At 38.9% G+C, this 72,089-nt stretch overlaps 3 protein-coding genes, 2 long non-coding RNA genes and 1 other non-coding gene across 7 annotated transcripts; 3 read left to right on the top strand and 3 right to left on the bottom strand.

The window, feature by feature from the left end:
- The first annotated feature begins 16,014 nt into the window (after nt 1–16,014).
- LOC131244624 (dirigent protein 9-like) lies at nt 16,015–17,138 on the top strand. The gene has a single exon (XM_058244130.1). The coding sequence runs from the start codon at nt 16,049–16,051 to the stop codon at nt 17,132–17,134; it is 1,086 nt and encodes a 361-aa protein (XP_058100113.1). The 5' UTR covers nt 16,015–16,048; the 3' UTR covers nt 17,135–17,138.
- Nucleotides 17,139–26,536: 9,398 nt separating this feature from the next.
- LOC131244623 (uncharacterized) lies at nt 26,537–29,158 on the bottom strand. Of its 2 annotated transcripts, none has more exons than XR_009170428.1 (3): nt 28,986–29,158; nt 26,742–26,855; nt 26,537–26,601 (listed from the first exon to the last, which is right to left on the bottom strand). It is a non-coding gene; the product is annotated as an uncharacterized LOC131244623 (long non-coding RNA). The 2 variants fall into 2 exon arrangements; XR_009170427.1 differs by lacking the exon at nt 28,986–29,158 and adding an exon at nt 26,901–26,930.
- Nucleotides 29,159–38,279: 9,121 nt separating this feature from the next.
- On the top strand, nt 38,280–38,386 carry LOC131244698 (small nucleolar RNA R71). Its single transcript, XR_009170475.1, has one exon. It is a non-coding gene; the product is annotated as a small nucleolar RNA R71 (small nucleolar RNA).
- Nucleotides 38,387–43,678: 5,292 nt separating this feature from the next.
- Nucleotides 43,679–44,655, top strand: LOC131244622 (uncharacterized). The gene is made up of 3 exons (XR_009170426.1): nt 43,679–43,838; nt 43,975–44,091; nt 44,422–44,655. It is a non-coding gene; the product is annotated as an uncharacterized LOC131244622 (long non-coding RNA).
- An 11,088-nt stretch (nt 44,656–55,743) lies between these two features.
- LOC131244621 (dirigent protein 9-like) lies at nt 55,744–56,846 on the bottom strand. Its single transcript, XM_058244128.1, has one exon. The coding sequence runs from the start codon at nt 56,784–56,786 to the stop codon at nt 55,833–55,835; it is 954 nt and encodes a 317-aa protein (XP_058100111.1). The 5' UTR covers nt 56,787–56,846; the 3' UTR covers nt 55,744–55,832.
- Nucleotides 56,847–60,233: 3,387 nt separating this feature from the next.
- Nucleotides 60,234–63,668, bottom strand: LOC131243573 (protein SODIUM POTASSIUM ROOT DEFECTIVE 2-like). The gene is made up of 3 exons (XM_058243031.1): nt 63,183–63,668; nt 62,838–62,913; nt 60,234–60,843 (listed from the first exon to the last, which is right to left on the bottom strand). Exons 1-3 carry the CDS (start codon nt 63,567–63,569, stop codon nt 60,713–60,715), a joined length of 594 nt encoding a protein of 197 aa, XP_058099014.1. The 5' UTR covers nt 63,570–63,668; the 3' UTR covers nt 60,234–60,712.
- Nucleotides 63,669–72,089: the final 8,421 nt, after the last annotated feature.

The following is a 72,089-nucleotide window of genomic DNA, read 5'->3' as shown; positions in this document are numbered from 1 at the left end:
TGCATTTTTCTTTTTTGGGTCATCGTGAAAGGTGACATCCCCATCTATGTGATGGTCATTATTTTGGATGGGGTAACATCCCAAAAACCAATCCCAAGGACAATGGTAACTATCCTTTCAAAGTCTGCAATGTGTGGTTGATCCAGGGCCTTCTTCCACTCACGGAGGGCGGTGCATGAAAATTCTATGCAGCCCCTCATGGTGCACCATGGCCATCATGCGGTGATCGGGACTGTTTATCTGGTGGGATACATGTTCATAGGCTATAGTTCAAAAACTGCAGTGTCTCGACGACTCTAACCATCCAATAATTGTTACTTTTAATGGTTCAGCATGGGCCATTTTTCTAACTCTGCTCCTTTTGCAGGTCATGCATTTGATGGCTGTAAAAGTCCAGTCCCCTTGATTTTGTCTATCCATATGATGGATGGCACACGGGTCTGGCAATTCCTATCATCAATGGTTTTAAGACGATCTGATGCGACTAATCAAGTTGACTCCAAGTCAGTTGGACTGTGTCTTGTTCGACGGGCCAAGTCACCCCGAGTCAAGTGAGTCTGATTCAGCACCCATTCGGGAATGTCCTGACTTGATTCGGGACCAAACGATTTGGTGTGAGCTGCTAGTCTTTTGACAAGATTGAAGACTCATAACCGTGCCAACTCTGACCCAGCAAGTCACAGACGACTCAGCCAAGTTGGGCCCATTCACACTGGACTCGAGAGTGGATGAGTCAGTCTGAGTCACCTAGTCTTGAAGCCAACACATCCACCATGCCACATTTTTGAAGAGGGAACCATCAGGATCTATTGCAGTGTCCATTGCACATTAAAACGTTCTTATTTTTACAATAGCCGTGGCAATGTCCCAGGTCAGGCAGCCTAACCCTGTAGGGCCAGGGCTTCAACTTGAATCTAGACCCGGTGTCCTGGCCAGGGCTAGGGCCAACGATGGATGGTTTAGCCTGACTCTTTCGCCCTGTCCAATAATCAAGTTAGCCAATGTTACATAGAAGGATGGATGATTTGAAGAAACTTGAGAAGTCCCCCATTGAACTCTCATGTGTACCTAAAGGCACTTTCCGGATCTAGGGTTATATTTTTATTATCAAAATCATTTATACAATGGGACTTGTCACGGATTGAGGGTGAGATACTCTGTGTGTGTGTGTGTGAGAGAGAGAGAGAGAGAGAGAGAGAGAGATTATTTAATTCCTTTTATTGTTTTTGTTATTAATTTTTGCTACACAAATCTTACATGGGCACTGGAACCCATGACCTCACTGTTGAAAGGCGTTATATGTAGGGGTGTACATGAACTGGGCTAGCCTGGTTAACTTGCTCGACTCGGCCCGACTCAGAACTGAGTTCGGTCCGAGACGGGCCGTTTTCTTCAGCTCGAAACTGAGTTTGGGCCAAGTTCGAATAGGTCCCAGTTCAGCCCGACTCGGTCCGAAACCCGACTCGGCCTTTATGGTATATATACCATATGTACCCAGCCCGAGTTCGAACATTTGCTCCTTTTTTAACTGCTCCTATTTCACACCACTGATTGGAGCATGACCTGATCATTTTTCGGATGTGGCCCATCAACCATGGTGGCACACAAAATTAATGGTTATGTACAAAAAATACCACTTATACAGCAGGGATATTTTGTGTGCATTTCATGGAAATCCCTGAAACAGCTGGATCATAGGATCATAGTATAATTCCTCTGCTGCATTATGTTCACTATGCTTGTAGAAGTAAATGTCTGCTTTAGTTTCCAATACAACTTACCGTTGATTTCAGTGACATCATCTTGGAAGCTAAAGAAACTGGGGCAATGCTTTGGAGCGTTTGCTTGCTATCAGCACCGCAGGTGCATGCCCACAAAATCATATTGTGGTCAAGCTGCGATTATCTTCAGGCACTATTCCAGTCAGGAATGCATGAGAGGTATCGCACGAAACTATTTTCTCTTTGGATATTTTGAGAGAAGAGGTACTCTAACCAGGATGTGATAAGCCTGTTCATGACTGGCTGATATCTCTACGAATATCATGTCCTAGAGGTTTACTAAGCTCACACATGTCCATATGTGTCACACCGCCAACTCTGGAACCATGATTAAGACTAACCTTTGCCTTGGGTTAAGCAATGTGATTTGGGTTGAAGTATTAAACATCCATATTCATCATTCACAGCCATACATTCACACAATGCCATCATAGATATTATAAAAAGACATGGTATATATACCGTTGATCGACTCGGCCTTTATTCACAGTCTATAGTTCAACTATGTAAACCGTTGATCGAGGGCCTTGTAATGAGACGCGGATTACCTGCCAAAGCCATTCCCATGAACTTGTTGTAAGGTCCGAAACTGGCTCGAACTCGGCCCGAATTCGCCCGATTGCTGACTGGGCCGAGTTCGGGTTGGACATGTTGGCCCAGTAACTGGGTCGGGCCGGGTTCGGGTTGGGTTTGGCTGGTGACCGGGCCGGGCCGGGATTGTTTCATTCCTTTAATTGTGTCACTATCTTCCTTATAGGGCTTGCCTTGCCTAGCTTAGGCATGTAGGGCCAAGACGAAGGCCCGGGCTTTTTTAGCTTGATTAAGGCCAAGACTTTCATGACTTGAATTAAGGACGTGGTGTTGACACTTGCACTGATTCTTAAGAACCTAACCAATGCACTCATTCTTAAGAACCAAACTAATACACCCAAAACCCCTGTATTGATAAAATGCATCAAACTAAGTTTTTTAAACCATTGAGATCGTAACAAGGTGATGTAGAACGTGTCACAGATATGCTCCTCGCATGGTTGGGCCAAAAGAAGGTGGACCGTAAATTAATCGTAACTTTTGATCTAGGTATCGTTATGGGGCGGACGACTTATCAATCTTTATGGAAACAGATCAGCCGAGGTGAACTGACCCACATATTGGGTTACATTTGCCTGTTTCGTCAAAAAATCCACGCTTTCAGCTCAAAAATAAATTTTTAATTTTTTTTAATAGTAATTTTGAATTTTTTTAAATATTTTTTCTATTTTTATAGTTTTAGATTTTCTTCCCTTATATAAATAACCTGTAATTATGCTAGGATTCTTCTAGCGAAAGTTTATTTGAAATTTTTATTTTTAGAAATTAGGCTTTAGAAGAGTTTTATTATATTTAAGATTTTTATTAGAGTTAGAATTTTACTATTTTAAGTAATTATGAATTTTGGTTTATTTTTTTCTTTATTGATGGTGTAAGGAAACACATTAGTCATCAATCGTTCAAATTACAAATTTTGTAGAATATATATATATATATATTTGCTTTTTTTTTTAAAAAAAAAATACTTTTCTTGTGAATTTGAAAAGTCTCTACAAAAAGTCCAGAGAAGCTCCATGAATTCGGAGTAGTTATCCTTGAGGAAGACGGTGATCAACCTCATCACTTTCATCTCCGCGTTACAAGGGCTCAAGGTACTAGAGAGGCGGGCGCCAACCTTAGCCCTAAGTCTCATCCATTTGCACCCATGAGTGGTCTAAAAGCGTCATTGTTAGGAAATTTCGAATGTTTCGTTGTAAGTTATAGCCGGAATAATTTAAGAGAATTGATATCTACACCCATTTTGATTGATTTTGTATGCACTCATTATTTATTTTTTGCACCGAAAGGGTACAATTTTACAGACCCATTTTCCATTTTTGGAGCTTAAATAGTACATTTTGGGCTATTTTACTTCCGGACACCGAAAACAGAGCTAGGTTTATTGAGTCCAAGCGTGTCCATCAGGTGGGCCCAACCGTGCAGGTTCTCTTGCCCAAAACCAATCTGGTCCAATTAGGAGGTGGGCCATGATGTTTGAAACAGGTGGACGAGTTAAAAAACTTCAGGGAAGTTCTTCAGCCGTACATTTGTTTTCAGGAAAAAGACTGCGAAACACCTGACTACAGGACTGATCTAATTCTTGGGCCAGGGGTATCTGCATAATAGGACCATTCTGATGGACGGATTGGATCTCCCACTATGTGGCGTGTACAGGAGCTGCCTTGTACAAGTGTGTGGCGTTGATGCATTCTGGACTTTCTTTGAATCCAATCACTTGATCTAGACTGTTCATTATGTTCAACACTCATTTCATGGGCTACCATGAAAACATCACACCCATCTGAAGTAGCATTTAAAATTGACGGTCAGGATCATTTACACGAAAATAGGTCCAATCAGCAATTTGATCCATGTTTTTGTTAGAACACACCATGGATTGCTTATGATCATAACGAAATACTCTTGCTAGGCAACACTAATCATCCCATCCATGGCTTAGAAAAGGACGGCTAATAAAAAGCCAAATTAAGGATGGACTGGACCATCTGATCCGTGTGATTTTTGCATGGTCGTGCATGAAATGTGTTATGTACTAAACGAACAGTTCAGATCGATGATCGAGGACCCCACGAAATGGACCGTATATCTTAAGAGTTATGTGCCTGCGTAGCTCTTTATTGGAATGTATTTCAGTACAAAACGGTACAAGCATTAGATTTCTATATTTCAAACACTGCATACATATCACTAGCAAATCCCTCACTTACAACCCACTGCATGGGTGGGGTCCACCCAGCTGCGATGGACCTTGATCTTCTGATGGACCCCAACATGATCCAACGGTCATTATCTTCAGTACATGGACTATCCATCCTTATTCCTCTTCAAACGCACAATACTGATAATTTCACACCCTTTTTTTTGATAGACACACCCTCTTCTTTACTTTCGGTAAAACCGTAGTACGAATTCTGTATTACCGTAATACCAAAATTAGAAAATAAAGAGGTATCTATTAAAAAAACAGAATGGAGTGTTTGTTACCTTAACTACGGTGGTGGTGGGAACGATGGGCCAGATGGAGGAACGAATCCTCTGGGGAACGGTTTGTAAACACGTGGCTCATGTTTCTGTGGACCCACGAGAGATGGGGCCTGGGTAGCCTTGCTAACGTGCACGAGGGGGTGAAACTCACTCCCGGCCATTACATGCGGTCCTCTTGCCGAGCATACCGAGGACCAGAGGAGGAGAACGAGGACCAGAAGAAGTATTGGGGACAAGGGTCTTAGCTTGCCTTCCATTCTTCTCTGCTCTGAGATTGGACAGATGAGAGCAGCTCCTTAAATAAGGTTGGATTTCTTCGTTATGTGGGGTCCACCTTTCATGACTTCAGTTGTCTTGATTTTTCGAACATGCGGCAAAAGTGTAAACGATCCGTGTAAGCGATCTGAACCGATGATTAGGTAGGGTCTACCCTGGATGGAACATACTCCAAATTTCATACCAATCAGATGATATTAACAAATAGAAAGATTAGATTTGTCCAGATGGTGCAAGTTTTGGGACATGGCTCATCCAAGATTGGTCCTAGCTGATGGTCGGTTTGGATCTTGCACGGGTTTTGAGGAGTCTGAGATGAAAGGATGTCAAACATTTAGATTTTCTCTGATTTTTAGACGGGTCGACTGGTTTGGTCTCGCCTGAGTTAGGAGGTGCATCAGCCTGACTCACCCGAGTTTAGGGTCAAGCATGCCTTATGGTACGGTACATTTGGGAGCTTGGATTTAGAATGCATTGAATTCAGGCCAATATTACATTGGAATTAAGGTGATTACGAATCCTCAATTGTATTGGAGAAATGACTTAGAATATAAATCTACTTTTTGAAAGATTGTATTTGGAATACATTGAAAGAATTTGATTAACTAAATTAGCTTTCATATCTCAAATTAGTATGTTTGTATAATAAGCCTCTTGAAATATATAGCTTGTCAAAAAAATCAAGAAAAAGAAGAAATTCCAAAACTTGGGTGAGCCACTGACATAAGAATTATAAACAAGCAACTCGCTTATATTTTATAATTATTTATTTAAATGTCTAACATTTAATTTGGATGGTTTGGATCATTATATTGATATGATTTTAGTATTGTAGTCGATAATTGAATTGTTTTAGGGTATTATTGTTGTGCCACTTGTATAGTGGATTAGTAGCCTAGCGACACTTGTCATATGTACCACTCTTAGCTTTTAAAATGAGCTAAAAAAAGACATTTTATTTGAATTATGTGAAAAGCACATTATTTAGTTGAGTTTTCAAAACGCCCCAAAAAGATACATCTGAAATGCCTCACACTCCATTTACATTCAAATCTGGTTGTCACATACGGAAGGTAGCTACTTAAATTTGAAATACATCATTTACCTCCAAATCCAAGGTGTCAAATGATATCTTTCAAAGAATTAAGAACACTTACAGCTAGCCAATGCAAAACTTAGCAGCTATTCTTCTTATTCTGTAATGCTTATCTAAAGATAGTTATTAACTGTCAAATTTATCAAGTGATCTATTACTAAACCATCTTTTTAAGAATAATGAGAACATCACTAAATACTAAAAATTTCTTATTTGAAGTGAGTTTTAAACAACTGCTTGAGCTTCAGCAAAAGCTGCTCTACAATATCACGTCCAATTATATGAGAGACCGAAAATTGACAAACTCACATATATCAACAAACATTGATTTTTATTAACTAATGAAAATAACACGTGGTAAAGACAAGATGGACTTTGACCGAATAAACCAGTAGAATCAAGTTGAGCTTTTGAGTTTTTAAACTATAATTACAATACAATAGGTTGGACTTAGCTATTAAACTGGGTTCTCTTCATTGATGCAGATTATTTTATATTATAGGGTTCCATTGAATAGAATAGTTTAAAATAAAAACATTAGGCTAAAGATACTATCTATTACAAAAGGCCAAAAGCTCAATGTTAAAGGAGTCAAATGATCAAAGGATTGTAGTACTCCTATGTAAAAATAAATAAATTATTGCTTGGTTATTTCCCATCCAAAGTGGGCCCATGGTATAAATGGTTTGGATCAATGAAAGATGACCCATGTCACGGCTTTTTAGAAACATGGTTTTAAGATTGGGCCAGTCCCATGCAACTCGTCCGAGTTGACTTGAACTCGGTTTAACCCAGTTCAGGACCCGGTGAGTCATGATTTGAACGCGTCTGTCCAAGTTGCTAGGTCATTTAACCATGATTTTATATCCTCTTAGGATTCCTTGTGAACCAACTCATTACTACCCCAAAGTGAGAGGGCTACTGTGTGTACATACACAACACGATCCAAACCATTCAAATGGTAGGCCACGGTTTATATGGGGCATGGGTTTTGTTCTTTTACAAAAGTAAAAATAAAAATAAAACAAAGTAAAGTAAAAAAAACTAAAAATCTTCCTTATAAGATCCTCGAATTAGAACTTGACGTATGGGAATTCAGAGTTGAAAATAGAATACTACGGAAGCTGTCGGTACTGGATTTGACGATCGAAAATTTTATGACCCCAGTTCTCAAATTTAGAGCATGACATTACGTATGAAAAATCAAATTGAATGAGTTCCCCAACCTCATGTGGATGGATATTTGTCCGTTAACCCATTCCATTTTGATAATTGGAACACTAACCCACACATCAATCCCAACCACTAGATATGATGCTGAGCCAAGTAACGTACAAGATTAAAATATCAACAGAACGTATCACATTGAGCCACATGCAGTACATTCCTCCATACCATATGTTAAAAGCTCAGAGAGTAGACTCAAAATCTGCGGAGTCGGGTCGACGATAACTCATATTCTTCAATTGGTTCCCGAAATGGGTCTACTTACAATAACCAAGGACCATAAGCTAACCAGGGATACATGGTGGATTGGACCCTAAAACAGGATGATCAAAGCTGTCTGTTTTAGAGCATTCAAGATGAATGATAAAAGAAAAAACCATCATACACTGTCCATTTTGCAGGCCCTCGTTCCAATATCAATTATCATTCATGGCGAACTGCTCCTCCATCCAATGGTCCACCACAAACTTATGTGGGCCCACTTCAGTCCCTTAAGAGAATTTGCACCTGAATACATGTTAGATTAGGGTCCGGTTCTGGGGTAAAACTGAAACCGAACCGTTTCCAACGGTTATAGGAAAAATAGAACCAGAACGGACCAAATTGTAAAAAACTGGTTCAGATCCGATTTGGTTCTACGATTATGGGCTTTTTATAATCTAGTCCAATTGTATGTTTTGTCTTTATAATTCCACCTAATTTTGTGATTTTTTAAAATTTTTAAATTTAAATTCAGCCCAATTGCACGGTTTTTGAGAGATAGAGAAAGGCCACGGAGAAGGGAAAGAAGAGATTAAGATTTGTGTTTTGCTGCTTTTTATGTTAAAAAAATTAAAATTAAAATATTTATTGACATAGGGATTCTGTTATTGGTTCAGATCCAAGGTTCGGTTCTTCTGTCCGGTTCAATTCTCCGGAATCCTAAACTGAGAATTGAACCGAACTAACCTGTTCTTTGATTTTTGGAACCGAAACTGAACCATTGTGCTTAAGAACTGGACCAAACCATGCGGTCTCGCCGGTCCTAGTCCGGTTTACCGGTTCCACCGTTTCCGTATGCACCCATAATTATTACTCTACAAGTAGAAATATTAAGATAACCATACGTTAAATTCTGCATACACATTACTAGCGAACCCTTACATATGGCCCAGTATTGGGGCCCACCAAGCAGGAGATGGGCCTTAACATTATCTAACGGCTACCAATATTCCATACATGGTCTATCCGTTGTAAACACAATTCCCTGCATTATTCCTCATCATACACACATGGAGCATATTTGCACCCTCATTTTTTATAGATACACCCTTCTCATCTACTTTTGGTCATACTATAGTACAAAACCGTGTACTATTTTATTACCAAAAGTACAAAACAAGGGGTGGTGGATGCATATATCATACATGTATCATAGAAATGGCTGATCTAACCATTTGGTGGCCCATTTGGCCCAGATGGAGGGTAGTCTTGTGTCACGTCCACGTGCTCCTCCGAAGGCACGTGAGATAGGACCTTGATTCCCTTGCTAACGTACGCCAGGGGGTGAAACTCACTTCCAATGGCTCCAAGTGGCCTTGCAGAGCTACCCAAGCACAAGAGGAGGAGAACAAGGACTAGAAGAGATATGGGGTTGAAGAGTCTCATTTTTTTAAACGGTTTTGATTTCTGTTTGGGTTGAGATTTGGCAGCTGATGGCAGTCTTAAATAGGGGGATTTTTTAGGTGGGCCACACTATAGTGCTTATCACTTTCTTAAATTGAATTGAGCTTTAGAACACCTGGAAAATATGTGCAAGATCGGAATCATTGATCAACCAGACCTCAAAAATCACACCGATCGGATGATCCTAGCCATCCGAATCAGAGGCATGTAGCTTTTTTTTTTCCTTCCCCTTTTTATCACGTCCACAGAAGATCAAAGCCATGGAAATATTGGGTCTCAGAATGAAGATTTTCTTTCTAAAAAATCAGATGGTTCAATTAATTAGGTGGGCTACAATGTCGAAACAACTCCAAATCCGACGAACAGATTTGGCTAATGTTCTGATTGGATTTGGCCTTATTTTTAGAAATGTGATATTTATGCTTTGGCCCAACGTTTTGACGGTTCAGATTTTATTAAACTACATTATAAACGATAGAGAAGGAGTGCTGCATTAAGGGCTTGCCTGCAACCCCGCTGGACACCATATTCCCCGTTTCTTCTCCAGTTTGCTAATTCAACACGCGTGTGGTAGCCGCACAAATCTACACGTCATCAGCTAGGTACAATGTGACACGTGTGTAAGATCTGAGATTTCCGTCAGTATGGTACAATTTTTAAGATCCTCTGGCGTAAAAATCATGCATTAACCCGTCAAGTGGTCCACAGAATATTAATAAAATGAATGGCTAGAAATTAATTATATGTTGTATGCCTATGCAAATCTCCATATACCTATGTTAACCCACTATCGCAATCACAGTCCCCAAAGTCAGATTGATCAAACAATCCTAACCACTGATTCGTGGACAGTTCTTTATTAAAATAGGGCTCTCAGTTGTTTTCATCTCAACCGTCAATAAATGTCCACCAATCCGATATTCAGATACTCAAATAACTGAACTATTGGTACGCAAAGTATAAGCAAATTTTGAGTAATCAATAAGTGGCAGTGTATGATTCATCATACTCCGCCAGAGTATCAAAAATGAGAAATGCTCTATTGTTCCGTAGCACTTTACTTGGACCGTCAAATCGATGGATTTGAACTATTCAAGTCCAATATATCTTTTATGTGGCCTTTTTTTTTTTAGTAGCCATCCTTCTTCCAATCCATGGATCGGATGGTTGCGATTGCCTGATGAATGTGACTCTTTAGAATCATAAGCAATCCATGATGGGGTTTAACAATTTGACGGATTAAATTGTTGATTGGACCTACTTTGTATAATCAACCGTTCATAATAAAGGCCATTGATCAAATGGTTAATATTTGTCAAATTGGCAGCATTTCTCATTGGAAGTTTTTCTCATTTAAATAATGCAGAGAGGGTTTGTTAGGTGGGACCCATCATGCATGTGTTTTCCCACCCACGTGTGACTCATGTAGGACATCTGAACTGCTCAAAAGTTGGGCCCCATCACGAAGTCCATCTTCCTGAAAATTCAGCATGATGGAGCCACTAGATCGGCCCAAGTGTACGTCAAATCATACCATCGGTGGTCACTTCTTTTGGAAAATGTGGCTCACCGGATGAGTAGACCGGCTAGATATTTTAGATAGGTCATCTTGATATGGTAGGACCCCACTGCTTGACTGGCTCAGATGTTTACAAATACAACACCAAAAAAATTAAAATAAAAAAATAGATTGTGCAAGACAAAAATAATTAAATAAGAAATACAGCGTTTGGGTGAGGCCACACGTGTATTTCCACCCATGTTTGACTAGTGTAGGACATCTGAACCATTCAACAGTTGGGCCCCATCTGTAAGGTCATCTGTCTAAAAAATCGCCACCAAATCAGACCATCGACCATCACTTCTTTCAAAGAGTAGGGCCCCACCCGATTAGTAGATTGGCCTGATTTTTGACATAGATCAATTTCTAGATGGGGCCCACTGTTTGATTTTTCTGGGCTGCCTATAAATACTGCAAAAAAACAATTAGGCTGTACAAGGACAAACATATAGAATAATATATGAGTGTATTGGGTGAGTGAACCCATCATGCATGCGTTTTTAATTCTCTTGTGGCCCCGTGTAGGGCATCTGGTTTGTTCTAAAGTTGGGCCCCATCGTGAAGGTCATCTTACTGAAAAATCAAGACAGTCTAGGATTAGATTAACCAAAATTTCACGTCAAATCAGACCGTGGGCCTTAAAAAAAAAAAAAAAAAAAGCTTGACCGACTTGATACATGAACGGCCTGACTTTTTTTTACACAAGCCATTTTCTAGAAGGGGCGCATCCTTTTCATGGATCGGAAATCCAGTAATCAATGAAAAAGAATATATATATATAGAGAGAGAGAGAGAGTCATGCTCACCTGCGCACCTACGCACACGTGTCATGGGTATCTAATCTGAACGGTCCATGTGATGTGGAATCCCATAAAACGTTAAAGGACAAATTTTAACCCTGATCTAAAATTCTGGTGGGTCATAGCAAAGAGAAATGCAAATCAAGGGGGGGGAATTGTTTTCAATTTTCATGGCCCACCAAATTTTGGATCAAAGTAAAACTTGGGCCCAATTTATTATTATTTTTTTTAACAATATATAATAGTTTTGAGTTGAAGCAATATGCTTTAAAAAAAAAAGTTTTTGACATATGCCATCCTCTCTTATATATATATATATATATATATATATATATATATATATATATATATATATATATATATATATAAAGTGACTATTTTATTGGAATTTTATTTCTGTCTTGTCAATGTTTTGAATTTGGTTTGGGCCAGTTTGGTACATGGGATTAGGTGGCATGGAATTGTAGTTGGTCCATGTACAATGGAAATGATTGGATTAATCCAAATTCCATATCATCCGGTCCAAAAGTATATACTATATATGCTCTGATGGATTTTAAAATTTATTACATTTGTAGGCCTCACATTAATGCATGTGTTATAGAGGCTATCTATCCCTATACACCCTTGTCACTTGACATTCGAGGTACATATACATACTGGTAATTGCTATCGAGAGTGAATTTGGTCCACTGATTATAATTCTATGGTCCACTAAACATAGATTTTACTTAATATAATGCTTTTCCCAAACGAAGAATTTGATCTGCAATGTATTATTGGACTGTCAAAATATCATGGTATTTTCTAACATGCCATCATTGTGCAATAAGGGTGTTAATTATATCGAATACAATCCCATACCATTTAATCTTGCCAACCACTTCATTCCTCATATCTCTAGAGTGCCAATATTTTACTATAATGGATTAGGTACAGCCGTGGCCTCTTCCAAGACGTGCAGCCCTAGGGTTTAATTTGATGTATTTATTATTTATCTATGTTGTCCATCCATTTTTGCAAATCATTTTAAGGCATTATCTTAAAAACAAAGAAGATATAAACCTTAGGTGGACCATACTATAGGAAACAATGGTGATTAAACGTGAATCATTAAAAACTTAATAACTCCCATGCTAATTTTTCAATAATGTTTATTTGCCATCCAACCTATTGATAGGGTCACAAAAAACTTAATGAAGGGAAAAGATAATAAATATCACCTTGATCCAAACTTTTATGGCTATTAGGAAGTTTTTAATGACCACTCACCATTATTTCTTGTGTTATTATCTACCTCTAGTTTGGATCTACTTCAAATTTGAAATAATGCCTTAAAATGATTTGGAAAAATGGATGGACAGAGTGCATATTGTTGGGATATACGATGGAATCACACATAGATGAATCTAGGATTGCAATACAAAAGCACTAAGCAAACACAAATAGAACACACCAATTTAATGTGGAAAATCCTTTTAAGAAAAAATTACGGTACAAAGCGATATAAATCTATTATGAAAGCAGAAATTACAAAGAGAAAGGACTTACCCGATTTGAGCAATCCTCAAATTTCACTCTTGCTACACCCTTTGAAACTCTAGAACTATTTAGAAACTCTTTGGAATAGTTTAGGAAGCCCTTGAATATCTTAGAATGATACTTGGAGCATCAGAGGAACTCCTATTTATAGATTAGGAACTCCAACTTTTGCACCGAGTTGGAGTAATCCGGAAACCGTCTCAAATTTACGTAGTCCGCGTACAATCTGCATAACCTTAGGCTGGCCAAACCAGAGCTCGAGCTAGTTGATCAACACTTCGGCTAGCCGAACTTGTCCTAATTAGGCTAGTTGAATTTTCTGCAAGTTTCAAAAGAATATATTGCTGGATTTTCACCCGAATTTTCTCAGGTTAGCCGAATTTTCCGCAAAATTTCACCCGAAATCTGCTTGATGTCATCGAGCTTGTTTGATAGATTTAAGACATCTGTCACCAACAATAGAGCACATACATCAAGGTGTATGTATTTTATATTCATGTTGTCCATCTATTTTACTAGATTATTTCAGGGCATTATCTAAAAAATGAAGAAGATCTAAATTATAGATGGATAATACTATAGGAAACAGTGGTGATTGAATGCCCTACCATTAAAAGCTAATTAGTGGACCCATCATGCATGCATCTCTTCTTCTAACCTTGTAGGGCATCTAATTTGATCTAAAGTTGGGCTCCGTCGCGTAAGTCATGTTATTGAAAAATCCATCAACAGAATAAATTAACCAAGGAGTAGTATGGATGGAAATAAATGGAGGTAAATGAGGAGTTCTATGAGTAACGGAGGTAATCATTCCTCTTAACAAGAAAGAATATTTGAAACTAAATGTTCTAAGCTCCTTTGGAGAGTCGCATGTTGTCATATATGTAGTACACTAATATACTTCAAAAGAATTCAAGTATGGACTACATCACTAAAATCACACTAATAGAATAATCTGAATCTTTCAAAGGTTGGTAATGTAAATATATGATTAAAAAACATTATCAAGTTGTTTGTTTGTGATCCTTATATTTGTGGTCCACCCGTAGTTCAAAATTTTCTTTTTTTTTGGTAAAGCATATATTTCAATAGATTTATTATAATCATTTTGTTAAATATCACATACGTACACTCATTAGAGACATTAAAATCCATTTAAGATATTACCTATCTTCTTATGAATATATTAAAAAAGTTAACTGCATTTCAATTCTAAATAAAATACATTTCATTCACTCTCATCCAAACATAATTAAGTCATTTACTCTCAATTCATTTATTTCCAAAACCATATTTCATTTACCGCCATTTACAAGCTCCCAAACAAGCCCCAAAAGTGCACGTCAGGTCAGACGATCAGACCCTTCATATATAGTTTGACTCACTTAATAAGCCACCGGCCTGAATTTTTCACATGGGGCATTTTCTAGAAGGGGCGCATCCTTTCCATGGATCGGATGTCCAGCAATTAAAGAAAAAGAAGGATAAAGACATCACGAACTTACCTGAATTTTATTTTATTTTCATTCAAGATATTTTTTTGTTTGATTTGGCTTGTTGGTCCACGTCTCACCCGAACATATATGTCCCTTATACCTCTCCGGTAGCAACTTGTTACTATCATGCAAAGGAGTGGATTAGGCGTGGTCCGGCCTTACGGAGATGGTGCGGTCTTACGGTGGGATCTACCTGGTTACACGTATTTTATATCCACACCGCCTATTCATTTTTAAAAAAAGTTGTTTTAGGGAATTATCAAAAAAATGAAGATCTAAATCTAAGGTAGACCATATTATAAGAAACAGTGGTGATTGAACGCCCTATCATTAAAAACTTTTTAGGGCCCACCATAATGTTTATTGGCCATTCAACCTATTGATAAGGTCACACAAATCTGCATGAAGGAAAAAAAAAAAAAAACAAATTTATATTAGCTTGATCCAAAACTATTGTGGTTATTAACGGTCAATCACCACGATTTCCTATGGTGTGGTCCACCTGAGAATTGGGTCTTCTTAATTTTTAAGCTTATCCCCTTAAATGATCTGGAAAAACGGTCGGACGGCGTGGATATAAGATGAATAGAGGACCCACGGTAAGGGCCGCACATAATCCGCTCCCATGCAGATTGCAGATTATGGCCAGCAAAACTATGCTAGAGTATAACGTTGCTTGTCTGCTCTACCTCACCACATGATGATCCAAACCGTTCATCTATATAAGGTCCCACAGTACCTGGATGGATGGTGGGGATTTTTCATAATAAGATATTTTCCATGTGGCCCCCGTATGGTGGGACCTTCTCGATAAACAACCATCACCCTTTAAGAAATGGCGGAGTATACACATCCAAAAATAGTAGTCTCGACGCCTCTAACCATACAAGAAATCTCATTCGGGATAAAATCCTAACCGTCCATGTAATTCATTACACCATATCCAAGGTTTTAGTCCCTAAGGAGAGATGACATGATAAAGCTATCCTCACACCATACACGTGCCACGAAAAATGGTGTATCTGAATTGTGCACCTAGTGGGCTCAGCCACGGATGGCCCATGATTCAATCTCCACACAAATCGGATAATCCTAGCCGTCCAGATCTCTCAACTTCACCTCCAACATATCGACCATTAACTAGTTTTTCTTTCTACCGTCCAAAAGAAGGACACCAATTGGAACCCTACGATCATTCATTTTATATGAAGTTGTAAACACGGACCATCCATTGTAAGTTACAGCTAGATGTATGGTCGTGATCTGGTACCTACTGCAACTTTTACATACGATGGCAGACCGTATCATACTACAGTAGAGGCGGTCCTATCACATCATTTTCCAACTAACCCACTCAAAATACAAAAAATAAAAGAAACACACCAACAACTCCGTGTCATCCACTCCACTTCGAAAACTCGCATACACCGTAACCCTTTTTCCCTCTCTATATAGAGCCGGAACCTCAACCGTCCAATTCATCGGCCCACCAAAACAAGAAAAGAAAGCTACGCAAAACTCCATTCCACATGGAAAACCACAGAATCATGTTTCGTACACTCAACCTCATGGCCCACCTTTTGCTGTTAGCCATTGCCATCAGATGTGCCACCTCAGCTCGGGTCCTGGACGAGGACCCGCAACCGGTGGGCTCGGTGGCAGCACCCGATACCACCAATCCGGTAGTGCCACCTGTCACTGTTGCCACCTCTCCAGCCGCAGTAGTGGGCCCCACACAACCAACCAATCCGGTAGTGCCACCTGTCACTGTTGCCACATCTCCAGCAGCAGTAGTGGGCCCCACACAACCAACCAATCCGGTAGTTCCACCTGTCACTGTTGCCACATCTCCAGCAGCAGTAGTGGCCCCCACACAACCAAGTGGAAATGGGGCCACCACTACTAGTGCCACCGTGGCTGATGCTGAGCCCCACCACCCTTTGACCTTCTTCATGCACGACGTTCTTGGCGGGTCCCACCCTTCCACTCGGGTAGTGACCGGGATTGTTGCCAGCTCAACAGTCAACGGTCAACTCCCCTTCGCCAAAAACAACAACGGCGCTGTACTTCCAATCAACGGTGGGGTACCGCTACTCAACGGCAACAACGGCGTTATCAACAACAACAACAACAACGGTCCATTTCTGACTGGCCTAGGCGGTCAATCAACGACGACTATCAACGGCAACAACATCAACGGTGGCAACAGCCTCCCGTTCGTCGCAGCAGGCCAGCTCCCTGTGGGGTCCACCCTCCAGAAGCTTATGTTTGGGACCATAACGGTAATAGACGATGAGCTGACAGAAGGACATGAGCTGGGGTCGGCGGTGATTGGGAAGGCGCAAGGGTTCTATGTGGCTAGCTCGGAAGATGGTAGCAGCCAGACGGTGGCGTTCACGGCCATGTTCGAAGACGACCATTATGCTAACAGCCTTAGCTTCTTTGGGGTCCACCGCACCGTGTCCACCGAATCACAGGTTGCCATTATCGGTGGAACGGGGAAATATGCAAATGCAAAGGGATATGCTGCAATCCAGACCCTTCATCCGGTGGACCAGCATACAACTGATGGTGTGGAGACTCTCCTAGAGTTCACAATCTATCTTTCTTACTAGTTGGTTATAAATTAGAGTAATGCTTTTCTAATATGTACGAAGGTATCGAGAATTGTGTGTGTGGAGCAATGGAAAAGGTGTAATGTTTGTCATTTGTTAGCTTTGGCAAAGGACATGGTGCGTATTAACGGACGTAACGTTAACGATGGCAACCGTTGTGTGTTACCTAGTTACCACTACGAAAAAAATGGCACATTACATGTTGTTGATAGATATCTTAAATATGTAAAATCAATAGTCTGTCGATGACAGGTTTAACGCCATCGAGCATGATTCAATGCCATCAAAATCGGCTCGATGCCATCGAGTACTTTTGGTTTTTTTTTTTTAATTGGTTGCTGGACATATCGGTGTCATTTTTCAATGACATCGAAGATATATTCGACGACATCGAATCTAGGTCGAGTAATTAAAAATTTTCGAAAAATCCATGTTGTCTTTGGACTATTTTGGTAATTGTTCGATGCCATCGAGGTGGCTTTGATATCATCGAAGGTTAAGTGTGGATAATATCAAAGGGTGTTCGATGACATCGAACTGTTTTGTGTAGAATTTTGCGGATCCGCCGAATTTGTGAAATTTGTTTCCAATTTCATTTAGGATTCTTCACAAGGTTATATATACGAGTGTAAACGGGATTGGAAGGCATTATTAGGGTTTCTAAATTGTCCAAGGGGTTCAAATGATGTTACAAGGGTGAAATTCAAGGTTGTTCAAATCGGATAAGCTCTTTCTCTTTGTAATTTCTACTTTCATAGTGATCATCTATCGCTTTGTGTCGAAGTTTTTTCCCAAATGGGTGTTTTTTACATTAAAATCTCTGTATTATTCTCCTTTTTGCTTGATGCTTTTAGATTGCTATCCTAGATCCACCTATGTGTGCTTCCGTAGTCCCCTAACATTACGCTTCCATAGTAGACCATTATAAGAATGATATAGGTTTTTCTCTCATATATAATAGACAATTATAAGACATATATAGGTTTATTTATTTATTTAATTTATAAACCACAACGGTTGTTATAGACTGTATCTTTGTCAGGTCACTAGTGTATAAACGCAGTAGAACATGCTACAATACAATTTGATCATGGGATCTATTATAACATTAAAATTTTATAATATAAAATAATATATAAACAGTGGAGTTCGTATATGCATGTGATGGGTACGAAGAAGATGTCTGCAATACCGATCTGTTGATATCCATCTCCTAAATCAATGAGTTTCTTTTTGATCTATCCCGGTATCGGAGAGTGAAGATAGTCTAACGTCTAATCCTCTGAAGGCACTAAGGAAGACGCATATCATCTACACAAGTAGACCACACATGAGGACAATAATAGAGGATGGAGTGAATCTTCACTCTTTCTGACTTTCTCTCTTTTTCCACACACTTACAGGTCCCATGAAGTGGGGATGTCCAGGGTTAGCTCTCTCTCACATGTAGGATATGATCATATGAATAGGGAGAGGTTAAGGTTTAAGAGATGCACCCAATATGATGCTCCGTCACTCTACGGACTTCGATGTAACTCACTGTAGAGTAAGCTTCTCAATCCCCCTCATTAATGCATATACTAATTATTCAATCCATCCACTATCATGAAGTATTCATTAATGATCATATCCCATGCTAATTAGAAGTGGATCATCAAATCTGGGCCATCAAGCTATCATCAAGTGTGATTAAAGTTGTTTTAATGGTTAAAACAAAATTTTCAAAAGTTAAAAGCATTTGAAAAATCCATTAAAACATTAGTGTAGGTCCTAGTGAAAAAAATCACTTGTTGAGTTCCTAATTTATCCAAGTTAAAGGCATAAATATGTTCTTAGGCAAATTAGTGGATTCCTTGTTAGCTTGTGCAAAAATCAACGAGTCTTTATATAAGTAAAAATCAACTTTCACTTTATTAGTCCCTGCATATACCTTGTAGAGTCAAAGATGACTAATCAAGATCATGACTCTTGCATGTCCTCAAGTCCAGGGATATAAGCCATCTTCCACATCTGGAGTTAGAAAATTGGTATGACTTTTTCTAGTATTGTAAATATTGAGAATTCATTTTCGATCCTGATGATCATTTGCCAGAGTTAATTTTCAATAGTGATGAGCAATTAGAGGTACGTGCATTATGGACTGTTGAGACATTGGATTGGAAAATCACAACTCTAGATCCTAGCAAGGTTGGATGATTTCACCACACGTTGATCCATAGCTCAAGTGGTAGACCGAGTGAAAGATACCTAGTTTCAACACTGAGGTCTTGGTTTCGATTCTCTGATGGGGTGGTTAACAGTGAAGTGTGAACTGATAGTGTTGTGTACTAACAAGCTAACATTAAAAAAAAAAGGTGAGATGATATCACTGTAATCAATGGCTATCAAATAAGAGTAGCTTCAAACAAATTCAAGCATAGACAAACACAAACATAAGCCACTAACCTATGTAGAGTTGAATCCAGTTCCCTCAAAGCAATATAAGTTGCAGTTCTCCTAATTGTGTTGTAGGACTTGGTGTGATTGATGCATCTGATCTGTTCATCAGGTCCAGTACATATTTCACTGGCCACCATCCAAACTTCACACCAATCAGGCAACTCTACTCATCATACCAACATCTTATAAAGTTGATTAACGTACGATGTGAGTCACATCACTTTACACATCCATCAAACCAAGGAATTTCAGAGGATGGTCTTTCACTGAGTGGAAGGCAAGCTAATAGTTAAAACCCTACCAGTGATGAACATTCTCAAACCTTATCTGAGAAAGAAAACGAAGCCATGAAGGTTACTTCAAGGAGCAAACTCATCTATGGGGTAAGGATTATTTTCACGTTAGCTGTAGTATGGCTAAATTGTTGTACTTTTGTTTACTTGGCTCAATCAGTTGTAAGAGCTTGATATGCTTCTGAAACATGGAATTAACATGATGATCATATACTTTGAAAATTAGTTGATCCACATCTAGAAGATAATAAAACAAAGGCACTAGGACATCTCTCTATAGAGGAGCATGACGACGAGGAAAGATTCGAAGCTGACCGTACAAAAGCTATACAAGAGAGCCTTGGTAAATATCATATCACTTTACACATCCATGGAATTGATCTTTGTGGGGCCTCCCTGTATAGGGGACTTTCTTCAATTTCCTTAATGCATTTTGTTTACTTTTATAAAATTATTAGTTGCCATGAAAAAAAATCTTTTATTGGTATAAATTTGTGGTTCTCCATTTGATATTGCTCATGTGAGAAAATCCTTAATTGCATGCATGGTCCTATATTATCTTTGTTAGAACCTCGGAAGATTATAGATCCAACGCTCAAGCTTAGGCTTGGTGTTTTTGCATTAATATGGATGCTTTTGTCTTAAATGTATTTCATATCCTCTGTCTTTTCAGGTGCAACAAACCAAGGAATTTCGGAGGATAGTCTTTCACCAAGTGGAAGGCAAGCTCATAGTCAAAGCCCTGCCAGTGATGGACATTCCCAAACCTTATCTGAGAATGAACACTATGAGGACAACCCTTCTCAAATTGATGAGGAAAGATTCGAAGCTAACCTTACAACAGCTGTGCAAGAGAGCCTTGGTAAATATCATATCACTTTACACCCCCCCTCCCATTTTTCTCATTCTTGTTTAAATTGAGATTAACTATTTAGGCCTATCTTTTATTTCATGTTGATATGTGATTACAATCAGACTCCTAGTTTCTAGCAGACATGAAGATTTCAAGCACTTAAGCTTTAAGAGAGAGAGAGAGAGAGAGAGAGAGAGAGAAGAAACTAATTATTACTGCATTAGTTTAGAATTCCTAAAGTCACTCTCATTGATCAATGAGTTGATGAGAAAATCTTGTATCGACCTTCCTGTATAGGGGACTCTCTTCAATTTCCTTGATGCATCTTGTTTCCTTTTATAAGATTATTAATTGTCATTTGAAAATAATAATAATAATAATAATCTTATATTGGTATAAATTTGTGGTTCTCCATTTGATATTGGCGTTGCTTGTGTGGTGAGAAATTTGCAGACTGCGATCCCATAAGTAGTGGAGACCTCCTACTGAAATTGCAGCTAGTCTTGCCCAAAGAGGCTAACAGTGGCTGGGCTGATATGCTTTTTAAAGGAGGTGATGATTCAAAACATTTCGAGCACTTTACAAAAAGTAAAAGTAACTAATTATTGCTTGATTAGTTTAGAACTCCTAGAGCCACTCTCATCGACCAATTCGTTGATGAGAAATTCTTGTATCGGTCCCTCAATATAGGGGAGTCTCTTTCATTTCCTCGACACACATTGTTTCCTTTTATGAAATTATTGGTTGCTAAAAAAAAATGTCATATTCATATAAAATCGTGGTTCTCCATTTGACATTGTTCATGTGAGAAGGTTTTTAAATGCATGCGTGGTTCTACATTATCTGTATTTGACTTCTACAATTGTCTTTGCTTCAGTGTTTCACTGGAGCGCATGTATCAATTATGATGATTTCAAATGAATATCTATAAGTTCTATTTTATGTTTCAATACCTCTTACTTGAACTTATTATAACGACACTAAATAATCTAAGGGCCAGTGATGGAAAGAAGTTAAGAAAAGAAAGGATACACTTCTAATAAAAAAGGATAAAATGATCCAAACTCATGTTGCCTCTTGAACATTACTTGAGGGGGCACACACCTGGACTGTTGAGGCATGCTTTGTGAGTAATGCATGTGCCCTGTGAGATTTTTGCTTTGAGATGTGCCTTAGAGTCATACACCTTTGAAACTTTTAAACAACCACAGTGAATTCATTTTATTGTACCAGAGATTTCTTAAGTAGTAAGTATTATTTTAATTTCTCATAGTCAGTGCACACACACACACACACACACACACAACCTAATATTAAAGGCTGAAATGTCATATTCTTGCATCGTATTCCCTTGATGCATCTTGATAAGCAGTACTCTTAAATGCTTATGGGATTCCTTTTCGCAATGCCTTAGTTGCATGAATATGTACTATGTATGTGAGTTCCTGTGCATAATTATATCAAGTACTATATGAGTGTTCCTGTGCATAATTGTATTAAATTATATTTATAGAAATACATATTGTATAATGAATATGCGATAATCTTAAGCATGGTTTTAAGACTCAACGACTTGGACTGACTCGTTTGGTCTTAAGCTAAGTCACGACTCGGCCAAGTGAAGGCGACTTGGCCAAGTTAGGCAGAATCACCCCCAATTTTCTATTCCGACTCTGATGGTCAAACTAGACTGGGTCAGACCAAGTTTGAGTCACCTAAGATGAGTTGCGTGGGACTTGGGTGAGTTTCAAAATGTTGATTTTAAAATTATTAAGAATCAGAATATTTGATGGTTTTCATTTATTTTTTTGGGTGGTAAAATAGTGACCCCCACGTATAGAGGAGATAAATAGAAATTCGTCCTATCTTTGAAAGAAAAAAATAGGAAATATGTTTCTTACAATTTGAAGCATGAATCTTCTGAGGAAATCATCATTCCTATAATTGAAACAACAAATCTATGCTCTGAAGTAATAGTTTTAGGTGAATGGAAGACCAAAGCAAATGCTACACAACATGACTCTTTTTCTTTATTACGGGGAGGAGCTGGCCTTATGATTGAAGAGGAGATTAAATACTAGGAATGGTTGATCATGAGGTCTCACTCGTAACTGATGGCTAGACTTAGTTTTTAGCTTTGGCTTTCTTCCTTTCTTCCATGTCTGTTTCTTTTTTGCAGTATTTCCTTTATTTTTAAAGAAAATTCATCTCTAGTTATTTCTTAAGAAGCAGATGTCAATATATTTTATCTTTATCTTAGTATTTATCATTATTATGTTAACCTTCGTCGTAAGTCTCTCTCTCTCTCTCTCTCTCTCTCTCTCTAAACTAGTTCAACTAACTCCCAAGTTTTGTTCTTGGGAAGTGACTCCATCTCTTCTACCATGGTCATCATCCATATCACCATCCTTTTCAGAGATGACATCCTAAAAAGAAGATGGGTCTCCATTACTAGTTATCAGAGCAAAAGAAACCATATCTTTAAAAACTATACCTCATTGGGGCTTTAGTGGTCCATTTTCCTTTGCCTTTAGCTATGCTTTTTTGAGTTTGTTGTTGATTATCCCGTTAGATAACCTTTCTTGTTAAAGATTTTCTTTTTTAATTTCTAACTCATCTAGCTCCACCTACACTAACTGTCTGTTACTATTACCATTCTGCAACTTTTCTTCATCTTCCTTATTGGCTTTCACCACCTAGGATTCAGCAACCACGACATACCCACTGATGACTATTTTTTGTTCAACCAGATCCCATAGCTTGAAGCCTTGCACTCTTTTCTCACACCCAAGAAATATGCATTTTCTTGACTTTGGGTCTAGTTTTGATTGTTGTCCACTTTGCAATGAACATAAGCAAGACACCCTTAGTTGTAATCAACTTTCTTCCCTGTCCAAACCTCCTTTGCAACCTTGAAGTCAAATGGTGTGGATGATGACCTGTTAACTATAAAACATGCCTTATTTACAACTTCAGCCCAAAAGCTCTTCGGCAACCTTACATGTAACCTCACGCTCCTAGCCCTCTTTAAAAGAGTCGTGTTCATACGTTCTGCAACCCCATTTTGTTGTGAGGTTCCTAGAGTGGTGAAATGTTGAGTGATTTCTGCATTCTTACATAATTCAATGAATTCCTTCTCCCTATATTCCGTCCTATTGTCTGACTGGTGGAAGAGCTATCAGGTTTGGGGGTGGGCAAGATTCAGGATGATGAAGAAGCTATAGTATTAAAATTTAAACTAGACAAGTGAAATACAGTAATGGAAGTAGCAGAATCGGGAAGACAGGAGGACACCATTGAATAATCCATCCTTGCTACCTCCACCTGACTCTTGAAGAGATGGCTTCCTGACTTAACTAGTTGAAAGACCTATGTGATCTATCCCTGTGTGAAGAAATTGCTTCGAATCAAAGGTCCAAGGCTTGTATGGCTTCAAGTGTTTAAAAGAAACACCGACTTCTTACACAGGCTAGTGAATGGTCGGAAAGGAGAGATGTTATCTCCAAGCTGACTGTTAATGGAATTTCTCTGGAAGATAGAGATGAGATCAAGGAAGAAATGATGAAATTCTACAAAAAGATTTATTTGGGGGATAGCGTCCTTAGAACTACCCTTGACAGGATTGTTTTTCAATCTCTATCTTTCAAGGATGACAGGTTGCTGGAAAAGAGCTCACTGAGTAGGAAATTAGAAGGGCGATTATGAATGTTGGCTCAGAGAAATCCCTCTCAATCAGTGGCAGATCTAATCCCTTGGTACTTGATCTTGTCAGCAGGGGTTTCACCTCCTTATTGTTGTAATTGGGTCTGAATATTGTCAGATTTTGAGTGAATTTGCTTCTGTTCTTCCTTTTTTTTTTTTCCCCTTTTTCCCCCTTCTTCGTCTTTTGAAGTTAATATGTTTGGATTGCATGGAAATATAATTTGATAGTAGAATTTTATTGTTAAGTTTAAAAGGTTTATTTTGCTATTAAACTAATTCGACTTCTATTTACGCAGTATACGATTTATTTCCTGACCGTTGATTGCTTTGCATTGGTTCAATATCTTTTCAGGTATTGAGGATCTTCCAATGGAAATAATTCAATCATTACTAAACCAATTGAAAGATGCACATGATGTGGTTAGTGTGTGCGTTAATTGTTGGGCATTGCTACATGCCCTCCCTACCATCGCTTCCCTTCACTTCCTTTTCTTCAATTGGGAAGGTTACAATTTGCTTCCTTCCTATCAACTATAAATACACATAGATCACCTCGTGCATTAAACTACGGGGTTAGAGACCTTGTCTATTATGATGCATCCCGATCACACTGGATTCCATTCGGATTCAGTAACGTCATGGCTCTCACATACTAGAGAGACGCCACGTTATCTGATGTACGGTGTTTCGAATACGTATATTGACATCTTGCGAGAATGCAACTCCAATAGGTTAGAATCATTGACTCTGGCCTTTCATACCCCAAACGTGACACCCATGAATGTATTTGAACGTCTGCATACTGTGTCCTTAATGACTCTTGACGTTTCGGCATTATATTTGCAAAAGATGATTGTCGCTTGCCCAGTGTTAGAGAGTCTTATACTTAGCAATGTGGTGGTTGCCGTGACAGATGAGTCAGATCTGGAGATATCCACACTTTGTAGTTTCAGTATGGATTTTATGGTTTTCGGTCTTGATATAAAAAAGACTTCTAATCTAGAGAAATTGTCGTTTACGACATGTCTGATAAATAGTAGGGTGTTTGACGCCATCTACTTGGAAGTTCACATTAAAGATTGTATAGGTCAACTATTCATCGGCAGCAAAGCTTTCACAATGTGGGAACTTGCAGACGGCTCTTATGTTTACGACGAACAATAAACTCGACATCAATTGCATTTGGGATGTCAGAATGAATTACTTTGGATAATTTGATTTGGTTTATCTTTTCATGATTTATTATGGAGTATGTTTTCAAGTGGATGAATGTTTTAATGTTTCAAATCTGATCGAACTACTACTATGGTTTGATAGATTAATTGGAGAATTCTAACCGTTGATTGATTAAATTTTAAATTTGAGTAGTTTATCTTTCTATTTTAGTTGTACATTTGATGGTGACCATCTGGGGAGCCTCATGGTCAATCCATAAGCCCAGAACATGGAGGGTTTGGATTGAGCTACATCTGTGCCAGCTGTGATTGACACAGCGGCTACAATCTGCTCATTGTATTAAACAGATCCACTAGAGTTGGTCCCTGTGCCCCCATTGGCGCAGCGTGAATAGGAACCTGAAATCAGGGTACACCAGCCAATTCGGTAAAAAATACGGCAATGGTCCACAATTAATGGCTGATAAAAAAAAGAGTTCTAATATTCATGGCTAGGATGTTCCAATGAGCCGGACCCCTTTTTTAGCCATGGTCTATCCCCAATGGGATACAAAAGACCAATGGTTTGGATTCTCAATGGGCCCACTGGTTATAGTGTGAAACAGATTTGTCCAGGATTTAAAGGACCACCAGTGGACTCGACTTTAGTAGTGACCCCTCCAGTACTGAGCTCGGTACTGGTCAGTGCTGGAAAAGATTTGTGGCCCACTATGATGTATGTCTTCTCCACAAAGTCCATTAGATCCAATTCTCTAGTGGATTGCACCACAGGAAACCTAAATCTATTCTCAAATCTCAAAACCTATACTTATAATATAAACCTAAACCTAAATCTATAACCTATAACCTAAAACCTAAACCCAAACCTAAACTCGATCTCAAACCTGAACCCGATTTCCTAAACCTAAACCTTAACCTATAACCCACACTTATAACCTTAACCTAAACCTATTCTCAAATCCCAAAACCTTAACCTATAACCTAAACCTAGACCTTAACCTTAACCTATAACCTATACTTATAACCTATAACCTAAACCTAAACCTAAACCTAAACCTTAACCTATAACCTAAACCTAGACTTATAACCTTAACCTAAACCTATTCTCAAATTCCAAAACCTATACGTATAACCTAAACCTAGACCTTAACCTTAACCTATAACCTATACTTATAACCTATAACCTAAACCTATACCTATAACCTAAACCTAAACCTTAACCTATAACCTAAACCTAGACTTATAACCTTAACCTAAACCTATTCTCAAATCCCAAAACCTATACATATAACCTAAGCCTAGACCTTGACCTTAACCTTAACCTATAACCTATACTTGTAACCTGTAACCTATAACCTAAACTTATACTTATAACCTATACTTGTATCCTTAACCTAAGCTTATAACGTTAACCTAAATCTATTCTCAAATCCCAAAACCTATACTTATAACATAAACCTAAACCTAAACCTATAACCTATAACCTAAAACCTAAACTCAAACCTAAACCTGATCCCGTACCCAAACCCGATTTCCTAAACCTAAACCTTAACCTATAACCCATACTTATAACCTTAACCTAAACCTATTCTCAAATCCCAAAACCTTAACCTATAACCTAAACCTAGACTTTAACCTTAACCTATAACCTATACTTATAACCTATAACCTAAACCTAAACCTTAACCTATAACCTAAACCTAGACTTATAACCTTAACCTAAACCTATTCTCAAATCCCAAAACCTATACGTATAACCTAAACCTAGACCTTAACCTTAACCTATAACCTATACTTATAACCTATAACCTAAACCTATACCTATAACCTAAACCTAAACCTTAACCTATAACCTAAACCTAGACTTATAACCTTAACCTAAGCCTATTCTCAAATCCCAAAACCTATACATATAACCTAAGTCTAGACCTTGACCTTAACCTTAACCTATAACCTATACTTGTAACCTATAACCTAAACCTATACTTATAACCTATACTTGTATCCTTAACCTAAGCTTATAACGTTAACCTAAATCTATTCTCAAATCCCAAAACCTATACTTATAACATAAACCTAAACCTAAAACTATAACCTATAACCTAAAACCTAAACCCAAACTTAAACCCGATCTCGAACCCGAACCTGATTTCCTAAACCTAAACCTTAACCTATAACCCATACTTATAACCTTAACCTAAACCTATTCTCAAATCCCAAAACCTTAACCTATAACCTATACTTATAACCTATAACCTAAACCTAAACTTAAACCTTAACCTATAACCTAAACCTAGACTTATAACCTTAACCTAAACCTATTCTCAAATCCCAAAACCTATACGTATAACCTAAACCTAGACCTTAACCTTAACCTATAACCTATACTTATAACCTATAACCTAAACCTATACCTATAACCTAAATCTAAACCTTAACTTATAACCTAAACCTAGACTTATAACCTTAACCTAAACATATTTTCAAATCCCAAAACCTATACGTATAACCTAAGCCTAGACCTTGACCTTGACCTTAACCTTAACCTATAACCTATACTTGTAACCTATAACCTAAACCTATACCTATAACCTATATTTGTATCCTTAACCTAAGCTTATAACGTTAACCTAAATCTATTCTCAAATCCCAAAACCTATACTTATAACATAAACCTAAACCTAAACCTATAACCTATAACCTAAAACCTAAACCCAAACCTAAACCCGATCCTGAACTCGAATCCGATTTCCTAAACCTAAACCTTAACCTATAACCCATACTTATAACCTTAACCTAAACCTATTCTCAAATCCCAAAACCTTAACCTATAACCATAACTTATAACCTATACTTAACCTATACTTATAACCTTAACCTAGACTTTAACCTTAACCTATAACCTATACTTATAACCTATACTTAAACTTATAACCTTAACCCAAACATATTCTTAAATCCCAGAACTTATACTTATAACCTAAACATAGACCTTAACCTTAACCTATAACCTCTACTTATAACCTTAACCTAAACTTACAACCTTAACCTAAACCTAAACCTAAACCTTAACCTAAATTCAAATCCCTAAACCTTAACCTATAATCCAACCTAAACCTATACTTATAACCTAAACCTATTCTCAAATCCCAAAACCTATACTTATAACATAAACCTAAACCTAGCCCTATAACCTATAACCTAAAACCTAAACCCAAACCTAAACCCGATCCCGAACCCGAACCCGATTTCCTAAACCTTAACCTTAACCTATAACCCATACTTATAACCTACTTATAACCTTAACCTAAACCTATTCTCAACTCTCAAAACCTTAACCTATAACCTAAACTTATAACCTATACTTAACCTATACTTATAACCTTAACCTCGACCTTAACCTTAACCTATAACCTATACTTATAATCTATACCTAAACTTATAATCTTAACCTAAACATATTCTCAAATCCCAAAACTTATACTTATAACCTAAACCTAGACCTTAACCTTAACCTATAACCTCTACTTATAACCTTAACATAAACTTACAACCTTAACCTAAACCTAAACCTAAACCTTAACCTAAACTCAAATTCCTAAACCTTAATCTATAATCCAACCTAAACCTATACTTACTTATAACATAAACTTATTCTCAAATCCCAAAACCTATACTTATAACATAAACCTAAACCTAAACCTATAACCTATAACCTATAACCTAAACCCAAACCTAAACCCGATCCCGAACCTGAACCCGATTTCCTAAACCTAAACCTTAACCTATTCTCAATTCCCGAAACCTATAGCTTATAACCTAAACCTAAACCTAAACCTAAACCTATAACCTTAACCTAAACCAAAACCTATGACCTAAAACCTTAACCTATAACCTATAACCTAAACTTATAACCTATAACCTAACCTTAACCTAAACCTAAAACCTAAACCTATAACCTAAAACCTAAACCTAAACCTAAAACCTAAATGTATTCTCAAATTCCTAAACCTAAACCTACACCTAATACTAATCTCAACTCCCTAACCTAAACCTAAACCTAAACTTGAAAATCCAAACTTAAACCTGATCCCGAACCCGGACCCGATTTCCTAAACTTAAACCTAAACCTTAACCTATTCTCAATTCCCTAAAGCTATAACCTATAACCTATAACCTATAACCTAAACCTAAACCTAAACCTAAAACCTAAATGTATTCTTAAATTTCCAAACCTAAACCTACACCTAATCCTAATCTCAACTCCCTAACCTAAACCTAAACATAAACTTGAAAACCCAAACATAAACCCGATCCCGAACCCGAACCCGATTTCCTAAACCTAGACCTTAATCTATTCTCAATTCCCCTAAAGTTAAAACCTATAACCTAATGTTCACTCCCCAAGTATAGGGTTGTGATGTAGTAATAAACTCGGTGTGACCGAGGTCGAATCCACAGGGACTGAAACTTGTACGTGATCTGAAACTGACTAGATATAGAACTAGCAAAAAGATGTAATATACATTCAATGTAAATTGATGAATAATGGTGGAATAATTGTCTAAAACTTAAGTAATTCAGAGAAAGGAAACTAGGGATTCAGAGGATCCACTTGTAGGGATCAGGGAGATCTTATGCCTGCATTAAGATTTATGGAAATCAAACTGAACCTACTTGATCTGGTTTTCAAGAGATGAAAAGTATATGAATTAGAATGGATTCCATCATCTAACCATGCTCAGGAGACAAAGCAAACAACAGGATTAAACTAATTACCAACTAATCAACAATGTATGAAGATCAGGAAGGGTACTGTCATCCTACCATACCCATGGAGCAATGATGAACAACAGGGTTTCCTGACTTCATAAACATAAAAAAAGGGAAAGAAATATTCAAAGCCATTGTAAACCTATTGTAATTTCAGTCACAACAGACCATTAAAGACTGAGAAGATATTCTTTTAATAATAACTCAAAGCTAAGTTCAGTTCATAAATTTAAATGAAAAGCAGGAAATAGTGTCTCCCATCTCGCTACAGGGTTCACCTCTTAGCCCTAGCTAAGAGGTTTAGCCACACATGATATGGGCTAAATAAACAACGAAATAAAAATAAAAAGGGAAAGAAAAGAACACGAAGGAAGAAGAGAAAAAAAATCACTTCTCGTCCTTGCCAAACCCAACCGCTGCTTCCAGCCACGTTCACCTGCCTCCTCAGCTGTTTCACGTCTCAGCCACGTCCAGCAGAAAGTCCACAGCCGCTGCTTCCAATCCCACTGTTTCTCTCCAGCAGCCTTAGCAAAAAAAACCAGCCGCTGCTGTCTAGCCTCAAAACTGAGCCTCCCGTCCTCCCTCCTTTTTTCCTCTCTTTCTACCTTATAGGCAGAGTCGGACGGTGGATGGGAGTCGGTGGGAATCTTCGCAGCCACGTGCGCAGGACGGAGATCTTGCGCAGAGCTTGAGGCGATGAGATTTTGGACGGAAGGTTCCTTTATGCAGCGAAGCTACGTTTTGATGTAGATTTCAGCAAAATCCTTCATCCGATGCGAGATCCAACCCATTCAGATCCCTTGGACCTGGTCGACCCATCCTTGGGACGATTTTGAACGGCCAGGATCTTCGGACCGGTCCTGGCCACGAGTGCAAAACGGCCTGGATCAGATGGGTCTCGGACGCTCGCAAACAGAGCCTGCGCTCTTGCGCTGTGCCGATGGTGGGACCCATGAAAGGCTTCGACGGACAAATCCACTCCGTTCATTGCGTTACCCTAGCAATTTAGTTTTGGGATGGTGTGATTCCATTCAGATTCGGTGTGGTCCACGGAGTTCTTCTTGCACCATCCATCTTCCTTCTGAACGGCTGTAATCAGATCCTCACTGCTTCTTGGAAAATCTCCACCTAGGCCATGGTAAAACGGACCCTGGGCGTCTGATGAATGGTCCAGATTAATCATTTGGAGAGCAAGTGGGGCCCACTGATGATCGCCCGGCGAAACAGCGTCGGACGCTGTTTCCTTTCAAAAACAGGATTCGGTCAGTCCTTCGTTTGACCGGACTCTCCGTCCGGTGTACTTCTCATGCACATGTGCCCTGTGCACACTCGTCTCATATGTGGTCCACTTATGAAGTTTGCGAGAAATCTGCACCGTCCATCTGGTTCTTCACATGATTTAAGGCGTTGAGACCGCAGATGAGGTGTATCCAAAGATCAGGTGGGCCCCAAATCAGTAAATTGTGGGTTGATCTGTCCGTTGGGCCACTTCCACAGCGATCCAATGGATGAAATTTTACGTGTACGGTTCATTTATGGTCCTCAGGCCACGTATGGAGTTTCGAACTGATCGAATGGTGGGAACCTCGTGATCTTGCATTCTGGCTGACTTTCAGGCCGCTTGAGCTTTAGTTTCTCGATTTCCGCAGATTCCTGGCGTGTAATTTCGTTGATTTTGGTCCCCTGGAGTTCATCCCATGCTTTAATGTCATCAGAGCGTTAAATCCATGCTTTAAGCATCCTTTTTCAGTCCATGCTCGTAAATACACTCTGCATCACAAACACAATTAAATCAGGCCATTAAACGGTATCATGCTTGTAAAACTATGCAGCAACTGGGTCTGATATGCAATATTTGACCCTCAACACAACCCCCAACCAGCATTTTGCTAGTCCCGAGCAAAGTATGCGAAAAATAAGTTGAGAAATACAGGACAATTTTTATGAACTCAAGCGATTTTTTTACTTTTAAAAAACAGTCTAGATTCGAAAATTCTAAGATGCATGAATGTTGGATATTACTTCCTCCTGGAATCAAGTGCACAATAAATTTCATAATCAACTTTAAAGTATTTATGCATTAATTAGAACAATTCTAAACAATGAGTATCATGAGTGTATAATAAAATCTCGGCTTATCATCATTAAGAAATCCAATGGATAATTTTTATGATAACATTGATAATCAAAACAATATTTAGGACACTCAAAACTTAAACCAGAATTTGCCTTTCAGTTCTTTTTTTTTTTTTTTTTCTTTTATCAAGGGAGAGGAGAATTGAATCCACACCTATAGGGAGCAAACCTATGGTGAAAATTATTCGCCTAACCTTTTCCAAAGGTATCTCTCTCTCCTTTTTTTTTTTCATGACGCATGACGGGCAAATTTTCCAAGCTGGTTCCTTACATGCTTAGTGATTACCAAGTTAACCCTTTAATATCAAACTGAAATCTTAATGTGAAAGCGAGATGTGACATGTGAACTCATAACTCAATCAATGTTTAAAACTTCCAATTATAGATTAATACTTCAAACTTAACTGTGAAATCTAATATAATAGATAATTGAATCTAAGAGTCATAAATTACCAACTTCACTTATCTTGTAATTTTAAATCCAAGATGGTTATCAAAATCACTTCAAATTCAACAAAATGTCAGAAAATTTTTAAAATTTTCACAACTTTTGTACAAGACCAAGAAAATGTTGATTAGGTGACCTAATCTCCCACCCCCAACCAAAAATCTACATTGTCCTCAATGTAAAAGAAATAAACATGCAATGCACATGGGACAAAATAAGTAAATGAGAAGTGATAGGAAGATAATACCTGAAAGAATTAAGAGGCTTTCCATAGCTATTTACGTAAAAGGGGGTCAGTACAAGAGAGAAACCAACAAAAGTAAAGACAAAATCCTACCTATACCACTTTCGCAGGTGCTCTCGATTGCATTTAGCATATGCAACAAGCCTTTAAACCCCTAGGTTTCCCCTAGTGGACGAGTTGTAGTCTCGTGAGGGTTTGCAGTAATGTTACCCACAAACATTGAAATAACTAATGATAAGAATGAAAAGAAGTGAAGAGTTGGGTTGCCTCCCAGGAGCGCTAAGTTTACCGTCTTTAGCCAGACAAATAAAGCAACTACCCTAGTCCTATGAAAGCGATAAACCTACCTATACCTCCATCAGACTAGGAGATCAATCCTGGTAAACAGGATCAGTCAGAGGCATGGACATGTCCTCTGAATCAAATTTCTCGACAAATGGTTTCAATCGATGTCCATTGACTTTAAACTCCTTGCCATTGTCGGGATCTTTTATCTCAACGGCCCCATGCGGAAAAACAGTGACAACAATGTAAGGGCCGGTCCAACGAGATCGAAGCTTACCCGGAAAGAGATGTAATCGAGAATTGTACAAAAGGACCTTCTGACCAGGGGTGAATGATTTTCGCAAAATGTATTGGTCATGAAATGCTTTTATCTTGTCCTTGTAAATTCTTGAATTATCGTACGCATCATTCCGGATTTCCTCAAGTTCATTCAATTGAAGTTTGTGTAGCGAGCCAGCGTTGTCAAGATTGAAATTAAGATTTTTGATCGCCCAGTACGCTTTATGTTCCAGCTCCACAGGCAAGTGACAAGCTTTCCCATAGACAAGTCTAAAGGGAGACATTCCAATAGGGGTTTTAAAGGTAGTACGGTATGCCCATAAGGCATCGGTCAATCGGATTGACCAATCCTTACGATCTGGGTTAACCGTTTTCTCCAAAATGTGTTTGATCTCCCTATTGGAAATCTCAGCTTGTCCACTTGTCTGTGGATGGTATGGGGTGCTCACCTTATGAGAGATACCGTATTTCTTCATTAAGCTCTCAAATGGTTTATTGCAAAAGTGTGAGCCCCCATCACTAATGATGGCTCGAGGCGTTCCGAATCGAGAAAGGATGTTTTCTTTTAGGAATTTAATGACCGTGCGATGGTCATTCTTTCGACACGGAATCGCTTCGACCCATTTAGTGACATAATCCACGGCGAGCAAAATATACAGATTTTCAAACGATTGGGGGAATGGTCCCATGAAATCGATGCCCCAGCAATCAAATGCTTCAATGATAAGGATGGGATTCAAAGGCATCATATTTCGACGGGACAATGCTCCCAATTTCTGACAACGCTCACAAGCTTTGCAAAACTCATGAGTGTCCCTAAACATAGTGGGCCAGTAAAAGCCACACTGCAGAATCTTGGCCGTGGTCTTTTTAGCAGAAAAGTGACCACCACAGGCCTCTGAGTGACAGAAGGAGATGACGCTCTGATGCTCATCGTCTGGTACACATCTCCTTAAGATTTGGTCTGGGCAATATTTAAATAAATAAGGATCATCCCAGAAAAAGTTGCGCACCTCGGTGAAGAATTTCTTCTTATCTTGCGCAGTCCACTGTGTCGGTATGGCACCTGTAGCAAGATAGTTAGCAATATCAGCGAACCAAGGTGAATGGGAGACTCTGAACAGTTGTTCATCAGGGAACATATCATTGATATGGGTCGCCTCAAGGGAATCAGAGGTATTAAGGCGAGAAAGGTGATCGGCCACTACGTTCTCTACTCCCTTTTTATCTTTAATTTCCAAATCAAATTCTTGGAGTAGAAGGATCCATCGTATCAAACGGGGCTTAGAATCATTCTTAGAAAGAAGATACTTAAGTGCCGCATGATCTGTGTAGATAATGATTTTGGATCCGATCAAGTAGGACCTAAATTTGTCCAAGGCGAACACTACAGCTAAAAGTTCCTTTTCCGTAGTCGAGTAGTTCACTTGGGCAGGATTTAGAGTCTTACTTGCGTAATGAATGACGTAGGGCTTCTTATCTTTTCTTTGGCCTAGGACCACCCCAAGAGCATAATCAGAAGCGTCGCACATAAGCTCAAAAGGAAGGCTCCAGTCGGGTGGCTGCATGATAGGTGCAGTGGTTAACGTGCCCTTAAGCTTGGTGAAAGCTTCCTGGCACTGCTCAGTCCACTCATACGGAACATCCTTTTGAAGAAGATTACATAAAGGACGAGAGAGGAGACTAAAGTCCTTTATGAATCGCCTGTAAAATCCTGCGTGTCCTAAGAAGGATCGCACGTCCGATGTTCTTGGGTGGAGGTAGGTTAGAGATAAGATTGATTTTTGCTTTATCTACCTCGATTCCTTTGGACGAGATGATATGCCCAATTACAATTCCCTTCTGAACCATGAAATGGCACTTCTCCCAATTAAGTACTAAGTTCTTTTCTTCACATATTTTCAACACACATTTAAGACTTTCCAAGCACTTGCTGAAAGATGGACCGTAAACAGAGAAATCATCCATGAAGACCTCTAGATATTTCCCCACTATATCAGAAAAGATACTAAGCATGCATCGCTGAAAGGTGGCAGGGGCATTACATAGCCCGAATGACATCCTTCGATAGGCAAAGGTGCCGTAGGGACATGTAAATGTGGTCTTTTCCTGGTCTTCAGGGGCTATCTCTATCTGGTTGTAGCCCGAATACCCGTCAAGAAAACTGTAATAGGAATGACCAGCTAACCTTTCCAGGATCTGATCAATGAATGGTAAAGGAAAGTGGTCTTTCCTCGTGACGGTATTCAACTTCCTGTAGTCAATGCACATTCTCCAACCAGTAGTGACTCTAGTTGGCACGAGTTCATTATTAGCATTGGCTACGATGGTGATTCCGGACTTCTTAGGGACCACTTGAGTTGGACTCACCCATTGACTATCAGATATAGGGTATATAATACCCACGTCCAATAGTTTAAGAACCTCGGCTTTAACCACTTCCTTCATGTTTGGATTTAGTCTACGTTGTGGTTGCCGAGCGGTTTTGCATTATCCTCAAGATATATGTGGTGAGTACAAATCGAGGGATCGATTCCTTTGAGGTCCGCTATCGTCCATCCCAGGGCTCCTTTATGCTCAATGAGAGTAGATATAAGCATACTCTCCTGTTCTTTCTCCAGGTGGGCAGAGATCACCACCGGGTATGTCTCATCTTGACCCAAATATGCATATTTCAAATCAGAGGGCAAAGGTTTTAGGTCAAGCTTCGGCGGCTTGAGGTTAGACGGTAGAGGCACTACATCAGTTTGTGGTAATTCTTCAAATTGTGGCCTCCATCGGTTAACTTCAAGTACCGGTGCAGTATCAAGCAAGGCGCACGTCTCCCTAATCATGTCATCATCAAAATCATGGGAGTGGGCCAGGCACGTCTCTAGATGGTCGGAGGATAAGGTCAGAGGTGTCATCTCTTCCACGAAAGAGTCAATCATGTTAATGTCGTGGAAATCGTCATCATCCTCTGAGTTGCTGCCGTTATTGAAAAAAATGTTTGACTCTAATGTCAAATTTCCAAAAGACATAGTCATGATACCATTCCTGCAATTGATAATTGCATTTGACGTGGCAAGGAATGGGCGACCAAGAATGACAGGAATCTGAGTGCTCATGTTATTGATAGGTTCAGTGTCCAGGATGATAAAGTCTACAGGGTAGTAAAATCTATCAACTTGGACCAACACATCCTCAATTATCCCTCTTGGTACACGAACAGAGCGATCAGCAAGTTGTAGTGTGGTTAGGGTGGGTTTTAATTCACCCAAACCTAACTGTTTGTATACCGAGTAGGGAATCAAATTGACGCTCTCTCCTAAGTCAAGAAGTGCGTGATCAATTCGATGGTTCCCGATTACACATGATATGGTTGGGCTACCGGGATCCTTGAATTTCTGCGGCACGTCTTGCTTCAGGATGACACTCACTTTCTCAGTCAAGAAGATTTTCTTTTGAATAATTTTCCGTCTTTTGGTCGTGCATAAGTCTTTCAGGAATTTGGCATATGAAGGTATCTGTTTCACGACATCAAGTAGAGGAATGTTGACTTTCACCTGTTTCAACACCTCTAGAATATCCTGAGAGTTAGAGAGAGGTTTTGGTGAAACCAACCGTTGGGGGAATGGAGCAACTGGCTTCTCTAGAAGTTCCGGTTCTACTTTTTGTGGGGCATCACTGGATCCATCATTGTTGTCCTCTTCTGGTTCTTGAGGCTTTTTGGGCCTAACCGGAAGAGTTTTATCAATGATCTTCCCACTCCTAAGAGTGGTGATGGATTTAGCATGTCCCATTTGATTTGAAGAGCTGGGATCATTACTCTCGTACTGCGGTTTAGGATTGGGGAGAGGTTGTGCAGGAAGCATCCCCTTTTCTATAACCGTCATACGAGAGTCTATCTTTTGCATAAAATCTGTAATTCCCCGCATTGCCTGAGCCAGCTCTTATATGAGATTTTGAACCGGTTCCTCTTGAGGTTTCACTTGATTTGGATTTTGATTGAAGAAACCTGGAGGAGTCACCGTTTGTCCATTCCTCCAACTAAAGTTTGGATGATTTTTCCAGCCAGGATTGTATGTGTTGGAGTTAAGTCCAGTAAAAGGTCTTTGATAATTATTTACGGCATTGGCTTGTTCATTCAACACTCCTCGAAAGGCAGGTATTGTAGGACAGTTTTCAGTTGTGTGAATATTGCAATCACAGATGCCGCAAACAATTTCATTGACCTTATCCTTCTTTCTTTCCATGGCCTCAACTTTCCTTATGAGCATAGTCACTTTACACTTGAGATCATCCTCTTCTTTCAAGAGATATAATTCACCTTTTTCCTTTAATTGAGTCGGCCTAGACGTGGTGTTCGCCATTGGGTAATAGTCCCATGATTGTGTTTTTTCCGCGAGACTATCGAGGTAATCCCATACCTCGTCAACATCTTTGTTGATGAACTCTCCATTACACATTGTCTCGACCATTTGGCGCATGGAAGATGTCAGTCCATCATAGAAAAAATTTGTAATGCGCCACGTTTCAAATCCGTGTTGTGGGCATGAACTGACCAAATCTTTGAACCTTTCCCAACATTGGAAGAATGTTTCATCTTCCTTTTGGGCAAAGTTCATGATTGCTTTTCTGAGGGTAATCGTTTTATGATGTGGGAAGAATTTTTTTATGAATTCCCTCTGCATGTCGTTCCATGTGCCAATGGATCTAGGACGCGGTGAATGTAACCACGTCTTAGCTTTCTCTTTTAAGGAAAAAGGAAAGAGTTTCAGCCTAATTGTATCCTCAGATACATTAGGAAAATATAATGTAGCTATAATCTCATCGAACTCTTTCAAATGCAAATATGGACTCTCTGATTCAAGTCCATGGAATTTGGGAAGGAGTTGGATAACTCCTGGCTTGATGTCCATTTGTCCTGTGTTTTCAGGAAAAATCATGCATGAGGGCGTACTCACTCCCGCCGGTTGTAGAAAATCTCGTAAAGTACGAGGCGGGGGTGCCTGTTGCACCTCATTCTCATCTTGGGTATCCTCCACCCTGGGTGGAAGTAGAGGAGGTTGGTCTTCAGCCATAACTTCACTTAACTCAGGGGATTTCGAGTGGTGTCTAGTCCTGCGATGGATAGTCAACCCCTCAACCAATCCTCCTTCAGTCAAGAGACGTTGAGTGTTGTCACGGGCCCACTTGGGCATGAAACACTCACAGCCCTCAACTAAATTCAAAGCCTAATCCTAAGAAAGGAAAAGAAAATCTAGAAAGAAAGAGAGAGAGAGAGTTGGAAAGGAATTACCAAATTAAAGTCCCTAAGTTAAGGACCTGCAAAATAAAAAAAATAAGTTAGATTCTAAAAAGGAGAAAAACAATCTTTTAAAAGAAAGATAACAGTAAACTGATTTCTAAAAGAAAGTGGAAACTTCTAAAATAAATTAAGAAAGTCCTAAACTTAAAAAGTAAATTACTACAAGAGAATTGAAAAATAGAAAGTAGGGAAGGAGCGTACCGAATTAGAGATTTCTATCTTAAAGGCCTACAAAATAGGAAGGTTAGTTTCTAAACAAAAATTCTAAAAATAAATTAGGAAACAAATTAGATTCTAAGAGAGTTAGAATTAGAAAGTTACTACAATAAAAATAGCAAGTTAATTTCTAAAGAGGGAAGGAAATAACCTAATTTCTAAAAATAAACTATTTCCTACAGAAGGGAGGATACTAGAATTAGAAAATTTCTAAAATTTAAACCCTAATTAAAAACAAAAAAAGTAGAGAATTTAGGAAGGGATTACCAATTTAAGAGCTTATGTCAGGATCCTACAAAACAGGAAAACAGGTTAGTTCTAAAAATCAAATAAACAAAAAGAAACTTTAACCTAAAGTTAGTAAAATCCTAATCTTAACCTAATTCTAAAACTAATTAATCTCAGAAAACGTAACCGTCAGTCCCCGGCAACGGCGCCAAAAACTTGTTCACTCCCCAAGTATAGGGTTGTGATGTAGTAACAAACTCGGTGAGACCGAGGTCGAATCCACAGGGACTGAAACTTGTACGTGATCTGAAACTGACTAGATATAGAACTAGCAAAAAGATGTAATATAAATTCAATGTAAATTGATGAATAATGGTGGAATAATTGTCTAAAACTTAAGTAATTCAGAGGAAGGAAACTAGGGATTCAGAGGATCCACTTGTAGGGATCAAGGAGATCTTATGCCTGCATTAAGATTTATGGAAATCAAACTGAACCTACTTGATCTGGTTTTCAAGAGATGAAAAGTATATGAATTAGAATGGATTCCATCATCTAACCATGCTCAGGAGACAAAGCAAACAACATGATTAAACTAATTACCAACTAATCAACAATGTATGAAGATCAGGAAGGGTACTGTCATCCTACATACCCATGGAGCAATGATGAACAACAGGGTTTCCTGACTTCATAAACATAAAAAAAAGGGAAAGAAATATTCAAAGCCATTATAAACCCATTGTAATTTCAGTCACAACAGACCATTAAAGACTGAGAAGATATTCTTTTAATAATAACTCAAAGCCAAGTTCAGTTCATAAATTTAAATGAAAAGCAGGAAATAGTGTCTCCCATCTCGCTACAGGCTTCACCTCTTAGCCCTAGCTAAGAGGTTTAGCCACACATGATATAGGCTAAATAAACAACGAAATAAAAATAAAAAGGGAAAGAAAAGAACACGAAGGAAGAAGAGAAAAAAAATCACTTCTCGTCCTTGCCAAACCCAACCGCTGCTTCCAGCCACGTTCACCTGCCTCCTCAGCTGTTTCACGTCTCAGCCACGTCCAGCAGAAAATCCACAGCCGCTACTTCCAATCCTACTGTTTCTCTCCAGCAGCCTTAGCAAAAAAAACCAGCTGCTGCTGTCTAGCCTCAAAACTGAGCCTCCCGTCCTCCCTCCTTTTTTCCTCTCTCTTTCTACCTTATAGGCAGAGTCGGATGGTGGATGGGAGTCGGTGGGAATCTTCGCAGCCACGTGCGCAGGACGGAGATCTTGCGCAGAGCTTGAGGCGATGAGATTTCGGACGGAAGGTTCCTTTACGCAGCGAAGCTACGTTTTGATGTAGATTTCAGCAAAATCCTTCATCTGATGCGAGATCCAACCCATTCAGATCCCTTGGACCTGATCGACCCATCCTTGGGACGATTTTAAACGGCCAGGATCTTCGGACCGGTCCTGGCCATGAGTGCAAAACGGCCTGGATCAGATGGGTCTCGGACGCGCGCAAACAGAGCCTGCGCTCTTGCGCTGTGCCGATGGTGGGACCCATGAAAGGCTTCGACGGACAAATCCACTCCATTCATTGCGTTACCCTAGCAATTTAGTTCTGGGATGGTGTGATTCCATTCAGATTCGGTGTGGTCCACGGAGTTCTTCTTGCACCGTCCATCTTCCTTCTGAACGGCTGTAATCAGATCCTCACTGCTTCTTGAAAAATCTCCACCTAGGCCATGGTAAAATGGACCCTGGGCGTCTGATGAATGGTCCAGATTAATCATTTGGAGAGCAAGTGGGGCCCACTGATGATCGCCCGGCGAAACAGCGTCGGACACTGTTTCCTTTCAAAAACAGGATTCGGTCAGTCCTTCGTTTGACCAGACTCTCCATTCGGTGTACTTCTCATGCGCATGTGCCCTGTGCACACTCGTCTCATATGTGGTCCACTTATGAAGTTTGTGAGAAATCTGCACCGTCCATCTGGTTCTTCACATGATTTAAGGCGTTGAGACCGCAGATGAGGTGTATCCAAAGATCAGGTGGGCCCCAAATCAGTAAATTGTGGGCTGATCTGTCCGTTGGGCCACTTCCACAGCGATCCAATGGATGAAATTTTACGTGTACGGTTCATTTATGGTCCTCAGGCCACGTATGGAGTTTCGAACTGATCGGATGGTGAGAACCTCGTGATCTTGCATTCTGGCTGACTTTCAGGCCGCTTGAGCTTTAGTTTCTCGATTTTCACAGATCCCTGGCGTGTAATTTCGTTGATCTTGGTCCCCTGGAGTCCATCCCATGCTTTAATGTCATCAGAGCGTTAAATCCATGCTTTAAGCATCCTTTTTCAGTCCATGCTCGTAAATACACTCTGCATCACAAACACATTTAAATCAGGCCATTAAACGGTATCATGCTTGTAAAACTATGCAGCAACTGGGTCTGATATGCAATATTTGACCCTCAACACCTAACTTAAACCTAAACCTAAACCTATAACCGAAACTTATAACCTAAATTTAAACCTAAAACCTAAATGTATTCTCAAATCTCTAAACATATACCTACACCTAATCCTAATCTCAACTCCTTAACCTAAACCCAAACTTGAAACCCCAAACCTAAACCCGAACCCGAACCCGAACCCGATTTCCTAAACCTAAACCTTAACCTATTCTCAATTCCTTAAACCTTAACCTATAACCTAATTTAAACCTAAACCTATAACCTAAATGTAATCTCAAATCTCTAAACCTAAACATACACCTAATCCTAATCTCAACTCCCTAACCTAAACCTAAACCTAAACTTGAAAACCGAAACCTAAACCCGATACCGAACCCAAACCCGAACCAGAACCTGATTTCTTAAACCTAAATCTTAACCTATTCTCAATTCCCTAAAGCTATAACCTAAACCTAAACATAAACCTAAATCTAAACTTAAACCTATAACATAAACCTAAACCTTAACCTGAACCTAAACCTAAACCTATAACCTTAACCTAAACCAAAATCTATAACCTAAACCTTAACCTATAACTTATAACCCATAACCTATAATCTAAACCTAAAACCTAAAGTTAAACCTATAACAACCTATAAGTGTAGGTTATAGGTTTAGGTTAAGGTTGTTTTTCTTTTCATTTATCTGGAACACCTCTCATATGTTCTCTCTCTTTTCATTTATTTTTTTTCATAAGATTGTTTGTGTTTGGATGGATGCAGTTTATGTTTGGATTAATGTAGTTTATGTTTGGATAAATTTATGTAGTTTGAGTTTAGATGGATGTGAATGTGAATATGATGAATTATATTCTAACAGGTGTATATCAGGAAATTTGAGATGGAATAATGTAAAAAGGAAGGAGACTTTTACTTATGAAATATTTCGTACGTAAAAGTCTCAATAACGTTTTTTTAGCGACGAATATTTTCGTCGCTAAAAGTCACATACACGTTTTTTAGCTACAAAAACTTTCATAGCTAAAAGTCATTGTGAAAAAGTCTCTTCCATGATTTTTAGTTACAAAAATTTTCGTCGCTAAAAGTAATCCTTTTTTTGCCTTTAGCGACGAAAATTTTCGTTGCTAAAAGTCTTAACCACGATTTTTAGCTACGAACAGTTTCGTAGCTAAAAGCAGATACGATTTTTAGCTACAAAAATTTTCGTAGCTAAAAGTAATCCATTCAAATTTTTTGAAAAATTGTTTACAGTCTTTCATGACGAAAATTTTCGTCAATAAAAGTCTCATCCAGGATTTTTAGCTACGAAACTTTTCGTAGCTAAAAGTAATCCATTCGAATTTGGTGAGAAAATGTTTGGAGCCTTTAGCGATGAAAATTTTCGTTGCTAAAAGTCTCATTAACAATTTTTAGCTACAAAAATTTTTGTCGCTAAAAGTGACTTTTAGCTCGCTAAAAGTTTCGTAGCTAAAAACACTCTTTCTTGTAGTGTATGTAGAGTTGAATCCAGTTCCCTCAAAGCACTATAAGTTGCAGTTCTCCTAATTGCATTGTAGGACTTGGTGTGATTGATGCATCTGGTCTATTCATCAGGTCCAGTACACATTTCACTGGCCACCATCCAAACTTCACACTAATCAGGCAACTCTACTCATCATATCAACATCTTATAAAGTTGATTGACGTAGGATGTGAGTCACATCACTTTACACATCCATCAAATCAAGGAATTTCAGAGGATGGTCTTTCACTGAGTGGAAGGCAAGCTAATAGTCAAAACCCTACCAGTGATGAACATTCTCAAACCTTATCTGAGAAAGAAAACGAAGCCAGCCTTTCTCAAATTGAAGGTTGCTTCAAGGAGCAAACTCATCTATAGGGTAAGGATTATTTTCACGTTGGCTGCAGTATGGCTGAATTGTTGTGCTTTTATTTACTTGGCTCAATCAGTTGTAAGAGTTTGAAATGCTTCTGAAACATGGAATTAACATGATGATCATATACTTTGAAAATTAGTTGATCCACATCTAGAAGATAATGAAACAAAGGCACTAGGACATCTCTCTGCAGAGGAGCATGACGACGAGGAAAGATTCAAAGCTGATCGTACAAAAGCTATACAAGAGAGCCTTGGTAAATATCACATCACTTTACACATCCATGGAATTGATCTTTGTGGGGCCTCCCTGTATAGGGGACTTTCTTCAATTTTCTTAATGCATTTTCTTTACTTTTATAAAATTATTAGTTGCTATGAAAAAAAATCTTTTATTGGTATAAATTTGTGGTTCTCCATTTGATATTGCTCATGTGAGAAAATCCTTAATTGCATGCATGGTCCTATATTATCTTTGTTAGAACCTCGGAAGATTACAGATCCAACGCTCAAGCTTAGGCCTGGTGTTTTTGCATTAATATAGATGCTTTTGTCTTAAATGTGTTTCATATCCTCTGTCTTTTCAGGCGCAACAAACCAAGGAATTTCGGAGGATAGTCTTTCACCAAGTGGAAGGCAAGCTCATAGTCAAAGCCCTGCCAGTGATGGACATTCCCAAACCTTATCTGAGAACGAACACCATGAGGACAACCCTTCTCAAATTGATGAGGAAAGATTTGAAGCTGACCTTATAACAGCTGTGCAAGAGAGCCTTGGTAAATATCATATCACTTTACACATCCTTGTATACTCTCTTCCCCCCCCCCCCCACACACACACACACACATTTTTCTCATTCTTGTTTAAATTGAGATTAACTATTTAGGCCTTTCTTTTATTTCATGTTGATATGTGATTACAATCAGATTATTGGCTTTCCCAGTTTCTAGCAGACATGAAGATTTCAAGCACTTAAGCTTTAAAAGAGAGAGAGAGAGAGAGAGAGAGAGAGAGAGAGAGAGAGAGAGGTAACTAATTCTTACTGCATTAGTTTAGAATTCCTAAAGTCACTCTCATTGATCAATGAGTTAATGAAAAAATCTTGTATTGACCTTCCTGTACAGGGGACTCTCTTCAATTTCCTTGATGCATCTTGTTTCCTTTTATAAGATTATTAATTGTCATTTGAAAATAATATTAATAATAATAATCTTGTATTGGTATAAATTTGTGGTTCTCCATTTGATAATGGCGTGTTGCTTGTGTGGTGAGAAATTTGCGGACTGCGAATCCTATAAGCAATGGAGACCTCTTACTGAAATTGCAGCCAGTCTTGCCCAAAGAGGCTAACAGTGGCTGGGCTGATATGCTTCTGAAAGGAGGTGATGATTCAAAACATTTCGAGCACTTTACAAAAAGCAAAAGTAACTAATTATTACTTGATTAGTTTAGAACTCCTAGAGCCACTCTCATCGACCAATTCGTTGATGAGAAATTCTTGTATCAGTCCCTCAATATAGGAGAGTCTCTTCCATTTCCTCGACACACCTTGTTTCCTTTTATGAAATTATTAGTTGCCAAAAAAAAATGTCGTATTCGTATAAAATTGTGGTTCTCCATTTGACATTGTTCATGTGAGAAGGTCTTTAAATGCATGTGTGGTCCTACATTATCTGTATTTGACTTCTACTATTATCTTTGCTTCAGTGTTTCACTGCAGCGCATGTATTAATTATGATGATTTCAAATGAATATCTACAAGTTCTATTTTATGTTTCAATACCTCCTACTTGAACTTATCATAACGACACTAAATAATCTAAGGGCCAGTGATGGAAAGAAGTTGAGAAAAGAAAGGATACACTTCTAATAAAAAGGGATAAAATGAACCAAACTCATATTGCCTCTTGAACATTACTTGAGGGGGCACACACCTGGACTGTTGAGGCATGCTTTGTGAGTAACGCATGTGCCCTGTGAGATTTTTGCTTTGAGATGTGCCTTAGAGTCATACACCTTTGAAGCTTTTAAACAACCACAGTGAATTCATTTTATTGTGCCAGAGATTTCTTAAGCAGTATGTATTATTTTAATTTCTCATAGTCAGTACACACACACACACACAAAAACCTAATATTAAATGCTGAAATGCCATATTCTTGCATCGTATTCCCTTGATGCATCTTGATAAGCAGTACTCTTAAATGCTTATGGGATTCCTTCTCGCAATGCCTTAGTTGCATGAATATGTACTATGTATGTGTGTTCCTGTGCATAATTATATCAAGTACTATATGAGTGTTCCTGTGCATAGTTGTATTAAATTATATTTATAGAAATACATATTGTATAATGAATATGCTATAATCTTAAGCATGGTTTTAAGACTCAACGCCTTGGACTGACTCGTTTGGTCTTAAGCTAAGTCACGACTCGGCCAAGTGAAGGCGACTTGGCCAAGTTAGGCAGAATCACCCCCAATTTTCTATTCCGACTCTGATGGTCAAACTGGACTGGGTCAGACCAAGTTTGAGTCACCTAAGATGAGTTGCGTGGGACTTGGGTGAGTTTCAAAATGTTGATTTTAAGATTATTAAGAAACAGAATATTTGATGGTTTTCATTTATTTTTTTTTGGTGGTAAAATGGTGACCCCCACGTATAGAGGAGATAAATAGAAATTCATCCCATCTTTGAAAGAAAAAAATAGGAAATATGTTTCTTATAATTTGAAGCATGAATCTTCTGAGGAAATCATCATTCCTATAATTGAAACAACAAATCTATGTTCTGAAGTAATAGTCTTAGGTGAATGGAAGACCAAAGCGAATGCTACACAACATGACTCTTTTTCTTTATTACGGGGAGCTGACTTTATGATTGAAGAGGGGATTAAATACTAGGAATGGTTGACCATGAGGTCTCACTCCTAACTGATGGCTAGGCTTAGTTTTTAACTTTGGCTTTCTTCCTTTCTTCCATGTCTGTTTCTTTTTTGTAGTATTTCCTTTATTTTTAAAGAAAATTCATCTCTAGTTATTTCTTAAGAAGCAGATGTCAATACATTTTAGCATTATCTTAATATTTATCATTATTATGTTAACCTTTGTCGTAAGTCTCTCTCTCTCTCTCTGAACTAGTTCAACTAACTCCCAAGTTTTGTTCTTGGGAAGTGACTCCATCTCTTCTACCATGGTCATCATCCATATCACCATCCTCTTCATAGATGGCATCCTAAAAAGAAGATGGGTCTCCACTACCAGTTATCAGAGTAAAAGAAACCATATCTTTAAAAACCATACCTCATTGGGGCTTTAGTGGTCCATTTTCCTTTGCCTTTAGCTATGCTTTTTTGAGTTTGTTGTTGATTATCCTACTAGATAACCTTTCTTGTTGAAGATTTTCTTTTTTAATTTCTAACTCATCTAGCTCCACCTGCACTAATTGTCTGTTACTATTACCATGCTGCAACTTTTCTTCATCTTCCTTATTGGCTTTCACTACCTAGGATTCAGCAACCACGACATACCTACTGATGACTATTTTTCATTTAACCAGATCCCATAGCTTGAAGCCTTGCACTCTTTTCTCACACCCGAGAAATATGCATTTTCTTGACTTTGGGTCTAGTTTTGGTCGTTGTCCACTTTGCACATGAACATAAGCAAGACACCCTTAGTTGTAATCAACTTTCTTCCCTATCCAAACCTCCTTTGCAACCTTGAAGTCAAATGGTGTGAATGGTGACCTGTTAACTATAAAACATGCCTTATTTACAACTTCAGCCCAAAAGCTCTTCGGCAACCTTACATGTAACCTCACGCTCCTAGCCCTCTTTAAAAAAGTCGTGTTCATACGTTCTGCAACCCCATTTTGTTGTGGGGTTCCTAGAGTGGTGAAATGTTGAGTGATTCCTGCATTCTTACATAATTCAATGAATTCCTTCTACCTATATTCCGTCCTATTGTCTGACTGGTGGAAGAGCTATCAGGTTTGGGGGTGGGCAAGATTCAGGATGATGAAGAAGCTATAGTATTAAAATCTAAACTAGACAAGTGAAATACAGTAATGGAAGTAGCAGAATCGGGAAGACAGGAGGACACCATTGAATAATCCATCCTTGCTACCTCCACCTGACTCTTGAAGAGAGGGCTTCCTGACTTAACTAGTTGAAAGACCTATGTGATCTATCCCTGTGTGAAGAAATTGCTTCGAATCAAAGGTCCAAGGCTTGTATGGCTTCAAGTGTTTAAAAGCAACACCGACTTCTTACACAGGCTAGTGAATGGTCGGAAAGGAGAGATGTTATCTCCAAGCTGACTGTTAATGGAATTTCTCTGGAAGATAGAGATGAGATCAAGGAAGAAATGATGAAATTCTACAAAAAGATTTATTTGGGGGATAGCGTCCTTAAAACTACCCTTGACAGGATTGTTTTTCAATCTCTAGCTTTCAAGGATGACAAGTTGCTGGAAAAGAGCTCACTGAGTAGGAAATTAGAAGGGCGATTATGAATGTTGGCTTAGAGAAATCCCTCTCAATTAGTGGCAGATCTAATCCCTTGGTGCTTGATCTTGTTAGCAGGAGTTTCACCTCCTTATTGTTGTAATTGGGTCTAACTATTGTCAGATTTTGGGTGAATTTGTTTCTGTTCTTTTTTTTTTTTTTCCTTTTCCCCCATTCTTCTTCTTTTGAAGTTGATATGTTTGGATTGCATGGAAATATAATTTGATGGTAAAATTTTATTGTTAAGTTTAGAAGGTTTATTTTGATATTAAACTGATTCGGCTTCTATTTACACAGCATACGATTTATTTCCTGACCGTTGATTGCTTTACATTGGTTCAATGTCTTTTCAGGTATTGAGGATCTTCAAATGGAAATAATTCAATCAATACTAAACCGATTGCAAGATGCATATGATGTGGTTAGTGTGTACGTTAATTGTCGGGCATTGCTACATGCCCTCCCTACCATCGCTTCCCTTCACTTCCTTTTCTTCAACTGGGAAGGTTACAATTTGCTTCCTTCTCATCAACTAGAAATACACATAAATCACCTCGTGCATCAAACTACGGGGTCGTGCATCAAACTACAGGGTTAGAGACCTTGTCTATTATGATGCATCCTGATCACACTGGATTCCATCCAGATTCAGTGACATCATGGCTCTCACATACTAGAGAGACGCTATGTTATCTGATGTACGGTGTTTCGAATACGTATATCGACATCTTACGGGAATGCAACTCCAATAGGTTGGAATCATTGACTCTGGCCTTTCATACCCCAAACGTGACACCTATGAATGTATTTGAACGTCTGCATACTGTGTTTAATGACTCTCGACGTTTCGGCATTAGATTTGCAAAAGGTGATTGTTGCTTGGCCAGTGTTAGAGAGTCTTATACTTAGCAATGTGATGGTCACCGTGACAGATGAGTCAGATCTGGAGATATCCACACTTCGTAGTTTAAGTATGGATTTTATGGTTTTTGGTCTTGACATAAAAAAGACTTCTAATCTAGAGAAATTGTCTTTTACGACATGTCTGATAAATAGCAGGGTGTTTGACGCCATCTACTTGGAAGTTCACACTAAAGATTGTATAGGTCAACTATTCATCAGCAGCAAAGCTTTCATAATGTGGGAACTTGCAGACGGCTCTTATGTTTACGACAGACAATAAACTCGACATTAATTGCATTTGGGATGTCAGAATGAATTACTTTGGATAATTTAAATGAATTACTTTGGATAATTTGATTTGGTTTATCTTTTCATGATTTGTTATCGAGTATGTTTTCAAGTGGATGAATGTTTTAATGTTTCAAATCTGATCGAACTGCTACTATGGTTTGATAGATTAATTGGAGAATTCTAACTGTTGATTGATTAAATTTTAAATTTGAGTAGTTTACCTTTCTATTTTAGCTGTACATTTGATGGTGACCATCCGGGGAGCCTCATGGTCAATCCATAAGCCCAGAACATAGAGGGTTTGGATTGAGCTACATCTGTGCCAGCTGTGATTGACAGAGCGGCTACAATATGCTCATTGTATTAAACATATCCACTAGAGTTGGTCCTTGGGCCTCCATTGGTGCAGCGTGAATAGGAACCTGAAATCAGGGTACACCAGCCAATCCGGTAAAAAATACGGTAATGGTCCACAATTAATGGCTGATAAAAAAAAGAGTTCTAATATTCATGGCCAGGATGTTCCAATGAGCCAGACCCCTTTTTTAGCCATGGTCTATCCCCAGTGGGATACAAAAGACCAATAGTTTGGATTAACGATGGGCCCACTGGTTATAGCGTGAAACAGATTTGTCCAGGATTTAAAGGACCACCACCACCAGTGGACTCGACTTCAGTAGTGACCCCTCCAGTACTGAGCTCGGTACTAGTGGGTGCTGGAAAAGATTTGTGGCCCACTATGATGTATGTCTTCTCCACAAAGTCCATTAGATCCAATTCTCTAGTGAATTACACCTCAGGAAACAACAGGCCCACGTCACACAGACCTAGATGAAGCAAAAATACAAATATCACCTTGATCAGGAACTTTTGTGGCCCCAAGGTTTTTAATGGTGAAAGTTCAATCACCACTCTTTCCTATGGTGTGGTCTGCCTGATATTTGGATCTGTCTCATTTTTGGGACCACGGGATAAGATGATCTGAAAAAAATGGATGGACGGTGTGGATAAAAGGCATACTTCATATGGGCCTACGGAGCTTTTTCACCAACCTGTACCGGCTCGGTACCGTAGGGGTCACTACCGAATCCGAGTCTCTCACCAGTGGCAGGCGAAACAACGGCGCCCGAGTAAACGACAGTAGAAGAGAATGCGGTGGGGTCCATCGAAATGTTTGTGAGAAATCCATCCCGTTCATCCTATTTGATAGATCATTTTAGAGCATTCGACCAAAAATAATGCGTATTCAAAACTTAATTGCGTCACATGAGAGGAAATAGTGGGGATTCAGTGTGAATCGTTGAAACATTCTTGGATCCTTAAAATATTTGTGTCAGTAAATTTTTTTAATTTTTAAATTTTTTTTTTTGGTATTTTCACTTCATCCCAGTGGTAATGACCTTATAACGGTTTGGATGGCATATAAACATCAAGGTGGATCCATGAAGGTTTCAACGGTAGGAATTTCTTTTCCCAAATTCTCCTCTCGTGTGATCCACCTTAGCTTTGGATCGACTTCATTTTTTGTCTAATTTCCTAAAATTTTTACTCAAAACGGATGGACGGTGTGGATTTCTCACAAACATCTTTGTGAGCCCCACCCAGCATCCTTGGGCAGGAACTTCCTGCAAAAGGCTTTTGCAGGAAATCGGCGTCCCCATAGTTAGGTCGTTTTTATTTGTTAATACATGCCACGTGTACAGCTATGGATCTATGCATATCAAGCGTTATGCTCTGCTAGAGTATCCAATCACTACCACTTCAACGACCCACATTCTTTTTCTTTGGAAAGTAGAAAAATGGACGGCTAAAATGGATGAGACTCGAATACTGACTCGGGAAACAGAACATGCGGCAAAAGTGTAAATGATCCGTGTAAGCGATCTGAACCGATGATTAGGTAGGGTCTACCCTGGATGGAACATACTCCAAATTTCATACCAATCAGATGATATTAACAAATAGAAAGATTAGATTTGTCCAGATGGTGCAAGTTTTGGGACATGGCTCATCCAAGATTGGTCCTAGCTGATGGTCGGTTTGGATCTTGCACGTGTTTTGAGGAGTTTGAGATGAAAGAATGTCAAACATTTAGATTTTCTCTAATTTTAAAACAGGTCGACTGGTTTGGTCTCGAGTAGAGTTACATCTCGCCTGAGTTGGGAGGTGCATCAGCCTGGCTCACCTGAGTTGAGGGTCAGGCATGCCATATGGTCCATTTGGGAGCTTGGTTTTAGAATGCATTGAATTCAGGCCAATATTACATTGGAATCAAAGTGACTACGAATCCTCAATTGTATTGGATGAAATGACCTAGAATATAAATCTACTGTTTGAAAGATTGTATTTGGAATACATTGAAATTATTAATGTGTTTATAAGACTTGAATTTGATTAACTAAATCAGCTTTCATATCTCAAATTAGTATGTGTGTAATAAGCCTATTGAAATATATACCTTGTCAAACCAATCAAGAAAAAGAGGAAATTTCAAGACTTGGGTGAGCCATAGACATAAGAATTATAAACAAGCAACTCACTTATATTTTATAATTATTTATTTAAATGTCCAATATTTGGATGATTTGGATCATTATATTGATATGATTTTAGTACTGTAGTCGATAATTGAATTGTTTTAGGGTATTATTGTTGTGGCACTTGTATAGTGAACTAGTAGCCTAGCGACTCCTGTCATATGTTCCACTCTCTGCTTTTAAAATGAGTTAAAAAAGACATTTTATTTGAATTACAAGAAAAACACAATATTTGGTTGAGTTTTCAAAATGCACCAAAAAGATACATTTGAAATGCCTCTCACTCCATCCACCTTCAAATCTGGTTGTCAAACACAAAAAGTAGTTACTTAAATTTGAAATACACCCATTTACCTCCAAATCCAGGGTGTCAATTGATATCTTTCTAAGAATTAAGAACACTTACACCTAGTTGTGCAAAACTTAGCTGCTATCCTTCTTATTCTGTAATGCTTATCTAAATATAGTTATTAACTATCAAATTTATCAAGTGATCTATTACTAAGCCATCTTATTAAGAATAATGAGAACATCATTAAATACTAAAATTTTCATATTTGAAGTGAGTTTTAAAAAGCTGCTTGAGCTATAGCAAAAGCCGCTCTACAATGTCACGTCAAATTATATGAGAGAATGAAAATTGAAAAACTCACATATATCAACAAAACTATGATTATTATTAATAAATGAAAATAACTCGTGGTAAAGACAAGATAGACTTTGACCCAATAAACTAGTAGAATCAAGTTAAGCTTTTGAGTTTTTAAACTATCATTACAATAAAATAGGTTGGACTTAGTTATTAAACTGGATTCTCTTCATTGATGCAGATTATTTTATATGATAAGGTTCCATTGAATAGAATAGTTTAAAATAAAAACATTGGGCTAAAGATACTATCTATTACAAAAGGCCAAAAGCTCAATGTTAAAGGAGTCAAATGATCAAAGGATTGTACTACTTGTGTAAAAATAAATAAATTTTTCCTTGGTTATTTCCCATCCAAAGTGGGCCCATGGTATAAATGGTTTGGATCAATGAAAGATGACCCATGTCCAAAGGTTTGAGAGATGCATCCAATATGGTGCTCCGTCACTTTAGGGACTTCAATGTAACTCACTATAGAGTAAGCTTGTCAATCCCCCTCATCAATGCATATACTAATTATTCAATCCATCCACTATCATGAAGTATTCATTAATGATCATATCCCATGTTAATTAGAAGTGGATCATCAAATCTGGGCCATCAAGCTATCATCAAGTGTGATTAAAGTTGTTTTAATGGTTAAAACTAAATTTTCAAAAGTTAAAAGCATTTGAAAAATCCATTAAAACATTAGTGCAGGTCCTAGTGAAAAAAATCTCTTGTCGAGTTCCTAATTTATCAAAGTTAAAAGCATAAATATGTTCCTGGGCAAATTAGTGGATTCCTTGTTGGCTTGTGCAAAAATCAACGAGTCTTTATATAAGTAATAATCAACTTCCACTTTATTAGTCCCTGCATATACCTTGTAGAGTCAAAGATAACTAATCAAGATCATGACCCTTGCATGTCCTCAAGTCCGGGGATATAAACCATCTTCCACATCAGGAGTTAGAAAATTGATATGACCTTTTCTAGTATTGTAAATATTGAGAATTCATTTCCGATCCTGATGATCATTTGCTAGAGTTAATTTTCAATAGTGATGAGCAATCAAAGGTATGTGCATTATGGACTGTTGAGACATTGGATTGGAAAATCACAACTCTAGATCCTAGCGAGGTTGGATGATTTCACCACATGCTGATCCATAACTCAAGTGGTAGACCAAGTGAAAGATACCTAGTTTCAACATTGAGGTCTTGGTTTCGATTCCCTGATGGGGTGGCTAACAGTGAAGTGTGAACTGACAGTGTTGTGTACTAACAAGCTAACATATAAAAAAAAAGAAAAAGAAAAAGGTGGGATGATATCACTGTAATCAATGGCTATCAAATAAGAGTAGCTTCAAACAAATTCAAGCATAGACAAACACAAACATAAGCCACTAACCTATTTAGAGTTGAATCCAGTTCCCTCAAAGCACTATAAGTTGCAGTTCTCCTAATTGCGTTGTAGGACTTGGTGTGATTGATGCATCTGGTCTGTTCATCAGGTCCAGTACACATTTCACTGGCCACCATCCAAACTTCACACCAATCAGGCAACTCTACTCATCATATCAACATATTATAAAATTGATTGACGTAGAATGTGAGTCACATCACTTTACACATCATGTGACACAAATGCATTCTTAGCACATTTGGATTAAAAGATGCCTAAATGAAAGTGCCAGTAATGTGTTAGAATTGTACCTAGTCCCACGTAACTGGGTCCAAGCATGCATGCTTTGAAGAAATTCATTCCAAATATGTAAAAATTGTCATTCCCCGGTCAACTGACCTGCATAGCAAGCTACACACCTTCATTTTGCAAGAAAATGTACATTTTTTTTGTTCAAAATTGCGATTTAAAAAATTATTATTTTTAGTAATTATTATTTTTATTATATCTTGTTATTTTTAGAGTTCTTAAATTTTTTGTCTTTTTTGCAAATTGCTCCTAATAATGTTAGGAATGCTCTAATAAGATTTATCTAGATGTTTTCATTTTTGCCAAATTAAGCTTTAAAGGAATTTTGTTATTTAAACAAATTAAGAATTTAGATTTTTGAAGAATTTTGTTAGTATGGGTAATTTTGAATTACGGCTTGGGTTATCTTTATTAGTGGTGTAATAAAAAAAAATCATATACATATTATTCAGTAAAATATCTAAATTTTCTCTCTTATTTTCTTATTAACTTGAGAACTATCTTCATAGATTCAAGGTTTTAATCACTTGAGAAAGACGGTAATCTTTATCTTATTGTTTTATGCTCTTCCCTGCATCATGGATGGTCAAGATCATTTACATAAAAGTAAGTCAGACAATCCTAACCATCCATCCATGGCATGAAAAATGGACGGTTGTAAAAGCAAAGGCCAGCTTACATATGGATTGCATGTTAGGATGGAATCTGCATTGGACTAGCGGACAGCTCGGAGAGATAGCATGGCCTGTCCAAATCTTCACATACAAATAGGAGGACTATAACTTATGGTGCTCTAATGGCCGTGGATAACTTCTCAGTAAACGAGTCCCTAATAAGCCACACCTGCAGGGAACAATAGATATTGGATGTCAACCGTACGTTTGTGTCCGGGGCCACAATGTTATGTATCTTTCATCGTACTTGTAACACATCCATCTTTGATCTAGACCATTGGTTTCATTCCTCTACAATATTTACACTGTGCATGTGTCGTCCACTAAATCCACAAACAGATTAAGATCAATATTCAAGCGGTAATTAGGAATTTTATCAATTTTCATTGCCAGGTCGGGTTGGTCCGGGCTCGACCAGTTTTTCGGATCAAGCTTGGGTCCGCCATGCTAGGCCCACCCAGGTTTGAGCAATGGGTCTTTTAAGTGTCAGTCCTGGCCCAAATATGGTCCATTGCCACCCCTAAATTTAATACCCTTGTATATATATTATTATGATTTTTGTAATGTCTCATTCATGTTAAGTTGTCCAATTTGAGGTCCCATCTATTGTAGTTATGTTGGTTGCCACAAGTCAAAATGCAAACATCTGCATTGGAAGATTTCCTTACACCCAAATCATAAAATACTTGAAAGAAGGCTATAAGCCAAAGTTCCTATAGATACATGACCAAACCACCTTGATATCCAACTAGTAAGAAAGATAGACTGTGAACTGCAGGAGAGTCTCCACACCATCAGTTGTATGCTGGTCCACCGGATGAAGTGTCTGGATTGCAGCATATCCCTTAGCATTTGCATACTTCCCTGTTCCACCCACAATGGCCACTTGTGATTCGGCTGACACGATGCGGTGGACCCCGAAGAAGCTAAGGCTATCGGTGTAATGGTCATCGTCAAACAAGGCGGTGAACGCCACGGTCTGGCTGGTGCCATCTTCTGAGCTGGCTACATAGAACCCTTGCGCCTTACCGATCATGGCCGACCCCAGCTCGTGTCCTTCGGTCAGCTCATCGTCGATCACCGTTATGGTCCCGAACATAAGCTTCTGAAGGGTGGACCCCACCGGGAGCTGGCCCGCCATTACAAACGGAAGGGTGTTGCCACTGTTAACGTTGTTACCATTGATGGACGTCGTCGTCTGGCCGCCGAGGCCAGTCAGGAATGGAATGTTGTTGTTATTGTTGATAATGCCATTATTGCCGTTGAGGAGTGGTACGCCACCATTGATTGGGAGGACACCGCCGTTGTTTTTGGCGAAGGGGAGTTGACTGTTGACAGATGAGGTTGCGATGATCCCCGTCACGAGTCGAGCTGAGGGGTGTGACCCACCTAGCACGTCGTGCATGAAGAAGGTCAATGGGTGGTGGGGCTCACCATTGGCTACATTTGCAGTACTAGTAGTAGTAGTAGTCCCACTAACATTTGGTTGTGTGGGGGCCACTGTAGCAACAACCGGTGGAGCTGTGGTATCAGTGACAGGTGGCACAACCGGATTCGACAAATCGGGTGTGGTGACTGGGGCCTCCGGTGGCAGATCCTCATCCAGAATCCGAGCTGAGCTGGAACATGTGATGGCAATGGCTAACAGCAGTAGGAAGATGCTAGCCTTGAGTGTACAAAAGATGGATGTGTACTTCTCCATGTGAGAGTGGTTTGAGAGTTTTTCTTTTGTTTGGGACAGTGATGGACCGTCAGGAACTTCTTGTGGTTTTATATACACAGACGAGAAGGCAATTGAGGTTGGAAAACTACATTGGAGTTGTTGACTGACCAAGTCAATGTTTGTTAGTAGTGTGTTTGGTTGGAGACCTAAACCTCTTGTTAACATTGCAATGAGAAGATGTTTACCTGTGGCCTACTGGATCAGGAAACGATATTGACAGATAGTTGACAGATGGCAAGTGGGGGTGGATGATTAAGACCGTCCATCTAGTGTGTCCTTTCCCTTGATGGACCTTGGTTTATTAGGATTTTCTTGCCTGGAAGAGTTTTAGTTTATCATGTGTTATTCACAGTGGACGGTTAGGATTGCCTGATAAACACCTAGAACTTCCTCATATTTATAAGCAATCCGTTTTCTAATCCATGGATGGTTAAGAATGCCTGATTGAAACTATCGTTTGGATCCACTGGTGACCCCTGATGGCCTCAGATTGACTCGTACGTGGTGTTGAACTGGATGGGGCCTACGGTACATCCATCATGTGGGCCACATATTACATGTTTAATTCATTGCACTGTGGGCCCCACGAGTCCAAACCGAGAACCCATTACATTATGTGGTCCCTCTTTCGCACTATTAGATCCTTAAATCAAGGTGTTCAATCAGACAAAGTTTCAAATCTGGGCCGTTCAAAAACTGGGCCCTCACCAACTAGGCCTAGCTTGCTGATCTTCTGATTAGTTATTTGAAAAGAAGAAGAAAACATCAAAATCTTTTCTCATATGTGGAATATGCACACAAATGACTACTGGTCTTACTCTGGCCCACCTGATGAGTGGCCCTGAATCTGGTCAGCAAAAAACAATTTTGTATGGAGAATGTTTTCAATCTGTTGCACGATACTACTAAACTCCTTGCTGGAGAGTGACTCGATGGGGCCCACACATGATTTGCATGGAGGGCCCACCATATTGCGTATAAGGAATCCTGGCCGTTTTGACGGAAACGGATTGGCTACTGCTACTCCCCCTGCCTCCAGCCCGGTGGCTGGTGGTCGGTGCTCTGTGGGCCCCCACCATGATGTATGTGTTTCATCCATTCCGTTCATCCATTTTTACAAATAATTTTAGTTATTGATCTCAAAAATTAGAGGGATATATATTTCAGGTGGAACACACGAAAGGAAAACAATAGTGATTGGATATCCACCATTAAAATCCTCCTAAGGCCCATGTACTGTTTATTTGACATCCAATCTCTTGATTAGGTCATACAGGCCCAGATGAAGGTAAAAAACAAAGATCAGCTTCATCCAAAACTTTTATGGCCCCCGAGAGGTTTTTAATGGTCAATGCTTATTCAACACTGTTTCCTGTAACGTGGTTTATTTGAGATTGGGATATACCTCATTTTTGGTCTCATAACATAAAATGATCTGGAAAAATAGATGGACGGCATGGATGAAACACACACATCATTTTGGGGCCCACAGCGCACCGACCACTAGCCATTGGCTGGTGGCAGGGGAAGTAGCCAATCCGTTTCCCGTTTTGACCTGTCATCTGGCATGGATGAAGGTAATGCCAAAACGTAGGCTGGTTTTCAATTCAGGCAGGCCCACGTGAAAATCAAGGGTGTGTGTGTCCTCTCTCACATTGTTCCGTGTTGTGGCCCAACTGAGTGTTGGATCTTAGTGATTTTTAGCATTTGGTTACAGTATGAGGTGTCGCATCTGATGGACCGATTGGATGGCCTTCATACATCACGTGAGCCACACATCTTAGACAGTGCAATTCATTGATGCAACTAATTGCATCGGTCCACTTAGACAGGCCAATTCATTGATCCAGGTTATTCATTAGGTCCAATCCATGTTCCTTTGAGTACTAGACAAACGTTACACTGATCCAAAAACTATTAACCATTGATCAGCGGCCATTCATATGTACGGTCAATATTGTTTACACAAAAGTAGGTCCGATTGAAAATCTGATCCATCTATTTGTTAGGTCCCATCACGGATTGCATACAATTCTAAAGAATCTGAATTTTTTAGTCAATTATAGTCATTCCTTCCATAGCCCGTAAAAAGATGGCCACAGAAAACAAGGACATGTTAAGGATGGATTAGATCATTCGATCAGCGTGACGTTTGTATAGTAATCCATGCAATGTATTTTGGATTTAACAGATAGTTCAGATTGATTGATTGAATGTTCCAAATGGACCGATGCAACTAAGAGCACTATAACCTGTAGTGCTCCGAGGCCACTGGAGCTGAGTACGAAGACCATAACAATTAATAGACGTGTCCTCAACGGTTATGTATGCTAATTCCAACGTACCTGATCTAATTTTGTTACATGTGGGTCCATATGTGGGCCCAATTAATAATTGGGTAGATTTGGCTCCAATGGTAACGTTCTGATCCATTGATCGAGGAAATCCTGAACAAATTAGTTTACCCTCTAAACAGTTTTGGAGATGTTTGATTGATTGTACATTAGGGTTTGATCGATCAAGATAATTAAGAAAAACCAAATTAGGTCTTTGGACACTTTTGTGCATGTTCGATCAAATTAAACATGTAGCATTGATTGATTGAAGGTTCAATTTACAATGCGCATAACTTTTGTGTAAGTGCACAGTTTTGTTTTTAATTTCAAAATCAAAATATATAAATCATGTTATATGCAAGATTAGGGTATTCTAATGTTATGTTGGAGAGAACTAGAGTTTTGAGAAGGAAAATTCATTCATAAAAATGAGAGTTTTAAATTTATTAGCTGTCAATCTCTTGTAATTCCCTATTGATAATGGATTGTTTGTTGCTTGATATTATGATTCTTTTCCGTATAAAATTATTGTGTTTTCTATAATTACTTCCACGCTACGCACAATAGACCACGCAATAATAAACTGCCGTGATTGAACATCTAACAGCTTGCTTTAACATTCATTCTCCATCAACCCATTGATTAGGTCACGGAGATCAGACCTGGATGAAAGGAAAACATACGTATCATCGTGATCCAAAAACTTCCGTATCCCATGAAGTTTTTAATGTTGGGCGTTTAATCACCACTGTTCCATGCAGCGCTGTTTACCCGAAATTAGGATCTACCTTATTTTTGGGCTCATGCTCTAAAATGAGCTGAAAAAAATGGATGGACTGTGCATATAAAACAGATACGTTGTGGTGGGCCACGAAGATTTTCCAGTAGCACGAAAAACTGACAATGGATGCTGTGCGCTACACCACCCAATCCGAGTCGGCACTAGACAGCTCTAGAAGCACATTGAGGTGGGGCCAATCGAATTATTCCTTTGAACGGTCATAAACCCATCATAAACCATCGAAATTGATTTGATACGATGGCTGGACAGATTTTCACCCCAACTGACAATTAGCATCCAAAACCCCATTTGTTTTCTCATTTTGGCGACCCAGATTCCATTCCAGATTACACAATCTGATCTTTTCAATCCATGAAGTGGGCCCACGTGTTTATTCCGTACAAGTGGGCACATGACTTAATGATCTGGACCGTTCCTATGATGGATATCATTGTGGATGGTCTTTCCCCGAAGATCTCTTCAATGGAACAATGCTAACCCTTTAATTATGAGCCTTAAAAATTAAGGTTTAAGAAACAAGCAAAAAGGTCCACATTCAACCCCACCAAAAAAAAAAAGACAAAAAATCCATAGACGCTAGGATATTCTTATCTTGGAGGACTTTGGGGTATGGTCTACCAACCATGTGGGCCATCAGATCTAGGATTTGGATATCCAAAATGATGGTCCTCTTTTGTTCCAACTCCGGGGCCCCAGGACACCATCAATTGGGTCTGTGGGCCATTTTATTTCGATGGTCGGAAAATGGACGGTAAAGATGAAGATGACTAAGATGATGATGATGGCCAGAACTCTGCATTCTTCACTTTAGAAATACTGGCTAGGACTTCCAAAGGGGTCAGATCACCGATCACCGTCACTTTCTTGGCTGAGAAATCTACACTGAAAGATGTCACCCCTGCTCAAAATAGCAAAACCATACAAAGGGAGTAGTTAATGAACTAACATACGCCATGTGAGCCAAGTACACTAATCAAAGGCTAAGATTAGGAATATGAAAAGGTAAAGTTTACAAAATAGTACCTTACTAATATGATATTTACATGTTGGTATCTTCTTAATTAAATTTTTATTAACTTACCTCGTTAATCATATTATTGTCAGACGGTTACCTTCGTTAGTTCCTTCTAATGTTCGTTAATTTAAAATATAATTATTTTCAAAAATCATAAAAATGCCCACCAACGTAGAGCCTTTTAACCTCTAGGAGGGTTGCATGTAGTGCACTATGGCCCCACTATGATGTTTGTGTTTGATCCATGCCGTCCATCCAATTTGCCAAATCATTTTAGGGCATGAGCCCAAAAATAAGGCAGGTCCAAATCTCAGCTGGACCACACCGTTGGAAAAAGTGATGATGAATGCCCACCATTAAAATTTTCTCACGTACTACAAATGTTTTCTATCAAGCAGATATTTGTTTTTTCCCTTCATTCATGTCCGTTTAATCACCACCGTTTCCTATGGTGTGGTCCACCTAAGATTTAAATCTACCTCATTTTTTATCATACCTTAAAATAATCAGAAAAATTAGGTGGACAGTGTGGATACATCATGATGAGTCTCACATCGCACTTACTGGTAGCAGCATTCTTATTACCATGCAATCACCGTCTAGAATGTTTTTTGTTTTTTTTTTTTTTGTTTTTTTCCTTTCTTAATTTTTTCAAAGAGCAAATCATTAATAATATTTACATCTAGGTACTTATTAATTCTTATTCAACAACCTAATTTATTAGGGTCATTTTTATCATTTTAGAAAAAAAAATATTATTCCTTAAACTGATGGACATTAGTGAAAACTAAAGAGTTATGACAACTTAATTAATGAGGTAGCTTAATGAAACCTTAATCAAAAAATGTATCAGTATATACATCTCATATTAATGAGGTACTATTTTGTAAAATTTCCTAAGAAAATTTCTTAAGTTTAGCGTTTGGCTGTTAATATCATGATAAAAATAAATCACAATATTTTGCATTTTTATTCATAGTAAAATTCTCAAAAAGTATAAAATAATATCCATGTCGACGCAACCATGGTTAAAACTTAAAAGACTCAGCTCCGATCCAGTCATTCGGTCCTGAGTAGAGTCGTGAGTCACCGAGTCGGGAATGACTTGACCTCAAAGAGGACCAAGTAACTCCAAGTCCGAGTCAGTTCGGACGAGTCACATCCGACTCGTAAAACCAGGTTTGATATACAACCCAAAGGGCCCATTTGCAATGGACCAGCCGTCCAAATGGTCTATTGGGCTTGATCAGACATGGGTTGGGCTTGGAAAGCAAATCCGGTATGTTGGAAGGTGGCCGTAGGACTGAAAATCATGACCTATAGATAAATGGGCCAGGACAGGTTTACCCATAGGTTTGCTGGATTTTCCCATTGATGTCTCGACCAACCATATCAAAGCTCATTTATGGATATCATGGGCCCGGCTTGGGACATGAGGGCCTAGGGATGGATGGGGCTTGATTTCAGGCCCGATAAATGACTGGGCTTTGATTTTGTTTAAAGATGCCCAGCCCGTTAAAAGCTTGGTGTTGAGTTCAATTCATTACTCTTAGATGACCCTTGAGCCACCTCCATGAGCATGATGCAAGTGTGTGAGATCACGGCCGTTAATTAGGTGGGAACTACTGAAGATCCCAGGATGGAGAATCAGGCAAGTACACTCATCCGTTTGGTCCCATTTCTACAGTAATAATGGACGGTCGAGATAGATTGACCAATGTACATAGTCAGTGTACACATGCGGCAAACGGATGAGCGGAGCAGCCTGATATTTGGATGAGGGCAATTTCACTGTGGTGCCTGCGTCATGAACGAACAAGATCTTTCACACATGTACCACACTCACACGTATGTTTCATGATATTCCTTCCCATTACCTTCCATTCTGGAGATGTGCTTCCTCACTTTTCCTTCACAACCCTTGCAGTGCAAAGATACCTTCAATTCTACAACCTGTGAAAGTAATCATCTCAAAATCTAGACCATAAACATAAGTAGCACCACGTGTGCCTTTCTCCATGATGATCCAGACCATTCATCTGATAATCCATTCATCCATGGTGGACCCAAATAGTCGGACGGTCTAGATCACCACATGGTTAGGCACAAGGAGCCACAATGAGAGAGAGAGAGAGAGAGAGAGAGAGAGAGAGAGAGAGAACCAACTTCCCACTAACAGAATATAAGAAAAAACAAAGATTATAAGAGGGTTTTAGAGAGACCTTATCATCTGATGGCCTGAAAATGTCTGATTCGCTGACCAATCGAGAAGCCGTTAGATTAATCGGAGCCAATGCAGGAAGTCGGTCTTGATCCAATGATACACCGAAGAAGGATGCATCTCCCAAGAGATATCTAGATGAACCAAGTGGGCTACTTAGATCAGTTTGTTTGGAAGAGCTTAATTTCCTACCCTTTTGATGGTTGGATTTTGGAATTGAGGGTGATCCTGAAGATGGGTTGTGGGGTTTCCTTCTCTGACCATCAATTAGATGGGACAACTGGCGATCAATGGCTCTGCTGCTCTGTCGGACCGTGGACTTTTCATCCATAGCACTACATATTGCTGTAGAGGCCGGGGATGCACAAAAGAGGTCTATTCTTTTCATTTCTCAAGATTAAATGGCTGCAACACAAAGCTGGGAGTGGTTTTATGGTGTGATGAAGCTACATTTTCAGAGAGAGAGAGAGAGAGAGAGAGAGAGAGAGAGAGATTGACTTGTGTGTTTTAAGCTTTTAAGAGAGAGAGATAATCCAAAGTGATTTGGACCACTCATTTGGTGGGCCATATCGGTAGATGGACCATGGCTAAAAAACCAGACCAACTGACCAATGTTGGGCCCTAATGTATGTGGACGTGAATGCTGTCCTCCTTACAAATGCGGCCCAAAACAATATTTTCAGATTGGAAGATCCTATCCCTTGGATAGTTTGCCATACCAGACTACAACCGCTCATTTTCTTTGATCTAATATGGATGGGGGACATCTAATGATGAAATTCTTAGCTGGAGTACCATAGCACTTTGATTATTTATTTGACTTTTTGCAATATGGACCGTCTTCTTAATCATTGCATTTTGAGACTGATTTGAAAGTTTGAAATTTTCTAAACTAAAAAGATTTTTGAGGCAGCCATCTTTATTTCCTGTATTTCGTGGTGTGGCCCACTTGAGTTATGGATCGATCTGATTTTTGGCTTCAAAGATGTAATACTCATGAGTGCACCTGATGTAAAGAGTGGATGTGGCACAGAACACGGTGGTCGCACAGGATTAATAATCAATCAATCCTAACCGTGCAAATAATGGCCATCAAATAGATGATTAAAAAGAAAGATATTGAGCGGTCCAAATTTAAAGGGAAAATTCAGATGGTTAATATTAAAACGTATCATTGCAATTTTCAAGTTGTGCTCCATTCATGGTTGGTTTCAGATATTTGAATGGTTTGGATTGTATACATCAATGCGACCGCTGTTAAATTTGAACTACAGGACCTTTTCTAAGAGCTAATCCTCATCGCATGGGACGTATCTGTATTAATCTACTTGATGAATGGCCCACATTAATCTACCAAAGCTCCCTTTATTAAGGCTAAAGATGAAAAGAGTCTTTCAGTCTTTCAATTTTTGGGTTATCAATCATCCAACATATTGTGATCAATCAACGGTCTAGATCAACGAACCATTGCCACACTTGTATGGACTGGGTGCATGAGGACACTATAAACATCAGATTGCACCGTAACTCCTGAAAACTAAAACCAGAAACTGTTAAAATAAAAATAAAAAGCCATATGATTTTGACAGCCACTAATGCAATTACCCATGAGTTGCGGCATGTTGTGTGTGGTTTATCCATGCAGGGGCTCCGTGGGACCACGATGTATATATTTTATCCATGCCTTTCATCCATTTTTTCAGATAATTTTAGGATAGGAGCCTAAAAATGAAACTGATCCAAAGCTCAAGTGGAACACAAAGTGGCCCCAGTAAGTTATCAACAGTAAGTGTTCAATCCTCATGTGTGGTCCATTTGAATATCTGATCTACCTCATCTTTTATCCCATATTCGAAAATGATTTGTAAAAAGGGATGAACGGCGTGGATAAAACCCATCCATCACGGCAGATTCCGTCCAGGACAACTCCATTTCGTACTGGTGTACTGAACCCGGACCCGACCAAGGGATCAGATCCGGGTCCTTGATTCATGTGAGATTCATCGTATATGAGTTAGTAAATTCAAATCCGACTGGATTAGGGTTTGGACTAAACGACTTATGTTCCCATCCATATAGGAAATATGCCTAAAACCTTGTGTCATGTGAACTGATTTTGAAGTAAAGCGCAGGAACACGCCACACATATGCCAGCATGGCAATAGGTGTGAGATTCAACATGATTCTTGATGCCCTAGCTCCAGAATCATGTTAATCCACTCGTCAGGTGGGCTATAGTTTGCAAAACAAATGTACAGCTCTGAGAAACTTGGCTGAAAATTTCTAACCCATTCACTTGTTTTCAATATTAGGCCCACATGTTGATTGGACCAGATTTATTGTTGAAAAGACATTTACAAGGTCAGACCCACCTGATGGATGGATTAGATCTCTCACCTATGTGCCATGGTGCGATGATGGTATATGTGTGGTGTGTATATGAACTTTATTGTACACCTGCTTAGATAAGTTCTTCCAAGTTTGGACATGAACTGACCAAGGTGGAATTAAAAAGAGATAAAAAGGGTAGTGTTTTTTTTTTTTTTTTGGAATTTTTACTGCCTGCATTTTTCAAATTTTATAGATTATAAAAATGAACTAATGATGAATGATGTTTGACGGACCTAAATTGTCTACAGCAATTAATTTATGTAGCTGTGTAAAACAATCCAACTATGTGGGGCCCATTGTGCTGTATATGTAAATTATTTTAACCGTACATACAATAAAAAAATAATCAGAGTGACAGATAAATCATATGGGCCACACCATTAGGAATAATGTAAAATATCTTATCAAAAATTTAAGTTTATAAGGTGTTGTCTGTAGAATTTTTTAACTTCACTTCAACCTGGTGACTCACACCAGATTAACTGGTACAAATTAAAAAACATACCCTATGGTGGTCCAACACACAAACTTATGGTTGGAATTCTATCCCATTGTTCTTGTCGTCTAGCCAAGAGTTGCCTGCGACCTCATGGCTGAGTAGTAGACTCACAAGAGTTTCAACACAAGCAACTACTCCTACTGTGGTGTGGATCCGCGGGCCTGTGCGAGATGTGCGAGTGCACGTGCAAAGAAAAAAAAAAAACCCACCTAAAGCCCACCTAAGTTATTAATGAAGAGGATTTCATGTATAGAGGCTGGTTACCCCAATGCCAGCCAGCTGCTCGCATATTTCAAAGTTCGTTGGACCCATCAACATGTATGTGTTTTATCCATGTTGTCCATCCAGCCTGTCATCTCATTCGAGGGCATGGGTTAAAAGATGAAGCAAATTCAACACTTAGGTAGACCACCCCACAGGAAAAGTGGGAATTTGATGTAGAGTGGGTCACGGGCACTTTCATGTCTACACTAAATTTGTGAGATTCAATTAATCAACAGTTAAAAATCAAATTTATTTTTGTTTTTACTATTTATAATAAGTTTTAATTTGATTATAACTCATTATTTTTTGAGCTTTAGGAGTTAGTGTCCAACATGAAAAGTGTTTAGAAACAAAAACTTTTTCCAAGGCTTAGTAATCCTATTTAAAGTGTTGTAGGCTCATTTATTTCATTATTCCATTAAATTATAAATTTTATAAAATTTATTTCTATTTTTCTTCCCCTTTTCGTGGATTAGAGATGTTATGTGAGGAGTCTAGAGAAACTCCATGGATTGGAAGTAGTTATCCTTGAGGAAGATAGTGATCAACCTCATCACATTCATCCATGTTAGAATTCATCGCCTGCCATTAAAAACTTCTTAGGGCCACAAAAGCTTTGTTTCTTGTGGTGTGGTCCACTTGAGCTTTGGATTTGCCTCATTTTTTGAGTTCAAGTCCTAAATGAGCCGACAAAATTGATGGATGGCATGGATAAAACACATACATCAAGGGCCCACAGAACTTTGATACCAGCTAGCTGGCTGGCTGATGTTGGGTCACCAGCCAAAACGCGTCGGCTGTTTTAGCATGTGGTGGAGGATTACGGTCCATGTTAGACCGAATCTATTGTATTCCGGTCCAAGTTTTATCGGTGCCACCATATCATAAGGGGCACGGTCTAGTAGTCTGCCGAGTACGAAGTGAATTCGTATTCCATTCATTATCCCATGTATGTGGTCGATCAGAACCATTAAATAGGTAGGTCCCACCATGAAGATCAAAATGTGATCTCCTAGACAGTCGATTTAGGGACGGATAGACCAAACGGTAGATGGTTTGCAAATGATCGAACGGACTACTATTTCACTTTAGTACTCCACAGACCACCTGACCTACAATAGGATGTGTGTGGCCCACAATAACGCATTCATGACTTCCAATCCATTCATCATGTCTTCTCAATCGTGTTCTCCTCCATGCCCAAAAATCAGTACAATCCAAAATTCAAGTGGGCCATACCATAGGAAAGAATTGTGATGGACGCCCACCATTAAAAAATATACGGATTGTGCGTGGGGCCCACACTAATATTTTTAAGCCCTGCAATCCATTCAGAACATGCACTCCACCAGGAGAAATGGACACCCAAAAAATCAGGCCATTCCATGAATCTGGTGGGCCAACACATGATTTTAGAGATCTTAGGCATGACTTCAGGTAGTGTAGCCCAACTGAGTTTTGGATGGGCCTGATCTTTGGGTCCCAAAGCAAACGTAAGAAGCCAAACATGATGGACGGATTAGATGTCGTGAAAACATCACAGTGGGCCCCTCACATGACCTTGTAGGTTATGCACGTTAAGCTTAACCAACAAAGCTTTGCAGTGGAACCGGTCTCAGCCAGCAAAGGACCGTCTTTCTTGCAATCAGGCACTTGGGCAAGTTGTTCTTCTTTGGGCTACGTTTTTAATTACTTTTCTTCGGATTCTTGAAACTGAGATTTCATATTTTAATTAATGAAATCTAATTATATTAATAAATAATAAAGATGGTCCACTTCAGTTATTAGATTCAAATCAACGGCTGAGCTGGCAGGATTATCTTATCATGTTTTAAAAAATACATAGATAAAATATAATTCCTTGTATCATATTAGTCCTAATCACTCTTTCATAATAAAATAAATAATGTTTTGCAGTGGACTTTGTGAAAATGAAGAATTGAGTAATAAATAAGCACGAGGCCATGCAAGCATCGACCGCAGAATCTGGATTGAGCGGTGATTAGTCAACTAGTCAGCATTTAGTGTGTTAATTCATCTGTCAGAATGTTTTTTAGTTTAAATTAACGGTTGAGATCAAAGGTAGCACGACTAATAACATGGATTAAAGAATCAATGACCCTGAACGCTTAGGGTATGAGACGTGTTACAAATCACTTGAGTCGGGGGTGATTGGTGGTATTTAGAGGTGTACATGAGTCGAATTGAGTCAAGCTTGGCACAACTCGACTCGGCTCGGCCACTTGCCGACTCCAGCTTAAACTCTGATTGGCTAGCTCGGCTCAATTCGATCAATAGCTCGGACAAGTTTGAGCCGAGTTCGAGACAAGATCGAGCCAAATTTGCCTTTGCGGCATTTTCATAAACACATGGACTGCATCTCAAATTCTCACCGTATGTAAAACAACAGTAGCAATTTTTTTACAGATATTTCATCAAATACCTCGTAGGCAACATTAAAATCAAGAAAAAAGAGTTTGTTTCACATACATACCTTCCTTGCCACCAACTGACACTTAGTTGGGTCATTTCATCGAATAGTTGGTGAGCAACATCAATATCAAAGTAACCGAGTCATTGAACTGGTTCAATCCGAGTCCAATTCGAGTTGGGTTCGATCCGAGTTGAGTTGAGCTCGGCCAAGCTCGAACTCAGTTTGAAATTTGTTTTAGCTCAAAAAATCATCTCAACTCGGCTTGAACTCAAATTCGAACTGCGTCGAGCGAGCTAACCGACCTAACCCCACTCGTGTACAGCCCTAGCGGTACTGAACTAGATCGGCTCCGAAGCCCAAATTGACTTGGACGAGTTGCATCAGACTCGTTCGAGTTTCAAAACCATGTATATATATATATATATAAAATTCAATCTCTGTACATATAGGCTAGATCTGGACTGTGCATTTGTGAGGCCTTATTGGGTACCCAAAAATTACACTGGCCAGATGCCTGTGCTCATTGTTTGGAAATAGGTACAACCAATGTTGAATATTCAACGGGAAAATGTCTTCCAATTAGCGGCTAAAATCATCCAACAGGTGGCCCATTGGCAGATTAGTGGCTAGGATTATCCAACAGGTGGCCCATTGGCAGCGAGGCCAAACAAATAGTGACGCAGGGATGCATGTGATGAGGTCCAGCACCATCTTCCTCCTTTATAATTACTACGAATCTTCATAGTTTTTCTGGACTCCTAAAAGAGGTTCCTCGAATTCACGATGGAAAGAAAAAAATTTCTAATAAAATCGAAAATAATTTAATTGGTAATTGTCTCTTCTGTATGTTCCCATTATTAAAAAAAATAAAAAATAAAGTAAAATTCATAACTATCAAAAATAAGAAAACTCTAACTCTAATAAAAATTTTAATTCTAATAAAAATTTTCTAAAGCCTAATTTTTAAAAATAAAAATTTCAAATAAACTTTCAGGTAAGTAATTCTGATCAGTTTTTTAGTGGGCCCACCTGATCAATGGTTGGGTGGGCTCAATAATCAGTTTTTTGAGTGGGCCCACTAATCAGCTTTTTAGTGGCCCACCTGATCAATGATTGGATTAGGTTCAAAGGGACAAAAGAAGCCAATCTGTACCAAACAGAAGTTTCTACGTGAAAGGGACAGGAACCCACTTTCACTAGCCCGTTTATCTCCTTCTCCTCGACATCTAACCGACGGAATCTAATACATCCAATACTTTATGAGAAATGATCCAGTGCGCTAATAGCACTGTAAGTTATGGTGCAAGTGGTTGCATCTGTTTATTTGGGAAATCCAATCAATTGATCTGAACTGTTCATTCAGTCTCGAAAACATTTCATTATTTTCCATTCAAAAATCGTACCAATCAGATGATCCAATCCACCCTTGATTTGGACTTTTTTCTGTAGCCATAGCTTCTCAAATCCATGGATGGGATGATTATAATTGCCTAACAAACATGATTCTTTAGGATAATAAGCAATCCATGATATGACCTAACAAATATATCAATTAAATTTCGTATTGGACCTATTTTTCTGTAAATTTTCTTGACCGTCCATATTAGCGACCATTGATCAAATAGATAATACGTATTAGATCTGCATGATATTTGTATGCTAGGGCATGGAATATCAGATAGAACTAATGAACAGTCTAGATCATTTGATTAGACTATCTAAGTTTCCGAATGCAACTAGAAGTACTATAATATATAGTGCATCGAGAGCACTGAATTATTTCTCTTGCTGTATGGGTATGGTGGAGCTATCAGGCCAGCCGGATCTCACTACAGTAATACCACCCTTCCACTGTACACGTGGCATACATGGACCTTACTTTTGGACAGTTCGTCTTGTGGGGCCCATCGAGAACATTGCCTGAAAGTCGCACTGATTGGAAAGTTCTAATCCTCTGGTTTTGCCATTAAAGTTGGACGGATGGTATTTTGTTCTTAACCGTCCATTTGATGATGCCCACTGAATTTACGGTTACGATTTGTCCGTAATTATGATTGACTATGTCAAGCGTCCATTGTACTCAATCTGATCCCGGGCCCATTTTGTGGTGTCCAGATCGACGTGCGGATATGCCACGTGTCAATACTATGGTTGGATTGGTGGCCGGATAATGAGAAATTTGCGACTGTACGACCCATTTATGGCCCATTTAGGAAACTACGCCCACCTTATTTTCCTTTGCGAGAATACGCCCCAGCTGTACGGAAGGCTTGCCAAAGGTCGAAAATGCCCCTGCTTGGTCCTTCAAGCGGATATGTGGCGCTCGAAGACAAGCGCTGACACTCCTCGAACTCCGAGTTGTACGAACGGTTCAAAAGGGAGACGGATTGGCTACTCCCCCTAACACCAGCCCCGTGGCTGGTGGTCGGTGCTCTGTGGGCCCCACCATGATGTAAGTGTTTCATCCATTCCGTTAATCCATTTTTAAAGGTCATTTGATGTCTTTATAAAAAAATTTATAGGGATATAAATCTTAGGTGGGCCACACCACAGGAGAAAAATAATGAATGGATATTCACCATTAAAATCCTCCTAAGGCCCACTGTACTGTTTATTTGACATCCAATATGTTGATTTGGTCATAAAGACCCAGATGAAGGGAAAAAATAAATATCAGCTTAATCAAAAACTTTTATGGCACCCAAAACGTTTTTAATGGTCAAAATTTATTCATCACTGTTTCCTGTAATGTGGTCCACTTGAGATTGAAATATACTTCATTTCTTTTTCTATGTCATAAAATGATATATAAAAATAGATGGACGGCATGGATGGCACACATACATCATGGTGGGCCCCACAGAGCACGGACCACCAGCCAATGGCTGGTGTCAGGGGGCGTAGCCAATCCGTTCCCGTTCAAAAGATATCAGAGTTACATGGGCCCCACAGTTACGTATTTATTATATCCACAACGTTCATCCATATTTCGAGATCATTTCGGAGCATTATCCAAGCAAAAAAAATCATATCCAAAGAGCAACTGGACCACACCACAAAGAGCAGCAGAAATTTGATTTTCACCGTGGAAACTTTTGTAGGGCCCACCATAACATTTATTTTCCATCCAATATATTCATAATGTCACAAAGACCTGGATGAAGAGGAAAAACAAATTTTGTAATGATCCAAAACTTCTGGGACCCCTAAAAGGGTTTCCATGGTAGACGTTCAATCTTCCACTGCCTTTTACAGTGTGGTCCACTTGATAGCTAAATCTGTCTTATTTTTCTTCCCAAGGTTTAGTACGAGTTCGCCAA

The sequence above is a fragment of the Magnolia sinica genome, chromosome 4 (assembly GCF_029962835.1).
Source record: "Magnolia sinica isolate HGM2019 chromosome 4, MsV1, whole genome shotgun sequence".
In the NCBI taxonomy this organism is placed as follows: domain Eukaryota; kingdom Viridiplantae; phylum Streptophyta; class Magnoliopsida; order Magnoliales; family Magnoliaceae; genus Magnolia; species Magnolia sinica.
This window is presented reverse-complemented; position numbering and strand designations above follow the sequence as displayed.

Coding starts and splice junctions, on each gene's coding strand:
- LOC131244624 (XM_058244130.1), top strand. CDS start 16,049: ATGGAAAACCACAGAATCATGTTTCGTACACTCAACCTCATGGCCCAC.
- LOC131244621 (XM_058244128.1), bottom strand. CDS start 56,786: ATGGAGAAGTACACATCCATCTTTTGTACACTCAAGGCTAGCATCTTC.
- LOC131243573 (XM_058243031.1), bottom strand. CDS start 63,569: ATGAAAAGAATAGACCTCTTTTGTGCATCCCCGGCCTCTACAGCAATA. Junction 62,914..63,182: donor TCAGGCCATCAGATGATAAG/GTCTCTCTAAAA, acceptor TTACTTTCACAG/GTTGTAGAATTGAAGGTATC. Junction 60,844..62,837: donor GCACATCTCCAGAATGGAAG/GTAATGGGAAGG, acceptor TATTTTGAGCAG/GGGTGACATCTTTCAGTGTA.